The sequence below is a fragment of the Euprymna scolopes genome, chromosome 14 (genome assembly GCF_053919585.1).
Source record: "Euprymna scolopes isolate OS-2025 chromosome 14, ASM5391958v1, whole genome shotgun sequence".
In the NCBI taxonomy this organism is placed as follows: domain Eukaryota; kingdom Metazoa; phylum Mollusca; class Cephalopoda; order Sepiida; family Sepiolidae; genus Euprymna; species Euprymna scolopes.
The window spans coordinates 95892272-95953219 of NC_136495.1; the positions used below are offsets into that span (position 1 = coordinate 95892272).

The 60948-nt window shown below is 34.5% G+C and overlaps 1 protein-coding gene across 2 annotated transcripts; it reads right to left on the bottom strand.

Moving 5' to 3' along the window:
• Nucleotides 1-28243: 28243 nt before the first annotated feature.
• LOC145293173 (small ribosomal subunit protein eS10-like) lies at nt 28244-46233 on the bottom strand. Of its 2 annotated transcripts, none has more exons than XM_080139642.1 (5): nt 46137-46233; nt 41548-41689; nt 31450-31627; nt 30232-30291; nt 28244-28386 (listed from the first exon to the last, which is right to left on the bottom strand). In XM_080139642.1, exons 2-5 carry the CDS (start codon nt 41686-41688, stop codon nt 28286-28288), a joined length of 480 nt encoding a protein of 159 aa, XP_079995768.1. In that variant the 5' UTR covers nt 41689; nt 46137-46233; the 3' UTR covers nt 28244-28285. The 2 variants fall into 2 exon arrangements, with proteins under 2 accessions (XP_079995768.1, XP_079995769.1); XM_080139643.1 differs by having other exon boundaries at nt 46058-46139.
• Between the last annotated feature and the right edge of the window lie 14715 nt (nt 46234-60948).

Genomic DNA, 60948 nt, shown 5'->3' on the forward strand with positions numbered 1-60948 from the left:
TTTTTTTTTTTCATAATCTAGTTAATTAGTGTCCAATCAATAATAATCCAGTGAAAAATTTCAAAAAACCTATCAGTATACAAATTATGCAGGGGTATGATGATTGTACAACTCCACCTTTTTTTTTTGCCTGATATAACAAAGAAAACATTTTTAAATTAAAAAATTTGGAAGATAAACAAATGAATTCAAATTTTTTAAATAGGGGATGTTTTTTTTTACTTATCGAGTAAACAGAAAATGAAATCTTGTAATTCGTCTCGTCAAATCGTGGTGTATGAAATGAATTGAAACGGAAGTTCAGTTCTACCAGAAAATAGTCCCGCAGAACAGGCTTACGAAAAATATTTTTATTTTATTTAATATTTTTATAATATGCGATGTTAATTTATTTAATAACATAAAAACATCCCTCGATTCTAAAGATAGATTGTCTGAAAATTTCAAATAAATTGTTAATGTAGAAATATGGTTTCATTGATAAAGAACGAACCAAGAATTACATTTTTATATATATAGACTAGCGTGGGTGCCCTGCGTTGCCCAGGTGTTTGTAGGTGTGTGTTGAGCAAAAAAAAAAAGTTGTAATAGGCAGGCAGGTTCGAACCCGTGACATGAAGGCAGAAAAGAAAGTGGAGGTGTGTGGGTTAGGGTGTTGGTTGAGCAAAAAAAAAAGGAAAATTGTGAGTGCAAAAAAAATAGGAGTAGTAAGCAGGCTCGAATCTGTACCGCGAAGGAGGAAAAGAAAGTGAAAAAAAATGTGACATGTTTGCTGTTGCGCCCATCACCAAACCGAAAGGTTTAAATTAAGGCTAGTCAATCGAAAAGAGGAGAAATAAGCGACTCCTCCGTGTAGAAAAGTGCCCAGTTGAGGGTGAGGAAATCAATGTTTTTAGCCAAGTTTTTGATACTTGTCATCCCAAGGGTCGAGCTTCAAAACAATACTGATCTTATGAAAATCCGTCGCCTCTGTCGAAATTTTAGGCAGACATACAAACATACATACTTACATACATTTAAACAGACAGGTGAGATTTATATTATAGATAGAAGATGATTTAATGAAGATATTTCTCTACTTAATGGAACATAAATCAAGACTTCGTATCCCTCTCAAATTATTAGTTTCATATATATATATATATATATATATATATGTGTGTGTGTGTGTGTGTGTGTGTGTGTGTGTGTGTTATGAAGGGACAGACCCCAGTAAGTAAGAAGGCAAACTAGATAAGTTTCAAAATTAGATTTGGAAAATAATACATATTGAAATCCTAGGAATGCAGAACGATTGTCATTGTTCTCGCAAATAACTAAATATTATTTATGTCAGAGATAGATATTTAATTTAGGAATTCAGTCGATTGTTCATCCTTTTAGAAATAACTCGATATTAAATATGTCAGTTAAAATAATGAACAATACGAGTTTAGAAATAATGATAAAAAATAGGTTAGATATTGAACAATTAAAATTGGGAATTCTTTGTTTGCCAAAAGTGTGTTTGGACAGACATAGGTAAAATCTGTTGTCGTCTGTCGTCATTCCACCCAAAAAGGAAAAGGTAAATGTGTTTTTTCTATTATCATTTTAACTGAACTTTGTATAACCCCCTTCAAGTATTAATTGTCTGTCCCCTCCTCCATTATCAGTAATGATTCTCCCCCTCTGATGTAAAAGAGCTGTATTACACATTCCTCTCCAATAATAAATTCGCATCTCCTATTTGTTAAAAATATGAACTGTATGTGTAATCTATATAAATGTCATTATCATCCTTGTTCTGAGTCCCTGTATTATATGTCTCCGATATGAACCCTCAACCCAACTACACAATATATATATATATATATATATATATATATATATATATATATATGCACACACACACACACACACACACACACACTTGTTCACCCGAAAATTCTATTAAAGTATTTGTAAAATAGGCACAGAGATGTAACATTACAGTGATGAGACAGAGGTTGGAACTTGGTTGATCATGCGAAATCTACTAAGTTGGAGATTTTTTTGCACCCTGTATAATGAAAGAGAGAGACTATTGTTGGATGCATCAGCCAAGATGTGGCAACAATATTCCATGCATAGGCGAATGATGGCTTAGTAGAGTTACAGGATATTCTCAACTGTGAGTAATTTTCTAACAGGGTAGAGGTAACCCCTCTTCTTTTCAGCAGCTTTTGCAATGTCCTCAATATATTTGTTCTAGTTCATGTTTCGTGTGAATGTTAAGCCAAGAAGTTTGAACGATTAGCTCTCAAATAGAGTGTTATTAGTTATGGCTATTGGTGGTTGAGAAGGTTTCTTGTTAATATTAAAGGAAATAAGCTTAGTCTTAGTGTGCTGAGACAATGTCAGATAATCCAGATCAATTATTATTATTAATATTTTTACATTGTTCAAGTAGAGGAAAATATTCAGAGAAAATGTTTTAATCACAGAAAGGAATGTTATAGAGCAAAATATGTCGGTTAGGAATTTCAGCTGGCACTTATTTTTTAGATAAACAAATTGCATCAGTTGATTTTGATTATTTGGTTACGTGAGTGGTGACGTAATGAGATAAAGAAAGGGTTTAGATGTACACATAAGCTTAGTTGAGAATCAGAATTTGAGAGAAACAGTCGGGAGACAGACAGAGAGTCAAACCAACTGGTCATAATAGTTCAGCACACTCAGCGGAGCAGGACATTCATCGCCTCTCAAATGTAGGTCAGCGTGCAACTTTGCAATGGGGAAACAGCCAGAATAAAGTTGCTGGAAATACAACCGAGACTCCTGGTTTTTTGGGGATCAATTTTCTTGCAGTTTTTCCTTAGACTGCCAAAACAAGACCAAGAGGGACCAGATATGTTTCTCTATTGGTCGATGCTAAATCTCCTGAGAACTGTTATCCGTCCTTTTTTGTTGTAAATGTTATATGTCCATTGAACTGTATCTGTGAATATATCTGCATGTATAAACAAGAACATTAAACGGTCATAGAAACACTCATAAATATATACACATTATATAGTCCTCACATAAATATACTTGCATTATACACATTCGTTTATATACAACTGCAAAACATTACATTAGTAGCATTAACTGTTACCATCTATTTATAGCCTCCATTTCACTATGGTCAGGAAGTTGTATTCTTAAGGATTCTGCCTTAGGTATATGTACATCTGTTTTTTCCTTATGCTTATTATAGAGTGTTGTATCATCGATAAATATTCCCATCTCAAACACAATGTTATAAGGGAGGTCATTAATGGATATTAGGACTAATAACGGTCCAAGGATCGATTTCTGAGGCACTCTCGCATTAATATTATGCTATTCTGATGTACATCCGTCGAGGACAACCTAACTGTTCCTCTTGTCTAAGCAGGATCTAATTATATTTAGCAAAACTTAGCATTCATCCAGTAATGCAGTATGATTTCATTTTCATTTGGAGCCCTTCATGCCAGACTACTCTACATTTTCTAAGATTTCTGCTATATGTGTACATTCATTTTTCCCTCATGCTCACATTATACGCACTCATTTATATACAACCACACAATATTACATTAATCTCTCTCTCAGGCAGTGCGTCGATTTTGACGATGACGCGGAGATCGGTTAGAGTCCGTGTCGAAGGTGCAATGTGAGTTCAATCGGAGCTCTGAAACCCTGGCTGCAGATGTGACACCTGATGGCAGGAAATCCAGGTAGTGGCACCCATAGTTGCGCTCTTTTTGCTTCCCAAGCAGCAATGCTTTGATCTCTAATGGCATCGGCTGCATATGATAGCACACTTCTCCAAACTATCCGATCTTCAGCTTTTCTTCTCCAGTCATTGAGTTCGTTTGTGTTTTTCAAATGTCTCTTGAACACATCTTTATAGTGTAGTTTCGATGCGCCTATGGGTCGTGTACCTTCTTTGAGCTCACTAAAGAAAACTGCTTTTGATAGTCTGTTGTCTGACATTCACGTGACATGTCCTGTCCATCTCAGTGGGTTTGTTACAATTATTTCTACAGCACTGGACATTTTCGCCTTTTCTAGTACTTCAAAATTTGATACATGGTCTTTCCAAGAGATATCCATTAGATGACGGAGGTGCCTTTGTTGTATCAGGTTTAATCTCGAAGTGGCATCTGTAGAGAGTCCAGGTTTCTGAGCTGTAGAGGAGTGATGGTAGGACAATAGCTCTGTACACTTTCATTTTGGTCATTAATCTGATTCCTCTCTGATTCTACAGACGGTCTCTCAATTTTCCGAAGGCTGATGCAGCCGCTTGGATCCGTTTTGACAGTTATTCATCGATATTTCCAGTGTTCGTAATGGTTCTGCCCAGGTAGGTGAACTGTTCAACTTCTGCCAATGGAGTACTTCTCCGAGGTTAATCTTTGTGTCACGGGTGTCTTGAATCAAAACTTCTTGATGTTGACTGTCAGTTTAAATTTCTTGGATGCCTCGTCAAATGCTATCACTAAATCTTGCATTGCTTGGAGGCTGTGGGTCACAAGTGCTGAATCATCAGCAAAGAGTAGTTCCTTGATCACTAACTCATGTGTCCTGGTTTTTGCTCTCAAGCATCTGAGGTTGAAAAGGTCACCATCACTTCTGGTCCGGATGTAGAGATCACCAAGTTCTTCAGGCATGCTTTTCAGGACAGCAGCAAGGAAGATTCTAAACAGAGTTGGCGCGAGGACACAGCCTTGCTTGACGCCGTGTCCAATGCTAAAGAAGTCTGAGCATCCGTCACCCCTACAAACACAAGCAGTCATGCCATCATTGAAATTGCGCAGTACTCTTGTGAATGTCTGTGGGCAACCATAGCATCTCAGTAACTTCCAAAGCATGTCTCTATCAACTGTGTCAAAGGCCTTGCTAAAATCTACAAAGGTGACAATGAGAGGTTGACGTTGTTCAATCGACTTTTCCTGTAATTGTCGGAGAGCAAAGATCATATCTTGTGTGGATCTGTTGGCCCTGAATCCACATTGGCTCTCCGGTAGAATGTCTTCAACCAAGGTCTGTAGTCGATACTGTAGGATTTTGGCCATAATTTTCCCAGCAACAGACAGAAGGGAGATTCCTCTGTGGTTCCCGCATTCCGCCCTGTCCTCTTTTCTCTTATACACTGTCACAATGTTGGCATCTTTGAAATCCTGGGGAACTTCTGCTGTTGATGTCCAGATGTTGTGGAAAAGTTGTAGCAATTGACTTCTCAGGGCTGCTCCACCATGCTTCCAAACATCTGGTGGTATATTGTCTGGTCCTGCAGCCTATCCATTCTTTGTCCTCTTCATGGCCATGTCAAGTTCATCTGCTGTTGGTAAATCATCCATTTGGTGTCTAATAGGCAGTTGAGGTATGTTATCAGCTCCATCTTCAGCGCGTTGAGGTGAAAGTCCTGTGGCGATGGAGTGAGGATATACCGGTAGGTTTGATGGACTGGAAGCTGCTGCGTGATCTCTGCACTCAGGCGATTGGAGTATGATGGTTGTGCTCTTGCTGAAGAGCAACAGCATTGCAAGGCAGCAGCTCCGGTGACCGGGCAGCTCTATTCAGAGGTGCACTACCTTCCTCAGTCTGGGGAGGGTCCTAGAAAAGGTGGACTAAAAAAATTAGCATTAAATGTTACCACTACAGACAAGGGGCTGTTTTCTTAAGAATTCTTAGATATGTGTACATCCATTTTCCCTTATGCCTATTATAGAGCAATTTATCATCAGCAAATATACTCACTTCAGACACAATTTCACCAAAAAGGGCGTTAATGAATATTAGGAATAATAAAGGTCCAAGAACTTCCACATCAATATCATGTTGTTTTGATGTACATCTGTGAGGTCTTGAGAATGGCCTAAAAATCGGAAATCAAACAAAGATATAACTCATAACTTTTACTTGTCGGACGAAAGTTCTGTGTTCCACGAGCTACATTTCTATCTAATTTCTGATTTTGAGGTGATTTAAAGCCTCACATGGTCACACACCCCCCCTTTGTTTTTTTTGGAGGGGGGGTTTAATTCTAAAGTGGCGTCTTCAAAACCATTTTTTATTGAAGTAAAATAAACTTTTAAATAAGTTACAACACCCAAAAATATTAATCTTACTAGGAATTGGCCTGGTTTCTCTACTTACACAGATGCAAAGCACATAGTTTTTCTATATCTTATTCCCTATCACAGACAGTTACGTTTCTGACATGTTTCCCAGACCAGCAACCTCACTTTTAGATCTATTTCTGATCGATGATTGTGTAGCCCATAGTCCACTTGGGAATGCTGATCACACTGTGATAATGGTTGAAATCGCCTTAAACTCTCAACCCAAAGCTGAAGAGCCATTACTCAAAATGACAAAGTATTATAAAAAGGCTGACTGGGAATATCTTTTCTCTTCCTGCAGAACAGTGCACAAATGAGACAACTGAATGGTTCAAAGCAGCAATTGAAGCTCAGGTTTCCATGTGGAAGTTCTGTAGTAAACCCCATTCTCTCCAATGGTTTACTTCTACGTGCAGCTACCATTGCTCAAAGGCAGCATGTATAACACAGATTCCACCACTATCCAACTCTACATTGGACCCAGTAAAGCACTCCCTCCATGATTTTCCTTTGAGGACTGACACCACACTAGATGATATGAAAATCACAATATCATAAAAAAACTAGACACCTCAAAACTCAGCTGTACTATTAAAAAAATGTTTCTTGAGGTTGCTCCAGTCCTCTCCAAACTTTACAACAAATGCCTTAACGAATCTGGCTTTCCTGACTGCTTGAAAACAGCTTCTGTGGTACCAGTTTACAAGAATTCTGGCGAAAGAACTGACCCATTAAATTATCGCCCCATTAGCCTCCTCCTTCTATTTGCCAAAATATGAGTCCATAATTAATCAAACTCTAGTCCATCACTTTACAGTTGCTAAATTTCTGACTGACCATCAACATGGATTTAGGCAAGCCTGTTCCACTACAAATATCCTAATCTCTCAACATATATACCATACACGTGACAAAGCAGAGGAGGGTAGGGCAGTAGCCCAAGATATATCTAAGTCTTTTGACAGGGTATGGAACGATGGTCTTATCAGGAAAATCAGATCATACAGTATCACTGGACGAATACTTAACATAATTAAATCCTTCTTAAATAAGAGAATCCAGGTTGTCCTTAACAGGCGTACATCTAAAACAATATGGTATAAATGCAGGTGTACCTCAGGGGTCTATCCTTGGACCTTTATTATTCCTAATTCATAAATGACCTCCCTGATAAAATTGTCTCTGAGATGGATATATTTGCTGATGACACTATGCTCTATAACAGGCACGAGGGGAAAACGAATGCACATATCTAAAGCAATGGCAGAAACACTTTGTAGTGTAATTACAGGAAACTTTCTCAACCACCAATAGCCATGGCTAAAGATACATTACTTGAAAGTACTTCTTTTAAACTCCTCAGTTTAACGTTCACAGGGAACAAGAGTTGGAACAAATACATTGAGAGCATTCCCAAAGCTGCTGTGAAGAAGATGGGTTCTCTCTCTCTCTACCATGCTAGAAAGTTACTTACACCTGAAAGTATCCTGTACCTCTTCAAGGCCACCATTCACCCATGTATGAAATATTGTTGTCACATCTGCTACTGGTCTCTCACTCCTGGACAGGGTTCAAAAGAGAGTCGCCAACCTGATAGGTTCTGAACTGTCACCTAAGCTTCAACCTCTGTCCCACCGATGAAATGTTGCATCCCTCTACCTGTTTTTCAAATATTTTAATGGTGGATGCTCCGACGAACTACAAGCCCTTGTACTCTGTCAAGCAGCAAAATCCCATCCCTACACAGAGATCACTAGATGTAAGAAAGCTTTCTACTTTAATAGTTTCTTCCTAGAACTGCTAGACTCTAGCATTCCTTCCTGGATTCCCCAATTGTGCTGACATGCAGAAGTTCAAGTGTAATATGAACAGAAATCTTGCTGCTCAACTCCCTACATAGTATTCCTGCAACTTATGTCCCTGATAGTAGCCCCCGACATCAAAGCGGCACTGTGCCTGATTTTGGGTGAAAATGTAAAAATAAATAAATAAAAATTTATGCCTGAGAGTATCCTGTACTTCTACAAGGCCACAATTCGTCCATGCATGGAGTATTGTTCCCACATATGGGCTGGTGCATCTGTTACTGGTCTCATTCTTAGATAGGGTTCAAAAGAGAGTTGCCAACCTAATAGGTCCTGCACTGTCAGCTAGGCTTTAATCTGTCCCATCAACAAAATGTTGCATCCCTCTGTTTTATAAGTATTTTATTGGTAGGTGCTCCGACTAACTACAAGCCCCCATGACATAAATATACCCAAAAAAGCAGCTAAATCTCACTCCTACACAGTCAAGATCCCTAGATCATAGAAAACCTTCTACTCTAATAGATTTTCCCCTTGGATTGCTAGATTATGGAATTCCCTATCGGGTCCCTACTTCCCTGACTGTATTGGCATGCAAAAGTTAAAGTAAATAGACATCTTGCTGTTAACCTCCCTCCATAGTACTCCTGCAAATTATGTTCCTACACCAAAGTGGTACTGTGCCTTGTTTGGGGCAAAAATGCAATAAAAATAATAAAATTTCCACTGCCTTAGCAGTACTATTTTCATGTATACCTTTAAACAATATTAGCTTAAGAGGTTTTGTTCACAAATTTCTGATTAAACTCATCCAATTTATGATCGTGTGATGAAACTTTTCTTGAATTGTGCATTAAGTCTAGGAAAATAGTATTATTACTTCAAAAAAAAAAAAAATTATATATATAATGGCCCTTTATATATGGTAATCATTTCTTCATCTTCAGTAGCAAATGTTTCTAAATTGTTTCCTTTTTAGTAAAACCTGGGGTTTTGGGGATTTTTTTTTTTTAAATATCTCAAATATCTTCATTAGCTTTGGTAAAAATGCAAAATTCCAGTTGAAATTTTTCTACTATGAACACATGGTCCATTTTATATTTAGTTGCACAGGCACATCCTAAATTTGACATTTTGTTTTGCTTTATAAATCAAAAAAATTAGCGAAATAGTTGAAAGAGCTTAAATATTAAATTCCCATAGTCTATAGGAATTTATGCCAATTCTATATTAATCAACCAACGGCATGTGCAAAAATACACAAACCTTGCCCAAAAAAAAAAAAAAAAAAAAAAAAGCAAAAGAAATTTCACTTTTCACACATACCAAAGAAAAAAAGATTTAAGAAAAAAAAAAAAGTAATGGTTGTCGCATGAGGGTTTTAAACTATGTTTTCTGGGCAAATTTTTATATTATAAACTGTTACAAAAAAAAAAAAAAGAAAAAAAATCGAAATTTTAATAACATTTCCAATTTCCCTGCAACTATACTTTTAAAAAAATTCTTAGTCAATGAGTTATTTCCCTTATTTTACACAAGCATTGGCTTTCTATACATGTTCAAAAGGAAAACCAAATTATTGCCCTTAGATTTGTTAATATAAGTTCCTATTTACATGCCTGTTGAAGAGGACAGTTAGACTAGACAAAACAGCATCATAATCATAAATGCCAGTATGTTAAAAACGGACATTAAAATCGCATGCAGTGATAGATATCGTTTTTTGTTGCTGGGGATAATCCTACCAAACGTCAGACATTCAGATATTTATGAGACTGGGATCTCGTTAACATTCTAACCGTTCATTTAAAGGCCATTGTTTGGATCACTTGGTTCACCATGTATAATCACCAGTTTTTGGAAATTATTTTTTCGTGAATCTGGTACCTTCTATGATTACTGGAATGGAGATTTCAATTTCTTTTCAAGTTATTTTCTCTGTTATATTGTCAGGTTTTAACGGTTTTTAAATAAAACCAATATGCTTTTTCAGGAAGATTATTTAAATGAATTTTGGATGAAAAAGTTTGGCTATAAAACACAATATCTTATTTATATGTATAAAAAAAATAAAAATTCAAGAATTAATATTTGAGAAATTGATTAATTGGAGAGGGGATTCGTCTATGATTAAATTCATCTCTAGAAAGAAACATTCAATAAAATAAAATATTTAAAGATATTACAAAATCATGAGGGCAAAGTTTGGATCAGAAAATTAAAAACATAGTAACTACTGACATCTAAAAATGTTCTGAATCAAAATTAGATTAAAAGGTGGCCATTTAATCTACACATTTAGTCATAAAAATACCTTTTCAAACTACAAGCATGACAGATCTCTACATGAGCATATTATGAAAAACATTAACATGAATTTGAAAAAATATTTTGTCCAACTTTTGCTCACATCCCCCAATTAAAAATGTTGATATAAAAGGCACTTTTATATTAAGAGTAGCAATACACTTGAGAACAATTGAAATGGTTGCAAATATCTCAATAATGGCTTACATAGAAAGAGTTTGAGCCAAGAGTGAATCTTTAAATTTTAAAATCTGATTAAAATTAAGGAAGTTATGACTATTTTTGTGCCTCGCATATTTGGATATTTTTTCCTCTTTAAGACCATATGCGTTTCGTCACATTTTTTATACTACCTTTTTCAGTAAAAATGTTATCTTTTTAAAAAAGATTAAGCAATAAAATGTGGCATATAGGTCTATTTTTGTGCATAGAATCAAAATATGCCACTGAAAATCTCCAGAAATTAATGGTTTCCAAATTGCAGTAAATGCACATAAATAAGCTACAATTTTTTAAAAAGGCCATGTTTATCCTCCTCCCTATATATATAAAATGAACTCATTCCCCCCCCCCGATTTTGACCTTAATAGGATTAAAAATCAAGACATTTCATGCAAATGTAATATGCATAAACTGCAGCACAATATCTGAGGTGTGTTATAGGCCTATTACCTCTCCACTTCCTCGAAAATCGTAGATTCCTATATGTTTTCTGGTGAGAGTTCACTGCCAAAATCAATGGAAGTGGTAAAATCTTTTCTCTCTAATAAATTCCTCCACCACCACTTAACACCGTTGTGGGATCATTCACAAGGGATAGTTACGAAGGAACACCGGTTTGGGTTTTCTTTACTTCGTAGTTACTTAAAAAAACTGGAATGGAATTTTAACAAATCAAAGGGTTATTTAAACAATTGTTTATTTTTTTTCGCTTTTCGCTATGTTTTTTTGTTTTTCCGAACACGTCCATCATTTTTTCCCTGATTTATGTTTTTCCGATTTCTTTTTTAAAGAAGTTTTACATTTGTTTGCTGTTTTTTTTTTTTTCTTGGTTTTGCCGATAATTTAAAGAAGTTTAACATCGTTTTTTTTTTAATATTTATTACTTTGCTTATTCTTTACTTCATCCCCACCCCTTACACACACACACCTCCAAACAACCGAGCAACACCGGGTAACCCTGCTAGTATTCTAAAAAAAAAAAAAAAAAAAATTCAGTTCAATTGTAATGCATTTTATATACAAGAAACTGAAATCTAAATCTAGGACTATTAAAAAAATGAATATATTGCAATATTGTTTCGATATTATTGTGGATTAATACCTTCCATTAAATCCCTCATTCCATGTGACTACTTCTCCAAATTCTGACTCTACTTCTTTTTAGGAAATTGTGTGAGTACCCCGAAAAACTTTAATGCAAGATAAAAAATTGTTTTAGAATTTAATGTAAAATGATTCCTCATTTTGGGCCATTCTAGCATTTTATGGTGGTTAATTTTTTTTCTAAAGGAGATAAATCCTGTGCATTGTTTTTAAAAGATGTGTGGTTTTAAGAGTGTTTTTGTGCAATTATGGGAAGATGGAGGCTTGCCACTAACTTGTGGTTAATAGTAGGGCTAAGAGAAATTATGTGAACATCCTGAAGAATTGACAGAAACAAAACTAAAACAATTTTAGAATTTAGAAAGGGGGGGGGTCATATAAATTTAATGTAAAATAATTCACTATTTCAAAACCACTCTAGCGTTTTAGGACAGTTAACCAATTAATTTTTATAGGAAACTAGCTGCCCGATCATACAATATGCTTAAACGGGATATTTTAATTTATGCAGATTGCATATATATTATAGAATCAATCCTCTGATTATTATACATTACAAAAAATAATTTACCCAGTGGACTAATTCGCAAAAAAGATTTAAATAATAATGATAATGTCATTTATCAAAATCCGTTTGCATTTGTTTACAATATCACGTCACCTGAATGGTGAACACCCTGGAAAAGTCACTTCTAATTAATGTTTAGTTTTAAAATATACAAGCAAAAATGATTTGCAGCGTTTTTAAATAGAACTTTTATCGTAAATTGCACTCATTAATAAGAAAAAAAATTAAAATAAAATGTCGGTCTTGAACAGATCATTCGATCTGTAGTCGAATGCTTTACCACTGAACTATATCTCCAGCTGACAATAAATGTATTTTTTTTTTTTTTTTAAAGAAATGATTTGCTGAGATTTTATTTCTCTTGACCAGTGTAGCTTAAAATATTCCCTTGTAAAAATTATTTTTTTATCTAAGAAAAATTATTTTTAAGATCGGATTTTTCCAGTAAGATCAGATGAATTTCTGTACAAAGCCTATCTAAGAACACTGCCAGACATAAATTACCTTTGTGTGAAATTTGCAAAAGATAGGCTCAGCCATTTCAGAATCTATGAGGAAGCAACTAACAAAAAGTTACTTTTATATAATAATAGAGATAAACCATGTACATTTTTCTTTAAAGGAGAAAGGCTTTTTTTTTTTGCTTTTTTAAAAGATGATTTGTAAGTTTTGTTTGGTGTGGAGCTTGCCACTCAAACTTAGCGTTTGTTAGGTATCTTTTAAATCGCTAACTACAAGTAGGTATCCCAAACTAGCCTAGTTTAGAATGCGAAAACTGGTAAATAAAGTTAAATTTCCCTTAACTTAAAACTTGCGATATCTCGTTTATTTTTTGGGTTATTTTGATAAAGTTTTGATTAAATAAAATTTAATCTTTTTGCTTTATAGATATATAATTTTTTTTTCTTGTGTTTTTTAATAGTTTTTTTTTTCCAGGTTACTTCAAGTTATGTCACTAATTTTCGTGAACGGCGCTTTATTTCTTTTTTTTTCCACAATAAAGAAAAAAATTGTTTTTCAAATTTGGTGCACGCGATATTGAGTCTACGTTTAAAAAAAATAGTACCATTTTAAAGAAAAAAAGGTCACTTATCAATATGGTGATTGGTGAGCTTAAAAAAGGGTGTTAAATTGTTTTTCAAAAAAAAAAAAATCCAACTTGAAAACTTCAGTGAAAGAAATGTGAAAGAAATTCAATTGAAAAAATCCCGAAAATGGCACCGTTTTGTAGAGAAATATCCCCTCTTTATAATCTGCTGGTGTCATATTACTACACTCATAAATCAAGGAGCGCCACTAATAAAAGTTACTGTACCTACACATGGAGATTTACAATTTAATGCCAAGTTACCTAAGTCAGACGTATCATCACGAAAATCAACTGTCAGAACCTTGCTTCACTAATATCAAAGTTCTTAGGCGAGTTTTTGTTTATTTAAAAGTTATTGTTTAAAATAATATTTTTAGTGCGTCAAAAGAAATGAAAATTTACAATTTAAAAAATGTCAGTTGTTTATTTTCTATATCTTCTTTCAAATTTTCATATGTTCTTTGCTTTATCTTCTTTGGGTTGGATAAACTTCAGCATTGTTAAATTATCTCTTAAAAATTAAACTGGGTACATTTTAAACCAAAAAACATTTAGTTGCGTGTGACTGATGGAAAAAAAATGTTTTTTCATTTTAAAAAATGTGCCTCATTTTTTTGTTTACTTATTTAATTCTCTTATGTTCTGTCGGGCGTTTTTGGGTACTGGTAGCGGTTTTAGTTCCATGCCGAACACCATAAAAAAAACTGAGGTCTCCCTCTCCCTACGCATGTGCAAAGAACATGTTTTAGTTGCCATAGTAACTAAACGATCATGAATTTTTATCGACTTTTTTTTTATAAGTTTTACTGTTTATGAATATTGAAATAAATGAAACTACTACACATTTATTAGTAATAATTTTTTTTTTATATTTACATTTATTTTAAATGAAAAGAAAAAGCCGATAAAAGTGAGACAATTTTTTTTCTTTTAATATTCATAAACAGTAAAACGTCGTTATTTAAAAAGAAAATGCTATTTAAAAAAAAAAAGAAAAGAAAAAGTCGATACTGTTTATGAATATTGAAATAAATGAAATTACTACACATTTATTAATTATAATTTTATCGACTTTTTAAAAATTACTAAACATTTAATAAAAAAAAAATGGGTGCTAGTGCACTTATGATCCGCACTATATTTTAAATCGTATTTCTAAGTTTAATTAAAGTTTAATGTTTTTTTATTCAATTGTAAGGTTAAAGTAAAGAATAGGTACAAAACACCCTCCTCATGTTAAGAATGGCTTTTTAAATAATAACGTTATTTCAGCATGGATCAATAAGTGCACTAGTACCACAAAATGGTGATAGAATAATAAATTTACTTACGTTTGTTTATTTAATCAATGTTATTTTCGCACCATTCAAAATTTATAAATTATAAAATTAAAATAAATTAAAAAGAAAAGTAACTAAACAATTTTTTGATAATCTGAAACATTGATTAAATAAACCAACGTAATCTCATAGGATTAGCGAATCTCTCGACAAAGGCTTCATTTCTAGGGCAATTGCTCTCGATATATCAAAGGCCTTCGATAAGGTTTGGCATAAAGGCCTACTACACAAGATTTACAGCTACGGTATAACTGGAAATGTTTTCTCTATCATTAAGTCATTTCTCTCAGATAGGCTCATAAGAGTAGTTGTTGATGGGCAGAAATCAGAGGCCCACAGTATTAATGCTGGAGTCCCTCAGGGGTCCATACTGGGCCCAACTCTCTTCCTGATTTACATCAATGATCTCTCAAAACACATACTAAAATCTTTCGTTGACATCTATGCTAATGACACTACCATCTATAGCAACACATCAAAGGCCGTAAATGATGATGTTCTCTCTGATTCTCTCTCCTCTGATCTTGAGCGCGTGGTACAGTGGGGAAAGAGGTGGTTGGTTACCTTTAATGCATCTAAGACCAAGCTCCTATCTCTACATCATAAACGCTCTGATCCCCATCTGGCATCAATTGAAATGGATGGCTCTCATATAAGGGAGGCCCCAGGATTTGATAAGCTCCTGGGTTTGACCTTCACACCTGATCTTAAATGGAACACATACATCAAGTCTGTGGCCAAGGTCGCTGGGAAAATGATGGGATCCTTCTACCGCTCCAGAGATATCTCACTAATGATGCAATTCTCTATCTATATAAGAGCCAAGTACGTCCAAAGATGGAGTACTGCTGCCACATCTGGGCAGGGGCTGCAAAAAACAGCCTATACTGCCTTGACGGAGTACAAAATAGATTCCGTGGCTTGGTGGGGGATGCCCTTTTCTCTACCCTGCAACCTCTTTCCCACAGAAGAGACGTAGCGAACCTGTAATTGTTCTATCATTATTTCCATGGCAGGTGCTCGTCTGAGCTCCATTCTCTGGTCCCCCCTCGCCAATCTTTCTCAAAAAACACCCGACTAGCTGAAACCACCGTCAATAATTTTCCCCACTCCCTATCTGTGCCTAAATCCAAACGTAGATACCATGAACAAAGCTTCTTTCTTAGAACTGCACGCCTGTGGAACTGTTCCACTTGCCTGTTTCCCTCCCGACTTCAACCTGGATGTCTTCAAGTCCAACACAAACAAATTCCTGATGAACCGACCCCCCCCAAGTAATGACACCTTACCAATTCTCCAATACTATTGCTACACTATCCCTTTGATTACTGTACACACAATAACCCTTATCCCTGAGTGGCCATTGGGCCTTGATAAGTGGTTAACTCCATGTAAAAAAAAAAGTAAATTTATTATTCTATCACCATTTCTATCACAGTAAAACGTCGCCATTAAAAAAGAAAATGCTATTAAAAAAAAAAAAAAGTCGATAAAATTATTACTAATAAATGTGTAGTAATTTCATTTATTTCAATATTCATAAACAGTAAAACTTATTAAAAAAAGTCGATAAAAATTCATGATCGTTTATTTACTATGGCAATTAAAACATGTTCTTTGCGCATGCGTAAGGAGAGGGAGAACTCAATTTTTTTTTATGGTGATGGTTATGGAACTAAAACCGCTACCAGTACCCGTTTTTGATATATCTAACATTGTTAAATTATTTTTTGATTAGACTGTACGTTTACATTACTTAAAAAAAATAAGGGTTTGTATTACTGTACACATAGATTCGAAAAAGTTGTCAAAAAACAAATATATAACAAATAAATGTTATCAAAGGCAAGATAAGTTACTTTTCTACCAAACTGGATATATTTTTTGTGTTTTTATTCAATGTAACATTTATTCAGCTCGAAAAACATAGTGTTTACCGATGTATTTGAAAATTCAAGATGGCGTCTCACATCCTCTTTAACACCGTAAGTATGGAAAAAGGTGTTATAAATAAAAAACTATACAAAATACTATTAAAAACCCGCCGAATATATGTCAACCTATGTCACGGTAACATATATTGAGCGAGTTTTTAACATTATTTTATCCGGTTTTTTATTTATAACATCTTTTCCCACACTCACCGTGTTAAAGAGAGAATAAGACGCCATCTTGAATTTTCAAATACATCGGTAAACACTGTATGGTTTTCGATCTGAATAAACATGTTACATTGAATAAAAACACGAAAAATATATCCAGTTTGGTAGAAAAGTAACTTATCTTGCCTTTGATAACATTTATTTGTTATATATTTGTTTTTTGACAACTTTTTCGAATCTATGTGTACAGTAATACAAACCCAAAAATAAATACATAAATAAAATATAGCTAAGTTTTAAGTTACGTGCAACAAGTCATGTGTAAATAAAAAAATTAATTTCACATAAAAATGTGCATTTTTTTTGTTTATGTTCTATCGGTCATTTTTTATAAATTTGAAGATTTTGTTAAATTATTTTTTAATTACACTGTACATTACTTTAAAAAATAATAACTGAAAATATAGTTATGTGCACGTGGCGCGTAAATGAAAAAATTAATATCACTGTAAAAATCTTTTTTTTGTTTATTTAATAATTCCTAAGACGGTACTTCTACAGTTTATCGCTGAAAATGATGACGCCATTTTTTTTTCGCGCACCTGTCGTTAAAATCCGAGGGAGAAATCAGTATTTTAAACTATGGCCGAAGTTAGAAATAAATAACAAAAAATTGAACTAGATATTAATTACTTCCAGAAAGAACTATGAAAAAAAAGTAAATAAAGTGAAGAACATATAGCCGGGTACTTGCTTAATTGAAAATGATTTGATTTAATTAATGAAAACGGGAAAAGTTTTTCATGAAACGTATATATATATCTTTATTATTAAAAACAGAAAATGAAAAACTTATGAAAAACGGTAAATGAAAACGACATTCATAATTGTCTAACCTGGGCGAGCGCCATTCGAAAACGAAAACATTTACTGTATAAAAATATAATTGTAAAAACATTGAAAATATTTTAATAAAACAATTTTGTAATGAAAGCAACATTGGATTTTTATAAAAAAAATCTCTCCCCCCCGAACAAATAATTTTAATGAAACATTTAAATTAAAGCAACTTTAAAGGGTCAACAACAAATTAATTTAAATGTAACCAAAAAATCATTATCTAGTTTAATATTTTTATTTATTTCATGCTTCGGCCATAGTTTAAAATACTGATTTCTCCCTCGGATTTTAATGACAGGTGCACAAAAAAAAAATGGTATCTTCATTTTCGGCGATTTAGAAGTACCTCCGAGATGTATATATTCTATCAGGTGTTTTTGATAAACTTGAACTGAGATATCTCAAGGTTGTGTTAGGTGTCAAAATCAACACCAGTGGAAATAAAGTTCAACTGGAAGCTGCCTTCTCTGACTACTCGAGAAGAAATCGAGTTGATTCATTTCCACTTCCAAAGCAACAAAAAAAAGTCCCTTAGTGAATCTGCTGAACATTCAGATAACTCCTGCAGTTGTGATGAAGAACCATCTCGGGATATCTTCAGTTATGAGCATCAAGGGTTGCTGTCTACTATGACACCAACTTTTACATTGGCCAAGTAATTGAGTTTTTTTTTTTTTTCTTTTACAAGGTGGTCATCAGTTATCAAGGCCCAATGGCCACTCGGGGATAAGGGTTATTGCATGTACAGTATGTTAGTGTTGAGATTTGATAGTGTTTTACTTAAGGGGGCAGTTCATCAGGCATTTGTTTATGTTGGACTTGAAGACATCCAGGTTGTAGTCAGGTGGGAAACAGGCAGACAGAACAGAGTTCCACAGGCGTGCACTTCTCAGAAAGAAGCTTTGTTCATGGAATCAACGTTTTGGTACAGATAAAGAGTGGGGAAAATTTTTGACAGTGGTTTCAGCTAGACGGGTGTTTTTCGTGAAAGATCGGCGAGGGGGGGCCAGGGATTGGGGCTCAGATGAGCACTTGCCATGGAACTAACGATAAAACAAAGATAGGCTCGCAACATCTCTCCTGTGGGAGAGGGGTTGCAAGGAAGAGAAAAGGGCATCCCCCACTAAGCCTATTTTATACTGTCAAGGCAGGATAGAGCGTTTTTAGCAGCAGTATTCCATCCTTGGACGTACTCGGCTTTTATATAGAGAATTGCATCAGCAGTGAGATATCTCCTGGCGCGGTAGAAGGATCCTACCATTTTTCCAGTGACCTTGGCAATAGACTTGATGTACGTGTTCCATTTCAGGTCAGGAGTAAAGGTCAATGCCAGAAGCTTATCAAAATATGGAGCTTCCCCTAGTCGAGAGCTATCCATTTCAACTGATGCCAGATGGGGATCAGAACGTTGATGATGTAAAAATAGGAGTTTGGTTTTAGATACATTAAAAGTAACCAGCCACCTCTTCCCTCACTGTACCATGCGCTCGAGATCAGAGGAGAGAGAACTTTATCGTTTATGGCCTTTGATGTGTTGACATAGATGGTCGTGTTATCAGCATAGATGTCAATGAATGATTTATGTTTTGGGGAGATCATTGATGTATATCAGGAAGAGGGTTGGGACCGGGATGGACCCCTGAGGGACTCCAGCATTAATACGGAGGGCCTCTGATTTCTGCCCATCAACCACTACTCTTATGAGCCTATCAGAGAGAAATGATTTAATGATCGAGAAAACATTTCCAGTTATACTGGAGCTGGAAATCTTGTGAAGTAGGCCCTTATGCCATGCCTTATCAAAGGCTTTTGATATGTCAAGAGCAATTGCCCTAGAGAGGAAGCCTTTGTCAAGAGATCTACTAATCCTAGGAGATATAACCGTTAGCACATCTGCTGTAGATCTGGCAGAATGGAAACGATATTGCATGTCACTAAGGTTATTTCTGCTGAGGTGGTTGACTACTCCTCTATTTAATATGGATTCCAACAACTTACTCATGACACATACAAGACTTATTGGTCTGTACTGAGAGGGGGACAACTTATTACCTGAATTCTTAAATACGGGGCATACTGATGAGGTTTTCCAGTGTTGAGAAGCACTTCTCTTTAAGGCAACGCTTAAACAGGTTTGTAAGTATGAAGCTAAGTTCTGGTTGAAGCTTTTTCAGCACTATAATTGGTATGCTGTCAGGTCCAGTTGCTTTACTAGAATCAAGGTTTTTGATTAGCTTAGCGACCTCACGTACAGATATTTGTATGTTGCATAGCGTGTTGTCTGTTACAAGTGGAAATACGGAGAGTTGATGGCCTTCATCGCATAGGGTAGAATTAGCTGCAAAGTTCTTGGCAAATAGTTTGGCCTTGTCTGATGCTGACTAGATCACCTCAGGTCCATTGATGATGGTTGGGATAGAACACATGCTCCAGTTCAGGATCCTGTTTGCTATTTGCCAAAACAGGTGGGAACCAAGCCGCTGATCAGCTACTTTGGATTTAACGAACTGAACTCTCTTGCATTTTTTATTACTCTTTTACAGTGGTTGCTGGCAGTCCTGAAAGCAGCTCTAGTCACAGTGCATCTATTACGTTGGTAGCTATGGAAAAAGTGATTTCTGTGCACAATGGCAGCAGCACATTCTGGAGAGAACCATGGCTGGCTGTTAGGTTTTTGCTGGAATTTTTTGGATGGTATGAATCAGTCTATGCCTACAATTAACCATTCTCAGTCAGGTCTGATACAATGGAGGACACATCCTTTTTAAACATTGAATGTAGGGGTAGATCAGATATAAATATACGGAAGCTATCCCAGTTAGCCGTAGAGTATCAATATACAGTACGGTGGAGAGGTACACCTAAAGACTTATTGCATTTCGTTTTTATCTTAACTGATACAACCGAGTAATCAGAAGATCCCAGAGGGGACAGAACGGAACATGAACATGATCAGAGGATCCTAGAGGAGATAGAACGGAACATGAACACAGCTCAGGGGAAGTTGTGAGAAAAAGGTCTAGAAGGCTAGCATACTGACCGGAAGTATCGGGCACACGGGTGAGTTCGTGAACAATCTGGGTGAGGTCATAGGCAATGGCAAAATCATGACAGAACCTCCCCTCATCATCTGTCTTGTTCGAGTGGGTTAGCCATTACACATTGTGGACATTGAAGTCACCACAAATATGGATGTTAGCTGAAGGATGAGCAGACAGGATGTGGTCAACTTTATCAGGTATGCTCTTAAAGAGAGTAACTCCACTGTTGTAGGAGTGATAGAGGGCAAATATAAATGTGGTGTAAGCAAGTGCAACCCGGAAGCACATATAAGGTAAATTAGGTTCTTCACTGGAAATATCCCTACCACATGGAAAGCCATCTTTAATGTAGGCACATATTTCATGCCAATCTTGGGGGTCAGATTTAGATGTTAAGTTAGAGTATACTTTAATTATGAGTTATATCTAAACCCAGCAGTGTAAAAAATTTCTATCGCAAACCAAAAGGTAGAAAAGGTTTTTTCGCTGGCCTTTGTCAGATGATATTGCACAGTAGGGTGTCGATTTTGGAATGGTAACAGGCCGAGGGTTGAGAAAGTTGCAATTTACCAGAAAAACATGACATGATATCGTTTTCCCTTAATTTGTGTTTATATTTGAGGAAATGACTTTAAATGGGGGGAATAATTTATGATTTTACTACGATAACAGTGTTATCAAACAATGTCAGCCGGTAAAATTTAGACCAGGCATTAAAACAAATGCAATAAATAGATGTAAAACTATTTTTTATGAGAAATATTCATGTTCGTCTTCTAAAAATAGAATAATAGTTAATAAAAATGATATACTATCAAATATATATTTTAAAATACAAATTCCAATTTCAAAAAAAAAAAAAAACGGTGAAATTCTCGCGATACGGAATTGTCTCCCTTTGATATTGTTTAGCGTCTAAATATTGTCATTCAAACATTTCATTTTTAAATTAATATTTTTATATGCATATTTAATAAAAACTTATAAGTTGTTTTTAAGTAAAAAATATCCAGAGTTTCAGTTTGGTTTTCAAGGTATTTTACTGAAAACGTAAATAAAGACACTTTTTTTTATTAATAATTGTTATTTTCATTCAGTGATTTCCACGTGGATTCAGTTTTCTGTTTATATACAAGTTGCACAACATTATAATTACATGTATTTCTAAAATTTTAAATAAACTTAATTATTTTAAAGAAAATTTTTAAATATTTGTTTTAATTTATTTTTTGTATATTTTCAATGTTATTGTTTTTCAAAATTGTTTAACCTCGTGGGAAGGCAAGCCTAAAGTAGGCACCTCCAAAGTTCACCACAAAATTACCCCCCACCACCACAATAACACAATGTAATTTTCCTATAAGTTAATATTACTAACTTAATTACTTAAAAAAGGTTGTAATTTTTTTTATTTAAAAGTTTTTCATTGTTTAAAATTCAAATTTGACGTTGGTCAATGAAAAAGAAATCCTTCTAGACTAAGGCAATATTAATTTTTTTCTCCAATGGTGTTTCAGCTTTTTCCTATATGAAAAACTGACCTTGTCTAAGTTTAACCTCATGGGGGGGGGGGGGGGGGGCAGAGTAAAATTAGAGGTTGAAAATAAATAAAAAAAAAAAAAAAAAGCAAAGGGACCAGAACACTATTTGACCTTCACAACAGAGATGGAACACAAAAGTGAATATCTCACGCAAGAGTTATTCCTAATATTTGTGCAAACAGTAATGTTCTTGCAGAGAAAGTTGTTGCTGTTCTGAAAGAATACAACAGTGAATCTACAATTAAAGCTATTTTAGTAGACAACACAAATACAGGTTATAGGTTGCTCTTTACACCAAATGAACTTCCATTTAGAGCTCTTTTTAAACATATAGATGAAATCACAAGAAGCCCTACAACTTTCGCTGGTCCTCTAGGTAAATTATGTAGTAATGATTATAATCATTTACCCCAAGTAATATTACACCAGTTGGTTGGATATTTGTTTTACGGCGGAGGAAATAAATGAACTAATCTCTGGCCAGAGACTTTTATTCGAATATGCACTTGGCATTTCTAGAGGAAAAGTTGACCCTAAATTTGCTGCCTGTAACATTGGGCCTATACATCAGGCCAGATGATTAACTTTGACCATCAGACTAATGTGCTTATGGACACAAGGGGCCTATCCTCAAGAAATGTCTTGCAAACTTCACAGCCTTATTAAATTTATAGTTCAAGTATATGCAGTTAGCTGGTTTGAAATAAAAAGAGATAAGTTCCATAGCCAGCAACATACTTTCAATATGATCAAGAAACAGCCACCTGAAATTCAGCACATTACATTAAAAAAATTTACAGCATAATGCTTTTGCTTTGCTACCTGAAAATATATTGTATGCTATGGTAAAATCAGATGAGCTACAAGTGAGAGAAGCAGCAATAAAAAAAATTGTCAATTAGGAAAGTAACAATTCATGCATATAATATTGATTAAATTGGTCTTGATTTATCAAGACATTTTAAATTTATGTTTGCATGTTTAAATTTATGTTTGCATTTCATTATAAACATTAAAATAGATAAGCTTTCAAGTTAGTTCAAAGTAATTTTTCTATTTTTTCAGGAATGAGGAGCTGGCCAAAAAAAGATTTAAAAAAATAACAAAAACTTTAATGCCAATCATTGGTCTGAATTGACCTTTCACAGGGTGGAAATTGTGAACCGGCATTTACAGAAACATTTTCTGAAGATGAACATTTGAATTCACTGATGAATGGAATTAAGTTGAAGTTGACAGATTTGCCCTCACATTCGCAAACTGTTGAAAGGGTAGTTAAATTAACAACCGAAGCAAGACACAGGCATATAATTGCAAAGGTGTGTCGTCAAACGAGGCCTGCATTCGCTTCTAAGGGATCTTACATACAGCAATTTAATGCAATATGTTAATCAAGAGGATACACATTTTCTTTTTTTTTATAACAAAAACAATATCTGTTCTTTCAATCTTAAAATGTTATCACTGTTACAATTTCATTAAGGAAGTTAAGAAAAAAACGAATGTTGGAGCTGTCAGTGCTAATGGGTGGGGAGGGGGTAGATTTTTTAATTCTGGTTATCTTTTATTTGTTTTATCTTATTCATTTTATTTTAATATTGAAAATAATTTTTCTAACCAATTTATAGGGAAATAGGGAGAAAATATATATATATAAGAAAAATTGTTCAATTAATGTTATTTCCTCAAATAACAGTGCAAGAAGTAAGAGATCTAATTTTTTGTATGAATATTAGGTATACTACTACACAACTTTCCTGGGGCTAATCGAGTTGATTTTTTTTTTTTAAGTGAAAAATCGACCTACCCTATTGCCCAGGTAGAGTTAGCACTTGTTTACTGATGGGGTTTTGAGGTAATGCCAGTTTAAAGTGATGGTAGGATTTGGAGTGTTCTTGATATATCTACCATAGAAGAAGCCTATGAAAGAATTCTGAGAGAAAATCAATAAGACCTCTGCCTATAAAATATCTTGTTTACTTATCTTTTAAGTTGAAAGTTTTTCAATGCTTAAAAAATGACTTTTTGTATAACAAATTTCTAAATCTTGTCAGCCCTTTTTTGGCGAGTTTGAATTCCCCAAAGTAAAAATATTTCTTTGGCAAAAAGTTTTGTTATTAGAAACAAGGCAAACATTTTTTTTTTTAATTCCTCATCCAAAAATTAGTAAAGTTGCAAAGTTTTAAGCTTCTACCTCCAATCGTTACATTTTTACAGCAATTTCAGTAACGTATACTTTTGACTTTTTTTTTTTTTTTTTTTTTTTAACCCTTTTCACCAAATGGTCTGTTAGACTGCTTTTACATGGTCCACAATTGAATGGTTTTTATCAATTTATAATTAAAAGAAAAAATCTTGATCTCTAATGTGTTGTGAATCATACAAAGATTCAATAGATTAGCTATTGAAATGAAATTGATATGAACAGTCAAAGTTGCATTTCCGTGTCATATTTGCACTACAAGAGAAAATATACAATTATATTTTTATGGATAAAAACAGGAAAAAGACTAATTTACTTAACAGTGGATACCAAAAAATTTCAAACTTTTCAATACTCATGTTGAAATTTTTTTTTTTTTAATAAAAAAAAAAAACAAAAAAAAAAAACAAAAGTGGTCAAAATTATTTCAGACACCCCAAACTATTAAAAATGACGTCTCTTCCAATTAATTTCCACGTTTTATGAAAAAATTCCTAATAGAAACATGATACAAGCATTTGCAATGGAGGGGGCAGGGGTCACAAAACCTTTTATCAGAACCCCCTTGAAATTTGATTATCCAAAAGCATTTTATTGACTGCGTGTATTGCTACCAAGAGTTACCCTGGCTGGGCCAATCTCTGTTTAAGCTTTAAATTACAAAATTGAAAAGGTTTTTTTAAATAGTTAAGATTAAAATTAAATGAATATGAACATTTGTGAACTAAACCAGTTTATTTTTTATAAAACTGGTAAAATCAAAATCTATAAACTAAAAACTAGGATCTAGCTGGCTTTGTTTATATAACTGTACATACTTGATAGCATCCACCAAAGCAATACAAATGATTGCATTATCCATCAAACCAGAAAGTTGTAGAATGCATGTTTAATTTGGGCGTGGGTTAAAATAAATTCTAATAGGAAATTGGCAACTCCTTTTGTTTAAAATTTTGGTGATAGTCAGCTAACATACTTTTTTTAACTTCCAGCATAATGCTTCTAGAAGTGGTGACAAAGCAAATCAGTTCTTCCATTTTTATTCTTTAGTATTTTTATAATGAAGTGATTTATTGAAATAAAATAGAAAAGGACATTATTGAAAAGTATAAAAATTAAAATTATACACAAAACTAACAATTAATTTGCATTTTTAATAAAATAAAAAAATTTTGAAATTAAGTTTTTATTTCATTTGAAATTTTATAAATGTTTATTAAATTATAAAAATTAAATTATTGAAATCAAGAGAAAATTTTAAATAAAAAAAAACCTATCCAATATATATTCCCAAAATAGTTTCAAAGATTTTTTATTTAAAAAAAAAAAAAATAAAACTAATTTCAATAATTCTTAATTAAAATAAAACCGAAAAAAACTTTTCAATGATTATTAAATAAAAGGATGATCAGAAAAACGTAAAAAAAAAAAAAAAAAAAATAGTACATGTACAGGGGAGATATACTTGTGAGAGAAAAAAGTGAAGGAAGTGCTTTGCCTTGTCACTACTTCCAGTAGCACTACATTGAAATATGTTAGCTGATTCTAACCAAAATTTTTTTATACATTTACCTTTGATTTTTTTTTTTTTTTTAGACGAAAACCAAAATATTTTGGGAGGGAAACTAACTGAAACATGCAATGAATACAGTGTGTCTGCAATAAATTCGCACCTCGATATCTTCTTGTCCTGGTCATGATGGATGACCAAACTCCTGGAAAGACTGAAAGGAGAATAATTCAGAACAGAAAAAAAAAAAAAGTTCTTTCTGGTTGTATAAAGTTTAACCATATGTAAAATTACTCAACTTCGTTATTTTAGTAAAAGCTTATGTTCATGTTTAACGTCCACCTCTAACCAACAATTTTACTTAATAGCTTCTGATGTTTTCTTCCACCCTTCATTGGCTCATTTAATATTTGACTTAGCTAGACAATTTTGTTGAAAAAACAGTATTATTTAAAACTAGCTAGTATTATACTGTAACACCAAAGAGGGGCCACATCAGATCAGTAGGGTCGATGTGACGTTTTTTGTTAAATGTGATAATCAATCCCGGGCGAACACCGGTTACAGAAAAAAAAAATAATTTTTTTTAGTTAATATTTTTATGCATCAAAATCTTGTTGAGATACCATACGGTCGGGGGATAAAAATAGAAATCGCCTGCTAAACTTTAAAGCGAAAGATTACTTAAAACATTTTTTTAACCAAAATACGCCCGCATTTGAACTAAACGAGCCAAACACAAAATATTCCGAATCAGAGCTTTGAAATGTCGGTCGGCTTGGAAATGTGTTGGTTGACAGGTGAAATGTCGGATCGTTTTTGATCTGAGAAACACACACACACGAAACAGATCGGGCCTGATAAAAGAATTCATGACGTCAGCCCAAGGTTCGACATGAATTGTTTTTCAATATGACTTATCTAAAAATGTCTTTTGGCAAATTGTTTTGGGCGCTAAAGGGAATTCTGACATGTAAAGAATATTTTTTAAAAATCACACGGATGTTTTTACAAAAATAAATTCAAAGGGGAAAGAATATCAAAAGGATATTTTTTAAATAAGCTGGTGATCTATTACAAGCTAAACAATAATATTTCCTCTGATTATCAGTTGATAATATGGAAAAAACCATTATAAAGAAGGCGGGGTCAGACAAGTTGGGGAGGAGTCAATTTGATTTTGGAAATTGGGGGCGGAAAATAATACCTGCCATAGGCCAAATTGACCAATGAGAAGGAATCAGGTGGATTGTTATCAATCAATTTGATTGGTCGAAGACGAACGTAGGCGTCGTCATTATTCAAGGGTTTTACTATATAAGATCTGTAAAACTCAATTTAATGAGAGAGAGATAGAAGAGTTAGAAGAAGAGAGAAGACAGAGAGAGATCTCTGGAGAGAGAGATATGGTCTCGGTAGAGGACTCCAGCCACCCAACTTCTCTCTCCCCCTCGCTGGTCGCCAGAGAGCTCAATTTGCAACTTAATAGAATTCAGGGGACCTAGGAAGAGACCAGCCAGAACACCTTAGTGATAATTACAACGGTCCGCGACTCCGACCGAGTATTTCAACAAGAAGCTCATTCACAAATCTAATTGCTTGCTTTCATTTAATCTTCAATTGTACATACGTCTGCAGATAATCATTTATGAATTTCCTAAATACATTATATATCAACCAACCTCCGGAGTTTGTTTGCTGATGTGCTGTTGTTCCATGTAATTTTAATTCTTTTTACTTGCCACTTGTGACCCCGTTCCCGTCAACGAACACCCAGTCAACAGGACGACCAACTAGACGATCAAGAAGAACAGGCCTTGAGGACCGTGCAACCGAGAAGAGTCCTCCAACGCCTTGACGAGGACTCACTGGGTGACGCGACGTACCAACGGTTGGCAGACCTGGTTGCCCAGTCGACATAATTACCCGGTGACTAGTATAATCATAATTGGGCATCGACCCAGGGTTAAGATCATAACTGGGCCGCGATCAGAGGTTCAAGGTCGTGTAAGGTCACGTTCAAGGTCACAATACCAGACATTATGAATTGTCTACATGGACAATTGAAATAACAAATATACTTTTAAAACTTATCAGACTTCTACCAAGTCGTGGCTGAGAGAACAAAAACAATCTAACCCAGTGGATTAAATAAAGGCTTCTAAGTTTGACAAGATGTACAGAGATAGGAGTTTACATCAGTTGAAACACGAATCAAAAACAATCATTCGGCATTAAATTTTGACAAGCAACAAAATATTTTTACACTAATTTGACTTGTGCTGATCTAAAGACCAAACCTAACAAATTTTCCGTTTTTATCTTCAAAAAGAAACATTTTTTTTTTTTAAATCACAAAAAAAAAAAAAATAAATAAAAATTTAAAAAAAATTAATTTTAACGGTGATTTATTTGTCCATAAAAATGCCTTTATTACTGTTGTTGTGGAGCACGGCCTCTGCCAAAACCAGCTCTAAATTGGAAATCTGTAGAACTGCCAGCACCAACATCAGCCTTTTTGTCTCCAGACATGTCTACAAATGGAGAAAAGTGAGAGGAAAAAAAAAAAAAAATTATCCAAGACATTTTTAAGGTGTCCATGTTTAACAACATGCATATTTAACAACAAAAAATAATAGTTGAAGTGTAACACAAACATCTTACAGCAATGTGGATACCTGAAATATAGATTTTTTTTGTTTGTTTTTGGATGCATGGATGGATGGGTTATTTAATCAGCATATCAACCTTTGTGGGTCATTTAATGCTGTTTTTTTTTTTTTTTTTTTTTTTTTTTTCTCTATCAACCCCTTGTGGGCCATTCAATGAATCTAGTCATTTTGGGGATAGTATTTGATGTTGTATCCAGTTATTTTATAGGAGACTTATTTTTGAAGCTCTTTGTATTTTCAATCGTTAGTTTGTAGCTTTTGGTTTTGGTTGTTTTATAGTGGATTTTATCATTTTTGTTCTGTCTTGCAGGATGCTTTTGCAGAATATAAAGTTTTTGCGGGTTATATTTTTTTGGAAGAGTCCTATTTCTTTAATGTAAGATAAGATTTTTCTGGTGTTCTTTGAAGATTATTTGAAGATCTATTTCTTTGTAGTGTTTTTTCCTAATTTGTGAAAGATCTGTGCATTCAGTTAGTAAATGTTTTACAGTAAGTGGTACTTGACAGGGAATGCATTGGAGTTGAGTTTCTCCTTTTAGGAGGTAGGAATGGGTTAAGTGTGTGTGACCTATTCTAAGTCTTGTTAAAATGACATTTTGTTTTCTGTTTGTTTTTTGATAATCCTGCCTCCTCTCTCCAAGTATGGGTTTTATATTGTATAATTTGTTATTTGTATTTTTATTCCATTGACTTTGCCATTTCCCAAGTATATGGCTGTTGATCAGGGGTCTAATATCCGTGTATGGGATCCTGTACCCATCAAGGTTCAACTTCATTGCCTTCTTAGCCATAGCATCGGCTCTTTCATTGCCCCTGATTCCCATGTGGCTAGGGATCCAGGTGAATATTATTTTCTTTTGGTCGGTAATGAGATTTATTTTGCTTAGGAGTTTGATAATTGTGGGGTTCTCTTGTTTTCTATTTTTTATAGCTGTTAAAACGGATAAGGAGTCAGAGAATATAATGAATTTTTCTGAGTTTTCTTCAGCAATGATATCCAGTGCTAAATCTATGGCTCTGGTTTCAGCACTAAATGTTTGTTTTTGGACATTCTTTTTTTTTTTTAATGATTTGTTTAAAAAAAATAAAAAATAAAAATATGTAAGGCGACAGTTTGAAACATCATCAATGTACACAGTGTATTTAATATTAAAAAACTGCAGCAACTAAGTTTATGTTTTGACGTTGTCATAAAATGATGAACAAATACATTTCCGTATTTTTTTTTTTTTTTTTTAGTAATCTTAACATAAAAGATGCAAATATTTGGGAGCTAAACTTGTCATTATATAACGATATATGTAATGCAGTTGTTTGAAAAATCACCAATGTACACGTACGTTTAATTTAATTTTGTTTGTATTATTTTTTTTATAATAAATCTTAATACAAAAGACGCAAATATTTGGGAGATGGTTTGAAACATCACCAATGCACTCGTAGCTAATCTAAATAATACAAACAGTGTGTTTAATGGAAAAAATTCAAGAAAGTTTCTTTGTTTTGACAAAGTCGTCATGATAAAACAATTAACAAATAGACTTACATATATAGCTTTCTAATGATTTTTTTTTTTGCATTTCTTTTAACAACCACAGTGGATTGTTGGGATCGGACATCTTTATCAGTTTAGTATTAGCAACGAAAATATTTAACTATTTTAAAAGAAATCAATATTAAAATAGTCTAAAAATCTGAAATACTTACTGGATGGTGCTCTTCTATATTCACGATCAGCAGAAGGTCCACCTCGTGAAGACTCGGGAGCTAAAAGATAGAAATTTTATCATTATAAGGGGAAATTACTCTGTAGAGAGAAAGCAATTCACAATGTTAAGAAATAAATTTCATCTATAAATATAAAAGCGAAAGTGTGTGCATTTTTGTGTATGTACGCCAAAGGCTTTTTTCACTGGGCTTCTCAGTCAGCTCACTCTTTAAAACTTTATATGCTGTCTAAATCATAATATGTACGACTTAATAACGGGGGTCGCGGCTATCTTTAATTTGCCTGACTTTTACGTGCCATTTTTGATCGCCGCGTTTTAGTTACGCTTTTCAGTATATAAAAAAGCAAATGATGGGGCAGGGGAAACAGAAACTGGCTCGCAGCACAAAACTAAGTCAAACATCACGCGACTTAACTTTCTCACACCTGTCAATTTCACTTTATAAACGTTAACTTAAGACACTTATCACAGCCTCTCCCCTTGTGGCCGAGATGATTAGGTCTCAGGGTTTTTTTTTTTCCCCCATTTTGTTTCCACCTTCGTGTCAAGGCTTCGGGGGTTCAAGCCTACCTTCCTACTAAAAGTATTTTTTTTTTTTTTTTCAAACAGGGTTGTTTTGATCTAAACCCCCCCCCCCCCATACACCTCTAAAAACCCGGGCAACGCCGGGTACCCTCGCTAGTATTATATAAACAGATTTCATATCAACATATGAACAGATTAAAAAAAAAAAAGCAAACTTTCAATCTAATGTGAAAAGAAATTAGAATTTCTATTTACATGAACAATTAAAAATATTAATTGTAGATTGATTCAATGAATTCGAATAGAATTTGATAATTGATTGGGCAATTAACTTCCTTGATAGAAAGTTTTCATTGATCAATTAGAAAATGGTTTATGTCCAGAAAAAAAAAAAAGTTATGAATAAACAAAAGATTTCTAACAAGAAAATTGCATTCCATTGTCACCATTTTTACTTGTTTGCTTTTTTTTCAGTCACTTCATGTATGTTCAAACAATTCATCGACAATCTTAACATTCAGATTTCAGATCTAAAATGCAATTTCATTCAGCTACTATACAACTTTTCATATATTACAACATCGATAATAGAATTGCAAAGTGAATGTTGATTAGATAATTATGGAATAATTTCATTTCTGGTGTTACAAAGAAAAGCTGAAAAACTAACCCTTTGGTCGTGGCCCACGAGAGGCTTCTGTACGGGTTTGCCTTTTGAGAGTAGCAGGGACAATTTCTGAGGGTAAATGGAGAAAATCACGTAGGTATTGGATTCCTTCATTGGTAAGGTACCAATAATAATGTCTCCAGGCAAACTGCTCATTCACAAAAGCACGAGATTTCAAACTCTGAAAAGAGAAATTTAATACAAAAAGCTGAAGTGAAAATTTAAAGCAAATCAAATCTACATAAATATTTGAAATTGGTATATATTTACGACTATTTTTTTCTTCATTCAAGCAAATATTTGACCACAATGGAGGTACTTTGCTTTCATTTTTATTTTTTCAATCTTCTGTATAATCTTTTATATTGAAATTGAAGATATGAATGCAAGTACAAAAAAAGATTATAGGGAATATTGAAAAACTAAAAATGAATAATAATGCAAAGTACCTTCCTTGTATTTCATGTTTATTTGAATAAAATAATTAGCTTTTTTGTTTTTGCATTTCTTTTAACAAATTATAGAATCATTACTGTGGTGCAATGTTGGGATCAGAACTAAACAGGCTCTTTCAAAGTTAACTCGATTGAAATTATTCAAGGAATCTGGTTTGTTAAATTGTTTTAAATATTTAGTAGACGTAAATATTACTTTAAATACAACCGTTTTAGTTTTTTTGCATGCTTATAAGTCTTAAAAAAAAAATCAAATCATGTTAGTATATAGTTTGAATAATTCTAATTTGGTTTTCTTAAAGTTTGCTCAGAATAGGCAGAATCAAAGTCTTGGTTACAAGTAGCTGCCACTTGCAGTCACTTAAATATCCAAGACCCAACAACCCACATTACTGGTTGCTTTCAGGACCCCTGCGCATCTCATCATTGCTCTAGCAATTTAGATCAAAAGTGACCTTTTACTTTTTTTTTTTTTTGTTAAAGCAAAAATCATTTAATAGATAATTTTAAAAATGGAAAATCGCTTAAAATTTTGTAAACTTATTAAATTATGGATATTTATTTCTTTATTAAAACTTATTTTCTTGAATTGATATTTTCATAGATCTATAATTATAAAGACATGACATTATTTGAAATTTTTTTTATAAAAAAAAAAAAAAAAAAATCACATGTTCAGAACTTTTTTAAATGTATTTAACTTCAAAATTTAATAGGAACAAATTGATGAACCTTGATAGAATCATAAATAGAAATAATAATCCAAAATGTATGGAAATTTTAAAACTTTGCCGTACATACTTTGCGTTGCTCGAGAATCTTCAGGTTTTGTCCCATGTATGTTTAAATTTAATTACAGTATCATTTGGTCATTAACTTAAAATCATTATAGCATAATTTTGCTCAAAACTTTCAAGCTCAAAATACATGAGCTTTGACAAATTACTTTATGTTTAAATAATTTGGAATTCATTTTAAACCTTGAAGGTTCCATATAAGCCTTTTTTTCAACTATTAAAAATTGGTAACCTGAGTAATGCCTTTTGGATCTAATTTTCAAACCCAAAAGTGAATATGAACCCCAACCAACGTGAGCCAAAAGGAAAAACGACCTTGCCCTTCACTCAGACACAAATATAAAAATCTTCTTTTTTTAGATTTTTGCGACCAAGATTAAAAAAAAAAAAATGTTACTATTTACAAAAGTTTATATGGGGGACAGGATTTTCCTTACATTGAAAACTATAATTTAGAATTTAGGACGCTGATCTCCGTTCTGCGGTCAGTGAAGGAGAAATTCTTCTAGACCAAGACAATTTTTATGCATAATATAAGATCACATCTGTAAACCAAAAACAAGCAAAATTTGTAAAATTCCAAAATTTTATTTACAAATCTTAATTTACAAGTTTTTTTTATAGATATATACTACACCTTGCTCTTAGCCCAAAGGTCAAGAACAGTTTTTTTGGCAAAAATATGCTTGTACTTGTGCGTACAAAAAATTACTATGGTATTTTATAATTTTCCTTTTTTTCTTCTCTGTTATTTATAATGAAAGATTAACTCCACATTATCTTATAATTTCATTATGTCGTCCCCTCCCCGTTTCTGTGCGCTGCATGAACAAATATGGCCGCCACTTTACAACGCAACATGAAATATGCGGAAAAGTATGTTTGCAATATCATAAAAATTAGTCGCCAGACTCAATTTTAAATGCGATTCATTTTCAGCACACCCAAAAACCCTAGAAAACAAGTTTTTAAAAATGATGGTTGTGTGTTGGCCTATCAGGCCACATTTACCAAAAATTAATTCAATTTATCGTGTTATTTTATGTTTTAAATTTACCCCCAACACCCAAAAAATGATATTTGTGTTATTTTAGGTTTCAAATGTAATATGAATTTCTGTGGCATGAAATGCAGTGAGAAAATAGCTTTTTTTTAAATTGTGTGATATTTCTGCATAACATCCATTTATTTAAATGTATTTTGTTTAAATATATTTTGTTTCTTTACATTAAAAACTTACGTTGTATTTTATTTGGCCTTTGTGGGAAAAGCCAAGAAAATAGCAATGGTTTTTTTTTTTTTATATAAAAAATAAATTATAAAAAGATTTGTAAGTAAAATTATGTCTTTAAAATTTTGCATATGATTATTAGGGTTATGACAAGTTGCCTGTCTATTTAATTTGCTTGACTTCGAAAAGATAAATATTCAACATTTTTCGATCGTCGCATGTGGATTAAGTTTTTCGTATAACAAAAGCGAAACTAATTCTGGCGGCATTTTTCCGGAAACGTCAGAAAGCAATCAGCTTTGATTAACGTGGAGTTTCTCCTTATATCAGACAATTGCTATTCAATTTGGATAATCCCCTTTTTATGGGGAGCTGGTTTCCCCCAACATCTTTTTAATAAAAGCTGCCTGCAGTAAATAAAATACTGTTTTCGCAGTCAAAGTTGACCTTATTAAGTCATTAAGTACAGGTACCTGCCAATTCGTAATACTTAAATAAATTCAATCATGTTTCCATTACTATTTCGTGGTGGCCCAGTGGTTAACGTCGCACGTTTTTTTTTTTCACACTTTAATTTCCAACTTTGACTCAAGGGTTCGGGTTCGATCCTTCATACTTAACTACCAAATTTTTTTTAAATTTAAACCCCCCCCCGCCTGTCTATTTAATTTGCCTGACTTCGAAACGTTAAATATTCAACATTTTTCAGATCACCACGTGTTCCTTTCATTTTTCGGTATAAAAAAGCGAAACTCGACTAATCTCTGGCCCATGGCCAGTGATCTCCAGAAAGCGATGTAACGTTTGGTCAATGTCGGCTTCATTTCGAGACGAGACACTAATAAACGGGGGAACTGGTTTTTCCCTAAGTTAGGTAAAAACAAACAAACCGGGTCATTGACCTCATTAAAAACTGTCCTGCAGAAAATGTTAACTGCTGACTAGCTATTGCTTACGTCGCCATAACGCTCTCACAAAATGTTAACTCTACGACTTTCACGTCATTTAGTGCGGGCACTTGTCAATTTTCTTCTTACTTGAATAAATTCAAACTTCTTTTAGTACCTCATTCTTGCTGGCCGAGCGATTAACGTGTCATATTTTTCACATTTTATTTTGCAACTTCGCCTCCGGGCTTCGGGTTCGATCCTACCTACTTACCAAAACTTTTTTTACCCCTTCCCCCAGTGTCTCTTTTTGAGTATGAGCACACACCTCGAAACACTCGGGCAACACCAGGTAGCCCCGCTAGTCTATATATGTAAAAGCGAAAATGTGTGTATGTATGTATGTATGTATGTTCGCAAAAGGATTTTTTTCGGCGGCTTCAAGGCCGCTCATTTTTTTAACTTTTTATATCACATTGAAATCATAATATCTACGAGTTACGAACTGGGGTCGCGTGTGTATTTAATTTGCCCGACTTTTGAAATCTAAATATTCAACATTTTTCGATTGGCGCATGTAGATTCACCTTTTTCGTATAATAAAAGCGAAACTAATACGAAGGTTGTTACATCGTTCCCAGCGCGATTCGCCGGGAACTTCCAAAAGCAATCAGCTTTGATCAATGCGGGTTTTTCCTTATATCAGACAATTGCTATTCAATTTGGACAATCCCCTTTTAATGGGGAGCTGGTTTCTCTGCCCCCATCATCTTCGGGAAGCCCAAACTGCCCCGCACTAAATGAAAAAACGATCCCGCAATGAAACAAAGTAAACAAACACCAAAAAACTGCGATGACCTCATTAAGCGGCGACCTGTCAATCAAACCTCCTTGACTTTAATCGCTCTTAAATTAACACTGTTGCCGTAGCGCAGGTGTTCAGGCTAACTATAGGCTTCAAGGCTCCGGGTTTGAGCCTACATGCCACCAAACCCCCCCCCCTTTTTTTTTTTTTTAAATCGCTATTGTAAAGTTTTCTTTTTGTTCTGATTTACCCCCCACCACCACCAACCACACACACCTACAAATACCCGGGCAACGCCGGATACCCCCCCCCCCGCTAGTATATATATATAAAAGGCAAAATGTGTGCACGTGCATGTGTTTGTGTACGTGCATTTTTTTTGTAGGTTCGGCAAAGGCTTTTTTCAGGGGGGGCATTCTGTGGGGTCACTCATTCTTAAAACTTTTATATACTGTCTAAATTATAATATCTACGATTTACGAAGAGAGGTTGCGTCCATCTTATTTGAACGACTTTTACATGCTATTTTCGCGATATTTCTTTGGCTTTTCAGTATAAAAAAAAGCGAAACTGAATCTGTAACAAACAAAATCCCTAGGGATGTCCACAAAAGCAATGGAGGGGGAACCGCATTATATCAGACAATTGCTACTCTTTATTTTTCCAACTACTTTTTGATTGCATTTGAAAGATTAGGAAATTAACTTTAGTTTCTAAAGGAAAAAAATATTTGTACACGTGAAAAAAAAAAGTTAATGAAAAATGTTTTCACGGCGAGCTAACCAATTCAGCTAAATGTTTAAGTTTAATAAATTCATTGTAAGAGATAAATATTAAAAGTCTATTTCAAAGAATTAGTAAAGTTCTAAGATATTGAATTAAATTAAAAAAAAAAAAAACACCTTGCTTATACAAAAAATAGCTTAATTAGCCCTCAAAAAGCAAGCAAGTCTGCCATTCACCAAAAATGCAACAAATAAAGGTTTGTAAACTCATACAGAAAGCCAAAATCACAGCCAATCGAAACATTTCTAAATGAAGTCATGATAGTAAAAGGAGGTAGGAGAGTCAGTTCCCCACCCCCGACGTGCATCTGTACATTCTTATTCTAAACGTTTGTATCGATTTTTATCATTTTTTTTTAATTTAATTATTTTTTATGTTCCTGTTTTTAAATTAATTTTTTTTAATTATTGTTCGAGACTATAAAAATTGTTATGCTGAAAGTTTCAGTCATGCAAGCAAGGAAATTAAAATCTTGCATGTAAAAATTATGCGAAATCTGTAAATTAAAAAAGAAAAAACTGTAGAAATATTTTTGCTATTATAATTTTTTGTGAAAATATTTAATAAATAAACAATGCTTAATTTAATGGTAATATCTAGGTACGGACAAAATGAATGCCAATGTTCAAAATGTATAAACATTTTGACCCCTCCCTTTACTTAAAAAAAAAAATCAGGAAATTAAACAATTTTAATGAAATTTTCAGTATTTATCAAATAATGATCACGAAATATAATGAACTAAGTATTTTTATTTAAATAAATAAATGTATTTTGTTTTTTTTTTATATAAATATAAAGCATCGTAATTTGTAACAAAAAAATAAAATAATTTTTACAGGAACATTACAAAAAAGAGCCCCTAAAGTCTGTAGTAACGAATTCGATATAACTCGAAGAAAAATGAATTTCTCGAACTACCAATATTACCATTGAACTAAGGGCAAGACTGAAGATTGGGTGGAAATATAGTCTCTAACCCAAAATCCGATAAAAGGAACTTACTGTAGTCACCGGTACGTTGTCATGACGACAAAATATAAGCTATAGCATATGTTTTTCAGAAGTTAACCGTTTTAAATAAGCAGATCTTTTTAAAAAATAAATATGAAAACTTTTATTTTAAATATATTTTTAGGTTAAATTCAGGTTTCATGAAATATTGTTCACAAATCTTTAAATTTTCAATTTTTTAAATTTTTATATTAAAATAAATATTGTTCCCGGATGCATTTAATTATACGGGGAAAGACTTCTCCCTTTTGTCTTTTTCGCCACATGAATTCCATCATATGCGTATCAAAGGTTTTTTTACCAACTTTCCTCTTTTTTTTTTTACAGTGTGACCATAAACCTTCTATGGTTTGGATGTGTATAGACGGGTCGATCGGATCAACGAAATTTTCTTCATGGAGGATTTCGTCATGGTAATACTTTCCATGGTCGAAGTGGTCCAGGCCTTTATAGGCTGCCCATCCACCAGATAAAATCCGTGTCCTTGGTAGGATCCACGAATTAATTATCGGGAATAGAGTGTCCCGATCCTCACTTTCGACTCTGGTAATATTACATAGATTCGAGCCCCGTTCGACGGCTCCAAACACCCAGCCACCCTTAACTCGTTCTGTTATACTTTCTTTTAAAAAAAAAAGTAGGATTCATCTATTTCTACTTCTTTCGGCTTGTTTTCTTTGTCAATCCCACCAAGTATAATTGGATGATTGTTGAAATCTCCCTCGCAAATCTCACGGATGAAATTCATCCAGTCAACAATCGTATGAGAATCGGCATCACCTATCTCTCTTCTGATCATAGCATGTGGTAGCTCTAGGCTCCAACAAAATATTACTATTAAAATTTGATGGATTTCCAGGTGGCTTTTTTCAAAGAACAAGCCTTTCCTGACAGAATTGGCTGATCTACACGATGGACATCTCCAAATGAATCCATCTTTTTTGTAGCTTTATAGAAGAATCGCTGTTTTTTGCATTTGTCGCAGAAACTGCTGTTCATTATAAGTCCCAAAGAGGCAGCCGTTTTTATCGTGTCATCCTTTAACGAGCATAAATATGCAAAAGTCCATTTCTTTTCTTTCATCAAATGTACATATTTGATTAACAATTGTTTCCTTATTGGCATAATTCATACTCGTGAAAATTCATAGATTTCCATTTTTTCCCAATATTTGAAAGAATACACTTTAAAATAAATGGAAATGAACAAATTATAATTTTTTCAAAAAATATGAAACAGAATAGACGTGAAAATTTTTAAATTGCAATACCTGGCGCGTGTTTAATGAATTTGCATAATTTATAATAACTCACGTGGTTTAATAATCACATGATTCCATTTTAAATTAAATTGAAAAAAAAAAAAAAAAAAAAAAAAAAAGGTTTTCATATTTTAAAATTATACAAAGTTCTATTAATATATTTAAAAATATTTTTTAATATGTTCTGATAATTTATTCTTATTTTCTGAGCTTAAAATAAAAAAATGTATATGAATCATGAATTTAACCTAAAAAAATATTTTAAAATAGCGCGATACCAAAAATGTATAAGCACCAAAATTTAAAATAAAAAGTTTTCATATTGTTTGTTTTTTTTAAAAAGATCTGCTCATTTAAAAAAATAAAAAGTTTTCATATTTAATTTTTGAAAAGGTCAAAATAAAAATTTTCATATTGTTTATTTTTTTAAAAGATCTTATTTAAAACGGTTAACTTCTGAAAAACATATGCTATAGCATATATTTCGTCGTCATGACAACGTACCGCCGTACCGGTGACTACAGTAAGTAGTTCCTTTTATCGCATTTTGGGTTAGAGACTATATTTCCACTCAATCTCCAGTCTTGCCGAACTAAGCATTGTTTATTTAATATTTTTTACACAAAAAAAAATTATAATAGCAAAAATATATTTTTTTTTTTTAAATTACAGATTTCGCATAATTTTTATATGCAAGATTAATAATTTCCTGGCTCGCAAGATTGTGAAACTTTCGGCATCTCAAACAATAATTAAAACAAATAATTTAAAAACATGAACATAAAAAATAATTAAATTAAAAATGATAAAAATTGATACAAACGTTCAGAATAGGAATGTATGGATGCACTAGGTGTATTGTTTATTTTCTGTATGGAATATAAAATAAACTATTAAAGTTGTTAAAATAATAGAAACATTTTTTTATTTTTTTTAAAAATAGTGTTTACAAAGTGCCGGTGTGCGTTCAACCAGCCATTTTTTTTTTTTTTTTTTTATACGTATAAAATCAATTGAATTTTACGAGTGAAATTTTTTTCAAAACTTTAAAAATCTATCAATTTTTCTATTGGTTCAATTTTTACGATATTTTCAGAGTCAATGTGAAATTTTATGCTCTTTCCAATAAACCGAATATAATATTTTAGACAAACGTTTTTTTTTAAATTCATCCCCCCGCCCCCATTTTGAAATGTCTTAAAATTTAATTTACTCACTAAAGTTTTATATCATAAATTGAAGATCAATAAATAAAATATTCTAATTTAAAAAAAAAAAAAAAAAAGCGTTTTTTGAAAATTTACCTGTAAAGTCCGAAGTGTAAAACCTTTTCTTTTTGTAAAACCACGTTTTTTTGTTGTTTTTTTTTTAATGAAAGCTCATGTTATGCTTATATCGTCAAGTAAATACCGGACGCTGACGGCAATTTTTTCTATTTCATTCAAGGTTTTTTGTTTTGTTTTTTTTAGATATTTTAAAAAAAAAAAATTCACTCGATAAAGTAGAAATAGGATATAATAAAAAATTTGTGTATTTCATCAAGAGAATAATAAAAAAAAAAGAAAAAATCGGTCGACTGGATTTTTTGTTTAACGGCAAAAACTTCTGAATGTGTGCTTTTTTTCACCTACGGAGGCCCAAAAACACTAATTTTGGTTAACAGCACGCAATAAAAATGAATCGCGAAAAAAAAAAAAAAAAAAAAAAAAAAAAAAAAAAGTCGGATTTCTCTCCCTTTATTTGAACAGTCAATAAATCTGAGTCTGTGCTTCTGTGGGCACGATTTTTTTTTTTTTTGGGGGGGGGGGGGGGCTTTCTTTCCACCACCGGAAAATCCTTTAAAATTACCACTAACGTTTAAAATTCCAAGAAACAAGTGTTTCCAAGATATAAAGAAATGCACTCAGATGCAGAAGAACTGTTTAATATTTAACAAAAATTCTGTTTACATTTGGTGTGGGGGGGGGGGCTATTGTTAGAATTTACAATGCTTTATTTTCATAAAAAAAGCAAAAATAATTTTATTTTATTTTTACTACAGAAAACCATAACTTTAATAAAGGTATTTTTTATTTGAACAAAATACATTTCCACTAAGATTTAAATAAAAATAATGGGTTCATTATATTCCTTGATCATAATTTTAAAAATACTGAAAATGAAAGTTTATTTTTAATGTTTTAAAATCAGTACTATATATTAGGTACAATATAATATTCAATAGAGGCTGTAATAGGAAATCTGCATGAATTAAAATATATTTAAGCACATTTTACGACCGGGCAAAGTTGGGCACACCTCTCACCACCACTAGTTATGTAAAGATACTTAAAAATAGTTTTACTTAGGCTATTATATTTTTATTCTAATGATAGATTAAAACAAAATATTGTAAATCTTGTAGATGCGAGAAACATTAGTGTTGAGAATATTATTGTTACGACTTAAAAAATATTACGCTCAATATGTTACCGTGACATGGGTTGACATATATTCGGCGGGTTTTTAATAGTATTTTGTATAGTTTTTTATTTATAACACCTTTTCCCAAACTTACCGTGTTAAAAGAGGGTGTGAGACGCCATCTTGAATTTTCGAATACATCGTGTAAACACTATGTTTTTCGAGCTGAATAAATATGTTACATTGAATAATATATCCAGTTTGGCAGAAAAGTAACTTATCTTGCCTTTGATAAAATTTATTTATATATTTGTTTTTTGATAACTTTTTCGAATCTATGTGTACAGTAATACAAACCCAATATTACTCCTAATTCACTGAAAGTACCTACATTTAAAAAAAAAAAAAAAAGTTCTGCATAATTGAATTCAATTTCAATGTGAAAAAAGATTGACAACTCACCTGAAGTGCTTTGATGACATGAAGGTTTGGGACATCGATTTCTGGATGTTTCACTCCAGTAAAATCTTTCTTGGCAACCATGACACCCTCTTTGAAGAGGTGTTCATAAATAGCAACACGATTCTTTTTTGGCATCAACATCCTGTGAAAATCAAATGGCAAAACTGTATTGTTGGGTTGAAACTATCAAAATATACACTTGGAAGAAAATTTAAAAATTATGGTATTTAGCAGAAAAGCCGGTACTGGTCGCGATTAGAGTTCCCTGCCGAGTGCTCACTGCTCCGTGCTACTGCTCCGCTCCGGCTCCGCCGAAGTAGCCTCAGTTCTCTCCAAACTTTACAACAAATGCCTTAACGAATCTTGTTTTCCTGCTTGTTGGAACTGCTTCTGTGGTTGGTACGAGTTTTCAAGAATTCTGGCCAAATTCTAAAAAATTCAGATTTTCCGATCGGATTAAAAAAAAAAAAAAAAAAAAGGCACTTTGGAAGAAACAAGGGTATTTTTTTTTTTTTACGAGTGCGCAGCGTACTATAAACACCCCCAACCTCTCCATATTAAAAATGGCTTTCGAAGTTGGGAATGTTTATTCCTAAAGTCGTTCTTAACATGGGGAGGTTGGGGGTGTTTATACTTACGCTTGGTACTAGTAAAAAAAAAAAAAAAAAAAAAAAAAAAATCAAAGCACCCTTGAATTGAAAACGAAGCTTACTTCGGTAAATTTTTACGACGCGCCCCAGCGTATTATAAGGCTTTCGGAATATCAGAATAACCCCCAATCTTGAAAGCCGTTCTTAACATGGGATGGTTGGGAGTGTTTACACCATGCTGGGGCAGGTCATAAAAAAAATACCACCCGGGTAACGTCTTTTTAATGCTTTCAGACATTGCATTTTTGTCCTCCTACACATTTTGCTTCCTTCCGGAAATAACTTTTCAGTATGTTTAGTTAACAGAACAAAATAAAAAATTAAAAAAACACACATGATACCAGATACGAGTTCTGTTTTATAACTTATTATTACTAATAATCCACTCTTAATGGTGAAAAAAAGACTCCCACGAGGAACCTTTATACTCGCTCAAAAATTTTATACTGGCCGAACTATCGGGCATTTTCCTAGATAGAAAAAAAAAAATAATGTCATTGTGACATTTATTGGATAGGTTTCTAGTTTTATATTATTTAATTTTCGATTTTTGAGTGATTATCGATTTCCCAGATGCCAGCCATTTTAGTGCTAGTGCAGAGTGATCCGCGCTATTCTTTTTTTTAAATCGTATTTTCAATTAAAGTTTTGTTTTTTTATTCAATTGTAAGGTTAAGAATAGAATAGGTACAAAACACCCCATGTTAAGAATGGCTTTTTAAATAATAACGTTATTTACGCCCGGATCACTCTCTGCACTAGTACCGCCATTTTTTCGTTTCAAATCGAGTTAAAAAAAAATTTTAACCTGGTAGGTAACTTATCTGGCCTTCAGTAACATTTGATATATATTTTACCCCTTTTTCGTTTTGTTGACTACATCGGAAATGCCCAACTCGCCATTTCGTGTGAAACTAATGTGACGATTCAGAAGCATAGTCGACCCTAAGTGCGACCGTACCGATACCGGGTGAAAACCTAGCTTCGATGTGAAAATGCTCCGATTACTAAACTGGACTTCCTGTTTTAGTTTAAAATAAGCAAATTAACATGGAAGAAAATGTGAAACTTTTGAACACGTCTTTAGTTGATCGAGATTATCGGACTGACTTCCTCATCTTGGTTGTTAGAGTCACAACGTTTCGGCCGCTTTGCCCTCCGGCCTTCACCAGGTGTTTTGGGGTTTGTATTACTGTACACAGATTCGAAAAAGTTACAAAAAAAAAACATATATAACAAATAAATGTTATGAAAGGTAAGATAAGTTACTTTTCTATCAAACTGGATATATTTTGTGTTTTTATTTAATGTAACATGTTTATTCAGCTCGAAAAACATGCAGTGTTTACCGATGTATTGGAAAATTCAAAATGGCACCTGACTCTTTAACACGGTAAGTTTGGGAAAAGGTGTTATAAATAAACTAGACAAAATACTATTAAAAACCACCGAATATATGTCAAGTTATGTCACGGTAACATATATTGAGCGAATTTCTAACAGTATTTTGTCTAGTTTATTATTTATAACACCTTTTCCAGAACTTACCGTGTTAAATAGAGTCGGGCGCCATTTTGAATTTTCCAATACATCGGGGTAAGGTAATCTCCAAAAATACCGTTAGGGCTTACAACATGGCCGCCAGAAGAGTCACGTGATCCGGTTGATCCAAAACATGAATCATGCAAATGGAAAACGCAGCCTTGAAGGCAAACTTTGACAAACAATCACAATTTGTTTGTATTTAATTTTTTGTTGATATAATGTTATAAAAATGGGCAAACTTTGAGAAACAATCTTAGGTTGTTTTTAGTTAACAGTGTTTATAAAAAGTATTTTATTCAGAACAAACAAGTGGTCGACTCGGTGTATCAGAATTTTAGGCGGAATTTTTGACACCCAACAAAAACTGCGAATAAAATATATAAAACTCGTAATTTCTGTTTTTAAAGTGGGTTGTCAATTTTCTTTATGAAATATACTTCCAAAATAAACTATTACAGTCGTTTAAAACATAATTGAAGTATTATTTTTTATTTTTTAAAAACAATGTTTACAAAATGTCTACGCACGTTCGTAGGCGATTCATGTTTTGGATCAACCGGATCACGTGACTCTTCTGGCGGCCATGTTGTAAGCCCTAACGGTATTTTTGGAGATTACCCCAGTTAGGTAGAAAAGTAACTTATCTTGCCTTTCATAACATTTATTTGTTATATATTTGTTTTTTGACAACTTTTTCGAATCTATGTGTACAGTAATACAAACCCGTTTTTTATCCCCGTAATAATAATAATAAAGGGTTAGGTTCGAGACTCCTAACAAACGGTTCCCCAGTTCGATACAAAACACCTGATGAAGGCCGGAGGGCAAAACGGCCGAAACGTTGTGACTAACAACCAAGATGGGGAAGTCAGTCCGACAATCTCAATCAATGAAAACACCTCATCTCAAAAATACAGACAATTACTACATCTTTAGTTTTGAAAAATATATTTGGCAATCAATTTTTTGGTTTTCAGTTTGGAGACCGTACAGACAGATACAAATGCAATCTAAGGATTTCTCCGAACAATTATAAACATGAAAATGTTTCTTATATTTATTTTGATGCACGTGCACTTACTGATCCGCGCTATTTTTTTTTTTATTCAATTGTAAAGTTAAAGTATAGAATAGTTACAAAACACCCTCCCCATGTTAAGAATGGCTTTTTAAATAACATTATTTCAACACAGATCAATAAGTGCACTGATACCTTTATTAATTTGATAACGGTGTAACAAAAACTGGTTTGTTTTATAATACAGATTCAATAAAGTTGTCAAAAATCAAATATATAACAAATAAATGTTACCAAATGCAAGATAAGTTACTCTTCTACCTAACTAGTTAAGTTTTTGGTGTTTTTACTTAACATGTTTATTCGGCTCGAAAATCAAGCAATGTCTAGCGTTACGCGACCGCAAGAAAAAAATGGCCGCGTAACAAATACATTGTCACCATTTTTCCTTGTGTTCGTGTAAAGGTTGATATTGCTCGTTTTTCGAGCCGAATAAACATTTTTCATAAGTAAAAACGCTGAAAATCTGCCCAGCTAGGTAGAAGTAACTTATCTTGCCTTTGGTAGCATTTGTTATTTGATTTTTTACCAATTTATTGGATTGTAACACAAACCCTGGGTTCTCCAAATACATGGTCGGTGTTTTGTAACTATTCTGTACTTTCACCTAACGATTTAATACAGATATCGGAAACTTTAGTTAAACTTGAAAATATTTTAAAAACAGCGCGGGTAAAATAGTGCATAAGCGCCGAGAAAAACATGCTGGAAAAGAATCTACGTTATGTGACGAAAGAAAATGGGTACCGAATTTGGCCTCATGTTGTATTAATATAATTTTAACTGAAAGCGATTCATTTAACTCCCCATCTCCACGCAATCTTTATAAATTGCCATATCCATATATCAAAATAATATTATGAAAAATAAATCCTAATAGAAGTCAATATTTGAACATTAAAGACTTAAGACTATTAACATGGAAATAGATGTGAGGGTTAACAGTAATAGCTTTTAAAGAAGCACAAAGTGCACGTGCAAAGATTTTTTTTTTTTTTTTTTCAACGAAATACAAACGATTGAGTTAAATTATACATATAAAATGCAGGCTTACAAGTAAAAGGGAAATATTTAACAACAAAGTATGATCCTAATATTCAAATCAAAAGACGAAATACGCATGGTTTTCCGTAAGAGAAAAAAAATAGGCAGAATCAATTTTTCCAAAAGCACTTTTACGTATACGGTTTTTAACGAAAAAAATTAAACAACGTATTAAAACAATGTCTAAACTTACTTCCAAAACAATTTTTTTTAATCGATGACAATTTCAAGTTAGAAATTTATGCGGATTTTTAGAAGGTAAAAAAACTTACTTGACTGTTTAGTATGGCGTCCAAACCGGAAAGACCTTTGCCTCGTTTGAGATTTTCAATGACACCAATATAGCTAAACTACAGCGGCGTAATTCTGTACTTCACGAGAATCACCAAAATAAAATAAACATATTTTACCAAAATAAAACAAACATTTACAAATAAATTCTTTATCTAAAAAAGTCATCTGAAACTTAAAATGAACACGATTTAAATACTATTTTTTTTTCTTTGATAAAACAAACTTAAAATATTGTTCTGAATTTTTTTGTTCGATTATATAGATACATCTATATCTGTATATCGCTTTTTAAAATATAATTATCCACTGACATGTGTTTCGTCGTCTACGACTCATCAGAGTGGCTGAAGTTATATATATATATATATATATATATATATATATATATATATATATATATATATATATATATATATATATATATATAAGCAGAAAAAACACATTCAGACAATGGATTTCTAAGAATTTATGTAATTAAAAATGCTGCCTACTCCAGAAGTAGTGGTGGGGGGGGGGTCATTTTATGTTAAATTCATTTGTAAAACTGATCCCCAACGTGAAAGGAAAGTTTTAAATAATTTTTTGTTATTTATTTTTATTGCTGAATTTTTTAGACTGTTTTCATGTAATCACCCCAAAAAATAAAAAGCTTATTTTACTTTTTCAGTGAAAGTGGGATGCAGAACTCCAATAATACCAAAAGTACGAGAAATAATAAAGCTAAAAAATATTTTTCCTTTCTCTTTCTTTTTCCTGCTTCATAATTTATTTTTAACCATGTTAATAATTGTATACATTTATATATTCAAATGTTTCATACATCTTTTTAGTTCTTTATAATTAGAATGTTATTGTGACTGCATTATTAGAAAAATAAAATTTAAAGTGATAATTTATTATCATTCAAGAATCATATTTTCATACAATATCCGCAATTTAATTGCAACACTATTGCATAATTTCAACTGTAGTTAATATTTAGTAAATTTTAAAATCCATAAAATACTCATTTCTAAACTTGGCACTCAATCCATCCATAATTTGTTTTCTATAATATGAATTTCTTATTCATAAATAATGACAGACATATGTACGGGCTTGGAGTCTATATTCGAAACACCCTCCCCTTGACTAGAGAAACAAACCTAGAATCGGACAATCAAGCGTTTATGTGCTTTAAACTTAACATGCAACATAACATTAGTTAATTTTATTTTCTCTACCGCTCCACCTTGACCCAGGACTGTATCCTAATAAACAAAGTCTCTGACAACATAGATACAGCACTTTTCCTCGACACTAGCACACAAGTGCATGTATTTAGTGATTCAATGTCCACCACAACAACTGGCTTGGATTTTCTACTTACACAGATGTAGCAGGTAGCACAACTCATAGCTTCTCTACATCTCATTCCCTATTACAGATGGTTACGTTTCCAACCCGTTTCCCTGACCAGCAAGAACAACACGCATCACTTTTAGATCTGTTTCTGACCACAGTTCCCGATGATTGCGTTATGAATGCCCACAGCTCACTTGGTAATGCTGATCATGTAGTGATAATGGTTGAAATCGCTCTAAACTGTAGAGCCAAAATTGAAGAGCCATTGCTCAAAACAACGAGATATTATAAAAAGGCCGGCTGGTAAGCCATCAGGGATCTCATCAATGACACCCCATGGCGAAATATCTTTTCATTTCCTGCTGAACAGTGCGCAAATGAGACCACTGAATGGTTCAAAATAGCAATTGAAGCACATGTTCTCACGCGGAAGTTTTATAGTAAGCCCCACTCTCCCCAATGGTTTACTTCTACTTGTGCAGCCACCAGCACGCAAAGGCAGCATTCGTACCGCAGATTTAACCGATATAAGTCCAGTTCAAGCAGACAGAAGTATATAGAAGCCAGAAATAACTGTAAGAAAAAAATAGTTTCTATCCACTGCAGCATGAGCCCTGATAGAGACATTGAATCTCTACGGCTCCAGATGAGCATTGTCTGAAGATAGCAGTTTCAATCCTACCCAAAGCCGGCTAAAGGCTTACTTGGCCCAAAATGTGGTGAGATGACAACTACAGAAGGCAGTGATTGCTGAGGATGCAGTTAGGAGATTCGGAGTTCCTATTCCATCGTGGTTACCAACTGATGAAGGCCAAAGAGTTGGCCGAAACATTGTGAAACAACAAATAAGAAAGATGAGGATAATGGTCCACAATAAATAAATTGATAAACAGTGTTGTAAGTGAAAAATTGAGAAAAACGAAATTTTTTAATAAAACATTTTTATACAAGAGATAAAAATATAAAAGTTATTTTCAATCATAAAAATGTTCATTGATGCAAATTATTGTTTCGTAAAGAAAGTCGAGTTAGTAGTCACAATGATTAGAAATATGTAGGTCAATGTATTCATAGTTTGAATAATATACATAAGTGAATATTTGGCATTGTGGCATTGTGTATGTGTGTATGTTGGTTTACTCTGTTCTTGTGAGTGTGTGCATAGTTGTGAGTATTACGTTTCTGAATTTTTGAGATGAAGATTAGTTATTCATATTATTTGGATTCTTTGGACTACTGTTCTCATCTTGAGTGTGATTTTAACAATGTTTTGTAGTCCATAAGGTTCAATTCTTAGTGTCGGCAACTGAAAAATACAATTGCGAATTACTTAGCACCTCTATCAAGTTATGGCTGATGGAACAAGAGCATGCTCCCCTGCAAAGTAAATAAAGGGTTCTGTTCAAAATTCTATTCAGTCTCCCGAGTTCAACAGAAACATTCCAGAGTCCAACAAGATACATCTGAAGAAGGTCGGAGGTTACATCGACCACAATGTTGTGAAAATGACACTCAAGATGAGAACAGTAGTCTGAAGAATCTAAATAATATGAATAGCTATGAGTAGCAATTTGTTTCTATTCGTTTGACTCTTGCTAGTATGTAAGAATGTGTGCACAAGATGCAAAAGGCTTGTATGTGAGTCATTGAGTCCATTTCGACTCTTGCCTCCCCTGGCCAAAGGCATGAGGATGAGAGTGGTTGAGCATACCTTCTTGGAGTCCTATTCAAGATGTGGCCGACTTGAAAATTTTGTCTCCAATTTTTAACTGTTTGTTTGATAGAAGTTTTTAAGTTCATATCAGCTTATTACATTCATATGTACTTGTTACTCTTGGCATTTGAAACGATTTTCATTGATAGAAAACTTACTTTGATTTAACACGTTTTTGTAAAAACTTACTTTTGGAAGTGATGAAGAGAGTGAATCCAAATGTAGCAGAAAAAGAAAGAGTATAGAAATTAGAGTCATTTGTTTTTCAGCGTTCTTGCCAGAACCCATTTTCTAACTACAAAACAATGTTTACAGGATGGATATCTACATAACAAGCCTTTCCTCCAACAAGTCATAATCCTTTTCACCTGCAGCTCAACCTGAGTATATACAGGTTGTAATACATTAACTTTCTGAATTTTTTCTAGATTCATAATCTTAGTTGTGTAAGTTCAATTATTTTCATACCGTTTGTACCGCAACAGTTAGATGAGGAACCTATTTTGTTTAACTGTACTGTAGTATCATGCATTAGATTGAATTGTGGTTTGACTTCACACACACACACTTGAGCCTGAACTGATAACTGTGTGGTTGTTATAATACATCTGCACAGAATCAAGATTAATAAATGTATCTTTTCACCACAAATGTGATATAAGATCAGTCTCGATCACTTCTTGATAGGATGTTATCCTGTGTTTGTTGTTTTATTACGAGTCAGAGGCTAGACTCAAATTCCAATATACATCATTTGTTTATCGACAAAAGCCAGTCTCCTGAACAATTCTTGTTGTCTTCCAGTGTTCCCTTGTAGAAGTGGTCTTATTTATAGATGATGTTGAGTGGTGCATTTTAGGTGGAATTGAGATAGGAAATGGGTTAAGATTCAAAGGAGGAAATATAAACACGTATGGACGGATAGAGAGAAGAAAATTTATTATGGGGCAAAAAGGGATTGTGGGATTTTTACAATAAAGGGGAGGCAATCACAGGAAGAGTTCCAACACCCCCGCTTGCTCTTAGAATGTTATTGTGTATATTATATAAGACCATCTATTTAAAGTCCAAAAATAAGTTCTTTGAATCTATCTAACTTTGCTCGGGTTGGGGATTTTGTCAAAATGTCCGCTAGCATGTCATTTGTAAGACAATAGATAATTTTTATGTCACCATTGTTTAGAACGTCCCTGATGAAGTGTTATTTTATGTCTATATGTTTGCACCTCTGTCAGTGCACAGGGTCCCTGGAAAGTGCTATTGCACTCTGGTTATCTTCGAATATCTTCGGTCCATAATTTTTGCATGGGTCAATTTCTGTGAGTAGTTGTAGGAAGACATACCTTCTTGAGTGGTCTTCGCTAATGCCACATACTCGGCTTTGCATGTGGATAATGCTACCATAGGTTGTCTTTTTAATTTCCATAAAATGGATGGGCTGATTTTTTTTGTCTAACTGAAGGAGTACCCAGATGTACCAGATGTATTGCGTCTGTCACATTGATCTGATGCCCAGTCGGCATCGCTGTACGCAATTAGCTGGAGTTGGTCATTTGTTTTTATATAGCATAATTGATATCGCACAGTGCTCTTTATGTATCTCAGTACATGCTTGGCTGTGGTCCAGTGCTGTTCGTATGGCTTGGATAAATACTGGGATAATTTTCCGACAATATAACCTATATCTGGTCGCATACAGATCATCAAATAAATTAAGCTACCGACGACTTCACAGGATTTTCTGGGATTGATCGTGTCGTTGGAGTAATTGTCAGTTAAATCCAACTTCTGCCCACATATGGTATTGTCCTTGGCTTACAGTTGGGCATGTCGAACCTTTCCAGTATTTTTATCGTATACCATTCCTGGCTCATTAATATATATTTTTTAAGTTATGTTAAAATCTATTCCTAGGAAATGCTGGAGTTTTCCAATGTCTTTCATCTCAAATTCGGACATCAGCATTTGCTTGGTAGTGTTTAGTGAATCATTATTATCAGCTGCAATAATTAAATCATCGACCCATGAGATGACAATTACTCTTTTTTTACTGCTGTGTCATATGTAAACGCAATGATCCACTTTATTCTGAGTGAAGCCATTTTTGGTGAGTCGATTATGTAGGGTTTGGTTCCAGTTTCTGCCCGATTGTTTTAGGCTGTATAGGGATTTGTTTAACATACAGACTGGTTTCTCGCCTGTTTTCCATTTTACTTCAAATCCTTCTGGTTGCTCCATGTAAATTTCATGGTCGATAGGGGCATGAAGATATGTTGTTTTTACGTCCATTTGATGTACGATGAGTTTGTATTGGGTAGCCATTTGCATTAATATGCGGATTGATGTGATGTCGGCTGTCGGTGAGAAAGTCTCTGTATAATCTACTCCTTTGGTTTGATTATAGCCCCTTGCAACAAATCTTGCTTTGTATTTTGGAGTTCCGTCAGAGTTTTCTTTAATTTTGTATACCCATCTGCCACTGATTGTTGTGTTAGGTAAAGATATTAGTTCATACACGTCATTTTCTTTTAGGGAATTGATTTCTTCCTGCATTGCTTTGATCCAGTGGTGTGTCGCTGGAGAGGGTGTAGCTTCTTTGTAGGTGCATGGTACACCATGTGCGGCTTTGTAGCAGTAATCGACGTTGATTAGTGTGTGACCGATCTCGTCTTGAACTGTTGTTACATAGTTCTCTAAGTAGCTGGGTATCTTGTGTTTCCGCTCAGGGTATCTCCGTGTATGGATATCCTCTTCCATAGTGTTGGGTGGTTCATCAACACTAGATTGTTTGGGGTTTTCTGTCAAACATCTCTCGGGAAAGTCCCCATCATCATCATTTGGTGAGGAGGTTTGAGTGTGTTGTTCAGTAGTGCTGTTGATGAATTTTACTTGTCTGTGTTTATACACTTTTCCGTTTTCTGAGTAGTAGATTAGGTATGCTGGGCTGTTTCTGTCATATCCGATAAATATTCCTGGAATTTTGAGTCAAGTTTTCCTCCTTTTATGTTAGAGTAGACATAGAACACCGAGCTGAAAATGTCCATTTTTGAGAGGTCGGGTTTTCTGCCGGTTATCTCATAATAAGGAGTCTGTTTTAAGCGGTTGTTGAAGCATCTGTTTCATATAACTGCGGATGTCATAACAGTGTAAGTCCATAAAGTTTTGGGCAATCTGCTTTCTACGATCATGCATCTTGCCATTTCAAACAATGTTTGCCAGTTTCTTTCGGCCATTCCATTCTGATGAGGTGAGTACGGCACTGAAGTTTCATGTTTTATTTTATTTTTGTGGAGTGGCTTCTGGAAGTCATTTGATTTGAACTCCAAACTATTGCCCGATCTTAATATTTTTATTTTGCTGTGAGGAAATGTCCACGATGAATCTCTCGGTGGCGAGTGTAGTGTCGCCTTTATTCTTAATGAAATATACAAATATGACGCCAGAAAAATCATTGGTGAATGAGACAGCATAGCAGTTTCCGCTTAAATCTGCCGAGTCTATTGGACCGACTGTCTGAATGTACTAAGTGTAGTATACCGTTTGCCTGTTCATCAGGTTGTTTATTTCTGCTTTGGAGGAATTTCCCTTGAAGGCAGATGTCACAGGTTCTGTTGCTGGAGTTTTTATTTTTTATTTTCATTCCGTTGACTACAGCGGGTAGTTTTGCTACATCGTCGTAGTAACAGTGGCTGAGTATTCTATGCCACATGTGGACATTGTAGCATTGATGGAAGCTGTCTTCATCACTTTCATCCTCTACAGTCATTAGATAATATAATCTTTTGTGTAGATATATTTTAAATTTGGTTCCATTTTTGTGCATTAGTTTGTTGATTTTCTTTGAAGATGACCATTACTCCATATTTAGTGGCGGTTTTCACAGAGAAAATATCTTGCGGATAGGTAGGTATCAGTAACGCCATTTTCAGGATTACTGATATGCCGTCTCCATTTTCGTCTAGTAAAAGTATTTCGGCGTCTTCTCTTTTTAATGCTATACGACTAGTTTTCGTTCCGTCCGCTAATTCCATGTAATGGTTCTCTGGTTGGAACGTAGCGTCGAAGTTTTTGAATTTCTTTTCATCTCTAATGATGTGGGAAGTTGCTCCCGCATCGACTAGTAAGCTCATAGGTGATATCGCCTCTCGTCTGTAGTAGTCTTCCACTTTGAATGCGAATGTGTTTTCTTTGATGTCCGCTACCTTTTTAATAGTATCCCTGTGTTTATAGCGGCAGGACTCTCTCTTATGAGTAATGCTTTTACAGTAGTTACACCACAGTTTTCGCCTGTTATTGTTGGGACACTCTTTGTATATATGTCCCTTCTCAAAGCATGTAAAACACAGAGTGTTTCGCTCGTAAAAGCTATCGTTTCTCATAGTGGTTCTTGAAAAAGGAGATGTCAGTTTCATGACATCGTCACTGCTAGACTGATCTCTGTACTTTAGCATTTCTTCGAAGCTGTGAAGCTCGGTTTTAAATATAGAGACCATCAGTTCTTTGTTGCTGTGGGTTACATAGATAGAAAAAGGGTCGAACTGGCTCGGTAATCTCTTTGATATCATTGCAATGATTAAGGCGTCATCTACTATTTGTCCAGCAATTCTGAGGGCTGTTAAAATGGTTTCTGTTCTTATAATATAGTCAGTAACGCTTTCGTCAGTTTGCTTTTTAAGGAATGTCAGTTTGGTATATAAAGAAATAACTCTTGGTTTTCCTGTTCCTGCGTAGTGTTTGCGTAATATTCCTAAAACTTTTCTTCCATTATCGGCGGCTTTGCTCATTATCAGAGATAGGCTTTTATCATCCAGGAACTGTACAAGCTCCGCATAGGCTTCTTTGTTTCTCTCATCATCGTGTCCGTCTCTAATGGGATTTATGCCTAAAATGGCGTCTGTCAGGCCGAGCGTGCGTAGATGGCCTAAGAACTTAATTTCCCTGCTCCATCGGTTTCCATAATCACTCCTAGGCCCATAACTTGTTGAGTGGTGCATTTTAGGTGGAATTGAGATAGGAAATGGGTTAAGATTCAAAGGAGGAAATATAAACACATGTGAATGGAGAGAGAGAAGAAAATTTATTATGAGGCAAAAAAGGGATTTTGGGATTTTTACAACAAAGGGGAGACAATCACAGGAAGAGTTCCAACAGATGATGACCTCTTTTCTTGTTCAATATTCTATTTCAATTAGATTTGGCCAGATACAACTAACATTATTAACTTATGTTTGTAGGGGAATACAAACCGGTTTAGGGTAAGGAGTGAGGTCCCTAGAGAAAGAAGAGGAGAGTCCGTACACATGAGGCACGGGCGCAAAAAGTTCTTCTCCTAAAAGACAATGTTGGACAGGCAGAGTACAACTCTAGAATACACTCCTCACTCCTCCCGTAAACCCCACTATTGAAGTGAGTAATCTTTTTACCTTAATGTTCTGAATTGTAGTGTTGTCATGTTTTCATGTTTGTTAATAAATCCTTGTCGTTTATACTTGTTGTATGTTTAGTAATTATTAAAGCTGGTCGGTAGTTTTGGGACTTGGAAGAACCTAAACCCGTACCAACAGTGGTGACCCCAACTAGCAACATAGAATACGCAAAGCAACGTTTTTTTTTATGTTTTAATAACAAAAGGAAAATGCGTAAAATTAAAGTTTATTTTTAAATAAAAATAATCCATAACATGAATCCCAGCGTCAGAGTAGTTAAAAATAAATAAACAAAACATTTACGTACGTAAGTTAAAAATAAAAAAATAAAAAAATAATGACAAGTTACGTTTTTGTGCCGAGATTTATTTTATACAAGTATCGTTAGCCTTTCATCGGGATATTCACATTTTTCTTGCACAACAAATATGGCCGACCGCGTCTTCTTCAATTTGCATGTGGCGCCAGTCTCGTGATTGGCTGATGTGAACACTACGTCACACTTCGTCTTCCTCTTGCTCTGTCCCTACTATTACTACTATACGGTGTCATCTAGCTAACTGTCGCTATAAATAAATAAATAAGATAAAAATAAATAATAATAATAATAATAAAAATCATAAATAAATGTGAAATGGCGTCGCCCACATTCAGTCTGATTCCAACGGATGTACGGAATGACCCTGCTTTGTTTTTCGCACAGCTAGATTTATATTTTCGGCAGAAAACGATATCAGGACCGACTGAAAAGTTTTGCCATGTGGCGACTATATTACCTCAGGATGTTATCGTCGAGGTGAGAGAACTAATTATATCTCCTCCCACGGAGAAACCATATGACACCCTACGAGAAAGAGTGACAACTGCTGTGTCAGTTTCAGCACACAGGCGAATCTCACAATTATTAGAACAGGAAACGATGGGGGATAGCACGCCGTCACAGTTTCTAAAGCACCTGCAGAAGTTGGCTGAAGGGACAATGGACAATAATATTGTCAAACACATCTTCCTACAGCGCATACCAACCGAGTATAAGGTGGTAATAGCTGCACAAGATGAATCTATGCCAGTGGAACGAGTGGCTGAGATAGCCGACCATATTGCCGATATAATGTCGACACAGTCGTCAACGGTGGCTGGCGTTCAGACATCGGAGAAAGACGAGCTACTCTCCAAACTAATGGAGGGACAGACCAGGTTGGAAGCTCGCATGAACAAAATGGCGGAGGACATCGCGAGACTTACCCTCGAGAATAAGCAAAGGTGGGGGGGGGGTGCGCGCAGCCACTCCAGAGAATGGAGGCAGGACAGGACCATTTGCTGGAAGCACAAGAGATTTGGGGAGAAGGCAAATTCCTGTATCCCACCGTGTAGTTACAAGAGTTCGGGAAAAGCTTAAACCGACAGAAGAATGTGGCATCAACTGTCGGTGCATCTCGTTCAGGCCGCCTATTGTATGTGGTGGACAAAAACTCAGGTACGTCCTTTTTGGTGGACAGCGGGGCACAGGTATCTCTCATTCCTGCGACTGCAGCCGACAAGAAATCCCCTCCCTGTAAATTCACACTACGAGCTGTGAATGGCTCGTTAATACACACATATGGGGAGAAGTGTATGGACCTTAATTTAGGCCTGCATAGAACATTTACCCACATTTTTATAGTGGCGGATGTAGACAGTGCTATTTTAGGTACCGATTTTTTACAGGCGTTCGGTTTGGTGGTGGATATAACAGGCCAGTGTTTGAAAGATCCAGAAACGCATCTCACAGCGTGTGGGGTAGTTAGGACTGGTACTCCATTGTGTCCAGCAGTGGCACATGCAAACCAGGATAACGATTTTCTGAGTCTCTTGAAGGAATACCCTTCAATTTCAGTGCCTTCTTTCCATAGGGACGTTTTGCCACACTCCACCACACACTATATCGAAACAAAGGGTCCGCCCGTTCATAGCAAAGCTAGGCGCTTAGCACCAGAAAAGGTAACAGCGGCCAAGGCTGAATTTCAGCAAATGATGAAGTTAGGCATAGTTCGCCCTTCAAAGAGCGAATGGGCTTCACCTCTTCATCTTGTCAACAAAGGTGTTAACACATGGCGGGCATGTGGGGACTACAGAGCACTGAATGCAGTCACTAAACCAGATAGATACCCAGTACCACATGTCCAGGACGTGACAGCAGTGGCTCAAAATAACCGTTTTTTTACAAAATTGGATTTAATTTGAGCATATCACCAAATACCGGTGGAGCCCGAACACATTCCTAAAACGGCTATCATCACCCCATTCGGGATGTTCGAGTTCATGCGAGTTCCTTTTGGGTTGCGGAATGCAGCACAAACATTCCAACAGTTCATAGACCAGGTGTTATCAGATTTGCCATTCGTCTGTGCATATATTGACGATGTACTTATTGCTAGCCAAACTAGAAAGGAACACATCGGTCATGTGCGACAGGTCTTCGAACGTTTGAAGCAATATGGGATAGTCCTAAATCCATTAAAGTGTGCTCTTGGTCAATCCGAAGTAATTTTTTTAGGACACCATATTTCAGAGGGGGGAATATCGCCATCACCAGAGATGGTCAAGTCCATTCAAAATTTCCCTATCCCTGCCACAATGAGGCAGCTGCGTCAATTCTTGGGGCTGATAAACTTTTATCATAGGTTCTTACCTCACTGTGCACAAGTACTTTTACCATTGACAAGTTTGTTGACAAATGTGAGGAAGTGTGACATTGTATTTTCAGAGCACGCGGTAGAAGCATTCAACAAGATCAAGGCTATGTTGCAGGAGACTGCAAAATTGTCTCACATCCAACCCAACCAGGAGCTGTGCCTAGCAGTGGATGCATCCGCAATTGGAATTGGAGCGGTCCTACAACAAAAATGTGATACGGACTGGAAACCCATTTCCTTTTTCTCAAAAAAAATTAACAGAGACTGAGAAACGCTATAGTACATTTTCCAGAGAGCTGTTAGCTGCATTCTCCACGATATGCCATTTCCGGCAGCTCTTGGAGGGTCAGCAGTTCCATATCCTCACGGACCACAAACCCCTGTTAGGTGCTTTACAGTCTTCCTCGGACAAATATTCTCCCAAAGAGATTCGCCAGATGGATTATATCCTTCAATTGACATCGGATATCCGGCACATCAAGGGAGCAGACAACATCCCAGCAGAAACCTTATCGCGGGGAATTAATTCCTTCCTGTTGCAGCCGGCAATTGACGTCAACACCTTGTCTAAAGAACAACAGAAGGATGAACATTTACAAAATCTCCTGCAGAATAATCCAACTTCATTGAACCTAGTGACAATTACCAACCCTACCAGCCACACAAAAGTTGTGTGTGACACAAGCACAAACAAACTGCGACCATACGTTCCAGCATCGCTACGCAAAGACATATTTAAGGCAGTACACGGTCTATCGCATCCAGGGGCCAATGCCTCTGTAAGGCTACTAACAGACCGATATGTCTGGCCGCGAATAAAAGCTGATACAAGAGCGTGGGCGAAAACGTGTGTGGAGTGTCAAAAAGCCAAGGTCGGTCGTCACACGCGGGCTCCTCTAGGCACGTTTCCAGTTCCAGATGAGAGATTTCAGCACATTCATATCGACATCACCGGACCATTTCCGACATGTGAAGGTCAGGCTATCTGCTGACATGTATCGACAGATTCTCACGATGGTTTGAAGCCCTACCGATGCCAGACATGACGGCATACACAACTGCCAGGACATTCCTTGCTGGCTGGGTGGCCAGATTCGGTGTACCACAAAATGTTACATCAGACAGAGGTCGACAGTTTGAGTCAGACCTTTTTCATAAACTTGCAAAACTTTTAGGCACCAAGAGTATACACACCACGGCTTATCACCCCCAGGCAAACGGCATGGTCGAGCGACTACATCGCAGTCTGAAAGCCTCCTTACGGGCACAGCTTACGGACAATACAAGGTGGTTAGAACATCTGCCACTAATATTGTTGGGACTGTGGACAACGGTGAAAAGAGATATGGAGTGCTCAGCAGTGGAGGCTCTATATGGAACCACATTGCGGTTGCCAGCACAATATTTTTTTGAAGCACCAAAAAAAGTTATGGACATGACAGCGTTTGTCGACCGGCTAACAACAAAAATGGCCAAGATGGCATATTCTCCCTCAGGCTCGAATAGGAACATGGTCCCATACGTACCTAAGGGTTTAGAGACTTGCATGCACGTCTTTATCCATGATACGGAAAGGAGGCATTCCCTGCAACGGCCGTATCGTGGCCCCTTTAAGGTTGTGGAGAGACAAAATAAGTTTTTCAAGGTGCTTATCCAGAATGAGGAACAAAACATTTCGGTAGACAGGTTAAAACCCGCAGCACTGGAAGAGACATATCTGAAAGTATCACCCCCAAACGCCATGCCGGTAGATATGACACTTCAGAAAGTAGAAAGAAAAAGACACAGTCAGGTAGACATGTCAGATGGCCAGCACATTTAAAAAATTTTGTGACGGTTTAAATAAAATTAAAAATGTTGCCCATTTATTTCAGGTACTCCTTATTTTGGGGGGGAGTACTGTAGGGGAATAAATAAGAGCACCGGATTACCGGTGTAGGGTAAGGAGTGAGGTCCCTTGAAAAAAGAAGAGGAGAGTCCGTACTCATGAGGCACGGACGCAAAAAGTTCTTCTCCTAAAAGACAATGTTGGACAGGCAGAGTACAACTCTAGAATACAGTCCTCACTCCTCCCGTAAACTCCACTATTGAAGTGAGTAATCTTTTTACCTTAATGTTCTGAATTGTAGTGTTGTCATGTTTTCATGTTTGTTAATAAATTCTTGTCGTTTATACTTGTTGTACGTTTAGTAATTATTAAAGCTGGTCGGTAGTTTTGGGACTTGGAAGAACCTAAACCCGTACCAACATGTTTTTCATCTTTTCATAACTAACAACATTAACTCTCTGTCAAAAAGTCTTAAGTATCATACGGATACTTTTTGTTTCTTTGTTGAAAAATTTGGGATCGAACCATTTATTAAAGTTTTCAACAGTGTTTTGATATTATGAACTTGTTGCAGTATTATGTTATTGCTCCTTTGTTTACAAGTAGAATGAAGCAAACTCAAATATGCCGTTCATAAAAACAAACATGTGACCGACACGTCATGAGCATGTAACTTCTGTTTGTTTTGTTATATTGTGAAATATAAAATCTCCATCAAGCCAATAACGATATGTAAACAAAACACAGATTGCATCAGCAGGCGTGAAGACACCCAAATATCAGGAGCAGCCACTGATATGATAGCGTCGATACTAAAGCAACAATGGCACTGACCTGTGCTTTACTACAACTATATTTGATCGACTGTTACTGGTGCATTAAATTGTCAGAAACTTTTTGTACTCATTCTTCCACTATGATATACAGTTCATTATAGCAAAGAATTATCGGGCAAAACACATTGCCCAAGGAATTAGCTATGCTAAGACTGAGAATGCCAGGAGATTTTGACAACAACAGCAGCAGCTAATTCAAACAGCTCCACTATTTCTTTCTCGTAGTAGCGGAAACCATTTGCCCACCTACTCGTATGGATTGCCGTTTCTCTCTTTAACAGCAGCAGCTAACTCAAACGTTTTCGCCCTTTCTTTCTCATAGTAGCAGAAGCCATTTGCCCACTGGCAACAACAACAGGACTTTATTATTTTCATCTTCTCGAAATCCTAACAAGAGACATTTCAAATTGTTCACACTTTTAATAAATTTAATAACAACGACCTTAATGTTCTCTTCACCTCGGAACATCGAGTCAACAAGAGACATTTCTAATTATTTTCACTCTAATAAACCTTAATAACAAGGACTTTGTTATTTTCTTCTTCTCAGAAACTTCTTATCAACAAGAGATATTTTCATCCATTTCGTTTCTTTCAATAAATATTTAACTTAATACTGTGTCTGTTTTTCTTGCTACCATACACTAATTTTGTTATTGTGGCCATCGTTATCGGATATTGAGATACAATACCTTGTGACGATATAACACTGATGTCACTAATATAATAACTGGTGCCAGAAGTCACAATATAACAGTTTCGATCACAAAGAAAAAAATGCAAGCATAAAACGAACTTTTTGCAGCTAAATAAAAACAATAGACTTTTATTTCTGAACAAAAATTAATATAAACGAAATCAATAAACATCTAAAACACTTTTGACTGTAAGAAATCCGGTTAGGAATTAATTATAGCCATTCATTTGTTACTCGTTTTTGACGTCTAGCTACTCGTTCCAGTGCCCA

What these genes read in the sequence shown, in the direction of transcription:
- LOC145293173 (XM_080139642.1), bottom strand. Translation starts at nt 41,688, where the DNA reads ATGTTGATGCCAAAAAAGAATCGTGTTGCTATTTATGAACACCTCTTC. An exon ending in ATGTCATCAAAGCACTTCAG is followed by an intron (nt 31,628 to 41,547) that starts GTGAGTTGTCAA and finishes TTCTCTTTTCAG; the next exon opens with AGTTTGAAATCTCGTGCTTT. An exon ending in TCGTGGGCCACGACCAAAGG is followed by an intron (nt 30,292 to 31,449) that starts GTTAGTTTTTCA and finishes TCTATCTTTTAG; the next exon opens with CTCCCGAGTCTTCACGAGGT.